Source organism: Lolium rigidum, chromosome 5 (genome assembly GCF_022539505.1).
Source record: "Lolium rigidum isolate FL_2022 chromosome 5, APGP_CSIRO_Lrig_0.1, whole genome shotgun sequence".
Taxonomy (NCBI): domain Eukaryota; kingdom Viridiplantae; phylum Streptophyta; class Magnoliopsida; order Poales; family Poaceae; genus Lolium; species Lolium rigidum.
In genome coordinates, this window is record NC_061512.1 from 210,268,410 (window position 1) to 210,340,307 (window position 71,898).

At 48.1% G+C, this 71,898-nt stretch overlaps 4 protein-coding genes across 4 annotated transcripts; 1 reads left to right on the forward strand and 3 right to left on the reverse strand.

Moving 5' to 3' along the window:
- Positions 1-11,782: 11,782 nt before the first annotated feature.
- LOC124657020 lies at positions 11,783-12,193 on the forward strand. Its single transcript, XM_047195650.1, has one exon. It carries the CDS (start codon positions 11,783-11,785, stop codon positions 12,191-12,193), a length of 411 nt encoding a protein of 136 aa, XP_047051606.1.
- A 10,168-nt stretch (positions 12,194-22,361) lies between these two features.
- Positions 22,362-23,327, reverse strand: LOC124651802 (transmembrane protein 45B-like). Its single transcript, XM_047190836.1, has one exon. It carries the CDS (start codon positions 23,325-23,327, stop codon positions 22,362-22,364), a length of 966 nt encoding a protein of 321 aa, XP_047046792.1.
- A 5,597-nt stretch (positions 23,328-28,924) lies between these two features.
- LOC124657021 (kinesin-like protein KIN-10C) lies at positions 28,925-32,855 on the reverse strand. Its single transcript, XM_047195651.1, has 14 exons — positions 32,515-32,855; positions 32,216-32,381; positions 31,914-32,132; positions 31,340-31,410; positions 30,987-31,216; positions 30,674-30,849; positions 30,469-30,602; positions 30,319-30,391; positions 29,699-29,953; positions 29,568-29,614; positions 29,423-29,444; positions 29,272-29,340; positions 29,146-29,184; positions 28,925-29,035 (listed from the first exon to the last, which is right to left on the reverse strand). The coding sequence occupies exons 1-14, from the start codon at positions 32,853-32,855 to the stop codon at positions 28,925-28,927; spliced, it is 1,953 nt and encodes a 650-aa protein (XP_047051607.1).
- Positions 32,856-45,675: 12,820 nt separating this feature from the next.
- On the reverse strand, positions 45,676-46,629 carry LOC124657022. The gene has a single exon (XM_047195652.1). It carries the CDS (start codon positions 46,627-46,629, stop codon positions 45,676-45,678), a length of 954 nt encoding a protein of 317 aa, XP_047051608.1.
- Between the last annotated feature and the right edge of the window lie 25,269 nt (positions 46,630-71,898).

A 71,898-nucleotide genomic window follows, 5' to 3' on the forward strand; every position in this document is an offset into this window, starting at 1 on the left:
CACACCAATCGCAACTGCAAGTGGGTCAACGATCTGAAGAACGACCGGAGGCAGGATACAAGCGAGCCCGGAAGCACCGCCCACGCGGCAAAGGAGGCAAGGGCAAGAACAAGGACAAAGAGGAGGACAGTTCCGAGGCCATGGATGAGGATGACGCTTCGCCGGAACCCAAAGAGGGTACCGCAGCCAACAAATCCAATCCCTTCGGCAAAAAGAGTGTCGGAGCCTACCACACCTTCCTCGGAACCCCAACTGTCCGCGCGAAAAAATTGACGCTCCGGATCTTGAACGCCACAGTTCCGGTTGTGCTGCAGTATGTCAAGTGGTCGGAGAAAGCCTGTACTTTTGACAGGTCGGATCACCCGACCGTCATCTCCAAAGAGTGCTACGCTCTGGTTGTAAGTCCCCGCATAGACGGGTATGACTTCTCCAAGTGCCTTATGGATGGCGGAGCTAGCCTGAACATCATGTACCTGGAGACTCTGGAGAAGATGAACCTCACCAAGGAACAGCTCAAGCACAGCACCACTGAATTTCATGGTGTGGTTCCGGGTAAGAAGGCAAACTCCCTGGGTAGCATCAAACTTCCCGTGGCCTTCGGCGATGTTAACAACTACCGCGAAGAGATGATCACGTTTGAAGTAGTGCCCTTCAAAAGCTCCTACCACGTGATCTTCGGCAGGCCCACCTACCACAAGTTCCACGCCAGGGCATGCTACATCTACAACAAGCTCAAGATTCCGGGCCCTAACGGTATGATTACCGTGTCCGGAGACTACAAAAAAGCAAGGGACTGCGAGGAGGGCGAAGCCGCCTTTGCAGAATCCGTCATATCTGGAGAAGAGCTGCAAGGCTACAGAGCCGCGGTGGATCCGACTGAGATGCAGACCACCAAGAAGCAGATCTCTGAACAGAAAACCTCGTTCAAGGCCGCGATAGAAACCAAGAAGCACGACCTCGTGGAAGGTGACAGCTCCAAGCAGGTTTCAGTCGGAGCCAATATGGACCCCAAATAGGAAAGCGCGCTCGTCAAGTTCCTCAGAGCTAACATGGATATCTTCGCATGGCAACCTTCTGACATGTCCGGAGTACCAAGGGAACTCGCCGAGCACTACCTCAACATAAATCCGGGTGCAAAACCGGTGAAGCAAGCTATGCGACGCTTTGGAGATAAGAAGCGCCGCGCCATAGGAATGGAATTAGCAAAGTTACTAGAGGCAGGTTTTGTAGTAGAAGTTATCCATACTGATTGGGTCGCAAACCCCGTCCTTGTACCCAAAAAAGATACTGAAATACTAAGAATGTGCATCGATTACTCCGGCTTGAATAAGCATTGTCCGAAGGATCCGTTCCCTTTGCCGCGCATTGACCAAGTCATTGATTCCACGGCAGGGGCGGAACTTCTGTGTTTTCTTGACGCATATTCCGGGTATCATCAGATCCGGATGAAGGAGTCTAACCAAAAGGCGACCTCTTTCATCACACCCTTTGGCACATACTGTTATGTTACCATGCCTTTTGGCTTGAAAAACGCAGGTGCCACATACCAACGTACGATGCAGCGGTGCCTGAAGGACCAGATTGGCCCGAACGTGCACGCCTACATCGACGACATCGCGGTCATGACCCGGAAGGGATCCGACCTGTTCAGCGACCTTAAGGAAACCTTCGATAATCTCCGACGGTACAAGATGATGTTAAATCCGCTGAAGTGCGTATTTGGCGTACCAGCAGGAAAACTCCTTGGCTTGATTGTTTCTCACAGAGGCATTGAGGTTAACCCGGAAAAAATCAAGGCTATCCTGAACATCAAGAGGCCAACTTGTCTCAAAGATGTGCAACGATTAACTGGTTGTGTTGCGGCAATCAGTAGATTTGTTAGCCGTCTTGGCGAGAAAGCCCTACCTCTGTACAAGCTGCTGAAGAAAACAGACAAATTTGTCTGGGACGAAGAAGCAGATAAAACACTTCGAGAGTCGAAGAACATACTCTCCTCCCCACCCATATTGGCAGCTCCAATTGAGTCAGAGCCTATGCTCCTCTACATGGCAGCTACCAACAAAGTTATCAGTCTTGTAATCGTGGTGGTGCGAAAGGAAGAAGGATATGAACACGGAGTCCAGAGGCCAGTCTATTACATTAGCGAAGTCTTGACGGAATCCAAGCAGAGATATCCTCACTTTCAGAAGCTAGCCTATGGAGTATTCCTAGGCAGCCGGAAGCTGAGGCACTACTTCCAGGAGCACCCAATAACAGTGGTGAGCAAGGCTCCCCTGGCAACAATCATCAACAACTCCGACGCAACAGGGCGCGTAGCAAAATGGGGCATCGAGCTATCTGCCTTTGACATCAACTACGAAGCCAGAACGGCAATCAAGTCTCAAATTCTAGCAGATTTCATCGCGGATTGGAGTGAAGCGCCGGAGGGCATACCTGTGCCGGAACCTGAAGCTTGGGTCATGCACTTCGACGGATCCAAGCAACATCAAGGCTCGGGGGCTGGAGTTACCCTGAAGTCACCTACCGGAGAAGAACTGCAGTACGTTCTGCAGATTCACTTCGAAGCTACCAACAATATGGCGGAATACGAGGCTCTACTACACGGTCTGCGCATTGCTAAGGAGATTGGAATCAAGCACATCATATGCTGCGGAGATTCCGACCTGGTGGCACAACAAGTAGCCGGAACCTGGAACGCCAGAAACTCCGTCATGGCGGCTTACAGAGACGAAGTTGACGAGATCGCCAAGTGCTTCCTCGGATACGAAGTCAAGTACGTTAGGAGAGACGATAACACAGCAGCAGACATGTTTTCCAAGCTCGGATCCGGCAGGAAGCCAATTCCGCCTGGAATTTTCCTTGAGCATCTGCGAGTACCCCTCAGTGAAGGGCGCAAACCCGGAAAATCCCAATCTGGCAGTTTCTCCGGCTAAGGAAGTGATGGCAGTTATTCCGGCCTGGACTCAGCCGTTTCTGGATTACCTCATCGATCGAAAGTTGCCGGAGGACGAGGTCCACGCACGACAGATCGTCAGGCGAGCAAGATCCTACACAATTGTTGATGGACAGCTCTACAAACGAAGCGCAAACGGGGTGTTTCTCAAATGCGTCTCTAATCAAGATGGCATTGAAATCCTCCGAGAGATCCACGCAGGGGATTGCGGGCATCATGCCGCCCCCAGGTCCCTCGTCGCAAAAGCTTTCCGGTTAGGATTTTACTGGCTAACAGCTAAAGAAGACGCTGAGAAGCTGGTGAAAACTTGCCGAGGTTGTCAGTACTACGCTACTCAACCAAACGCTCCAGCCCAAGAGCTGAGGACCATACCTATCACCTGGCCGTTCACGGTCTGGGGGCTCGATATGGTTGGTAAGTTAAAGAAATCATCTCCTGGCGGTCATGAATACCTTTTGGTCGCTATTGACAAGTTCAGTAAGTGGATCGAGGCAAAGCCAGTGAGAAAAGCCGATGGTGCTACAGCACTAAAATTTGTTTGCAGCCTCGTGACGAGATTCGGCATCCCACACAGCATAATCACAGATAATGGCACAAACTTCGCGCAGGGAGAACTCAAGGATTATTGCGAGGAAGTTGGGATCCGGCTTGACCTTGCATCTGTGGCCCATCCACAATCTAACGGTCAGGTCGAACGAGCCAATGGTCTTATACTAGCCGGAATCAAACCTCGCCTTGAAGAACCGCTGCAGCGCAGCAGGAGCTTGGGCTGATGAACTAGACTCTGTTCTGTGGAGTTTGCGAACTACCCCTAACAGATCAACCGGATTTACTCCGTTCTTCCTGGTATATGGATCCGAAGCTATGCTCCCCACTGACATCATCCATGATTCACCGCGAGTTTCCGCCTACAATGAAGAAACTGCTGACGAGGATCGACAGCTATCTGTGGACCTGATCAAAGAAGCTCGGAATTTAGCTGACCAACGCTCCACCATCTATCAGCAGAAGCTCCGACGCTATCATAGCCGTCGAGTTCGGAATCGCTCGTTCATGGTCGGAGACTTAGTCCTCCGCCTTCGCCAGGTGAAAGACCACAAGTTGCAATCTCCATGGGAAGGACCTTTTGTCATCAGCAAAGTACTACACAACGGATCTTATTACCCTGTTTGATTTCCGGGAATTAAAGGATAGACCTGCCAACTGGCACCGGAAACGAAAACGAGAGGATCCGGGTGACATATATGATGAAACAGATCGTCCCTGGAACATAGCACAGCTACGTCCTTTCCACACTTAGCGCTTTACACATTACATACCTTGTAATATATATGATACATGATCAATGAAATAAAGCTTTTGGTTCACTCTTAGAGTCTTTTACCTCCTTTAATTTTTCATTTTTGGATCGTGTATGTTTTCCGACTAAAACCGCAGAGCTGGATCTTTCCGCCTAGGCGTGTATGAAAGTTGTGATTTTCAAAATCGTCCTTTGGGACGTAAGCTTAAGTTTTCTGGTGAAAGTATCTTCTGTTGCAAACTCATGGATTCCTGGTAGCGACTTCCGACACTTGGGCTGGGGGCTTGTTTCCGCGATTATTGACGGATTGCCATTGGGCTTCGTTGCCGCTGGCGAGCGTTTCCGGCCACAGGTTTTCCGGCTCGTGGAAGGTCAAATGGGAAAGCTGGAACATATAACATCAGCACTTGCTTTCAACAAACGAAACATGCAAATAATTTCAACGGATAGCAGGATAAGTATTTTCCGCCCATGCATAATTGTTTCGTCCCTAACTACTTAAGAATTTAAGTTATATTACAAACCCTCGCTGGGGCCAAAATGATGCATTGTTTTTTCCCGCGGGACATAAAAAGTTTTCACTCCTCCTTGGATGGAGAAGTCTTGCCTTCTGGATCCTTTTCCTTGGCGCCCTCGGCCGGAGACGAGACATCCTCTTCACTTTCTTCGTCTTCATCGGAAGCTGCAGCGCTGTCCTTGGGTTCCTCTTGGGGAGCATCCTTGGAGCTGGTCCAGGTAAACTGAGTGCCGGATTCCGCAGGTCGGGCTTCCGCGTCGCGCTCTTTCTGAAGTTCGGCTTCAAGGGGCTCGTCCGCAGGAAGAACCACCTTGTCGTAGAATTCTTCATGACGAATCCTCCGCGCGATGCGGGTATCATAGCCACTTACTGCGTCTAAAAGCGCGTCGACATCTGCTGCCGGAGGAACACCAGTAGTTACCCGGTCAAGATCCATCTCCGGGTTATGCGCCAAGCACATAGTCAAGGTCATTGCAGCTGCGCCTCGGGCTGATGAAGCTTGCAGATCCGTCACCAGCTCCGGAAGAATATCCATTTTCTTAACAAGTTTGCGTAGACCGCAGGTGCGGCTCTTCTTCAGCGACAAATTGTGGCATATCTTCCGGGAGGCGGAGATGAGATCCTTGCAATCATCGCCCGCAAGTGTCAGGAGATCGTCCCGGGGGAAAAGATTCCGACGGCTTTCAGGGTATCCAAGTGGCTCTACAAGAGACAATCAGATATAAGCATGTAAGTTGAGCACAAAATTTTTGGACATCTGGATAAGTTTCCGGTTAAGTACCGAGGATGTGTTCATTCAGCAAGTCCCAGTGACGTTCTGCGGTCTCCATATATTTCCGGAGTCCATTGAGCTCCTTCTGCTGCCTCTTGATGGTTTTGCTGTCAGCATTTCTCTTCAGCAAGAATTCGCCCTTTTCCTTGATAGACTCGGTGTTTTTCTCCGCCAACTGCTTCTCGGCCTGCTCCTTCTTTTGCTTCGCCTCCATCAGCTTCATTTCCAATTCTTGGTACGAGGAGCGCAGGTTCTCAAGTTCGGAGGAGGTCGTAGCCAGGGAAGAGGAGGCGCCTACAAAGATACGAGTCACAAAATAAGTTCAAGTTCGGAATGTGAACTACTAACAAAAAGAGGACGGAGACCAACCTTGGGCGTCCGCCAGTTGCTTGTTCAATTCCGCATTTTCATTCTTCAGGGTCCGGATACTTTCCGCTTGACCCAAGGTAACGCGGCGCTGAAGGGCAATGTTCTTGTGCAGCTCATAGTGCAGCACCTGCTGTTCCTGTAAAGTAAGATCAGTGCTGGAGTAAAAATTCCGCCTACAATAGTGGGGTCCTTTGAAGCATCATTGCCGGAATTCTTCCGACATCATGCTTGGGGGCTACTGCGACAATTTTAAAAATCTCTCTAGAAGTAACCTTATTCTAAAGCATCTAAGCGCTAACTAGTATCTAGTTTCCGCCTACATGCTTGGGGGCTACTGGGGAGTACCTTCTGCTTGCAGATAAGCTTGTCGAAGAACTGGCCGACGTCCTTCTTAAAGTCTTGGATCTCCGACGTTGCGGCATCCGGCTTCCCCCAGGCGTTGTTCAGCATGGCGTTGAGCAGATCTTGTTCAAGCTCCCATTTCTCCGCCTCGGTTAGCTTGTTGAAAAACTTGGTAGCATATGCCTTGGGGGTGGAAGTGAGGTCAGCCGGATCTCCAAAGTTTTTCGGAAAAACGACGATGTCGCCAGCGCCGGCTCCGATCTTCTCGGAAGAAGTGACCTCAGCCTCTCCTTGGCCTTGTACTTCTGTTTCCTCTTGGGCAGGGCCTTTGGCCTTGGCATCCTCTCCGCCCACCTTTTCGTTGCTGACCGGAATTATTTCCGGTGGAGTGTTTGCGGCAGGAGGGGGAGATTGTTCAGCCTGAGGGGGAGACGGCGGTGGAGTAGTGTGGGAGGTGCTTGGCGGAGCTGGTGTAGAAGGACCAACAGCCGGAGACTTTTTCATATATTTGGTGATGGGCTCTTGGCTGGTGGTCCGGGTGGCAGCGGTAGTCGGAATTCTGCAAACAAGTAAAAGGGGATCACAGAAGAAACAATTACATCAAAATAGAGATGCGCCATACTCGGAGACTTACGGGGCGCCGGGGATGATGGGGCGAGAGCGTTTGCCTGCAGTTGCAAGCATCTTTAGACGTTCACGCTCCGCTTTCTTTGAGTTTAGCGGAGGTGGCTTGGTGATCTTGGGCTTCTTGGCGGAGGCCTCGCCGCTGGCTCCGGCTTCAGAGCCGGAAGCTTTGGCGTGGGGACGCTTCGAAGGTTGAGGGGCTACCTTGCGGGGTGCCTGCTCCTCTTCCTCCTCTTCGTCTTCCGGAACCACCTCCGCCGCGTCGCCGCTAACGGGGACACGAAGTATGGCGCGAAAGTTTTCCTCCGCCAAAGTATCGAGCTGGAAGGAAAGCTATTATAAGTTAGTCAACATCCAAAAACTTGTGAAGTTTGAAGTAACGAAGGGATCAGAGCTTACCGGAGGACACTGGTTGTTTGTATGGATATCCTTGATCAATTCCGGGATCGGTTGGCCCCGGCCTATCTTCACGAGCGTTTTGAATCTCCTTTTGAGGGAATCAGCCGGAAGGTCGTGGCGGGTAGCTCGGAGCTGGTCGTCCGCCCCGGTGTATGCGCAGATTAACCGCGCATTGTACCGCAGTGGCTGGATCCGCCGGGTGAACCAGCTAAGTGTGAGCTGAGTTCCGGTTAGCCCATCATGGACTAGCCAGGAGATTCTCCGCGCCGCCTTCTCCAAGATAGGAGTTTGGGCGAGCGAGGGGACGAAGCTCCAGCTCGCGAGCTCTTCCGGAGGCTCGTTGACGAACTTGGGCAGACCGTCGTGGATTTCCGGAATCGAAGCGTTCTTCTCGTAGAACCATCCGGCGTTCCAGTACGGGACGGATTCGTGCGAATCGTGAGGTGGATACATGCGGCCAGTTCGGAGCACGAACGTCATGCTCCCGCAGTTCAACATGGCTTTGTCCTTCGTCTCTTTTCTTCACTCGGAAGAAGAACTGCCATAATCTGATATCTGGTCGGATTCCGAGATGCCCTTCGCAAAGTGTCGCGAAGTTGGAAAGCAGAAGGTATGAGTTGGGGCAGATGTTGTGGGGCTGGAGCCCGTATGTGTTGAGGATGGATAGAAAGAACTCCGAACAGGGGAGCGATAATTCGAGTTCTACCCAAGCCTTGGTCATGTCAACTTCTCCGGCTCCGGGCTTGGGGACAACGGTGTCGCGTATGAAGCTCCAGTGAGCGGAGATCATACCCTCGTTTTGGAGCTCTCTAAGCTCCACGTCGGTAGTTTCGCAGGGACACCATTGACCTCGCTCTCCTTCGCGGATCCGAGCCTTGGAAGCCCTCTTGTTTTCCGTCTCCTGCACTTTGGCTGCCATTCTCGCTTGACCTTCAAGTTCTTCTTGGAGTTCTTTGAGGGAGGGGATCCGGCCTGGAGCGGTGCTGGAAGATGCGGAAAATGGTTGAGCTAGCCGGATGTCGGAAACATATGGTGGAAGGAATGCGATGGGATCCGGGCAGATTGGTTCTAGCAGACTGGGTTCCGGGCTATTCGGAGAACTACCAGTGCAATGCGGTGAATCAAGTGGCATGCTTCCGGCTGCACCCATGCAAAGTATTTAAGTAACCGGATCTACGCTAAGGTGGTCTTCTACAAGGCCGGCGCACGTACCGTTAATGGCGCGGTGGCTCGACGGAGCTCCGGTGAGGCGAAGGTCACCGAACTCGCTACGAATCGACCCGCGCGACCACGAATCGGCGGAGGGAGAGATTTCCCGATCAACCGAAACGATCTTGGCGCGAGGGGAGGCTTGGAGCGGCGGTGCACGAAGCTCTCTGTGGTGGAGCTCGCCGGAGATGAGATCTGTCGGGCGGCGCGACGCGAGGAGGAAGACGATGCGGGTGAGAGGGTGAAAAGAATGAGAAGTTACCGCGCGTGGGGGTATTTATAGACCTCGCGCGGAGATTCGCGTTTCGGATCCGACGGTGGAAACTGAACGGTCTCGCCGTTGGATGCTTGATGCGTGTCTTAGGTTAAAAGCGGTAAAATGACGTGGAGGTAACTTAACCGTGCGCTCCCGAAATTTCCGGCTGAAAATTCGCATCTATGAAAATTCAGCGCGGGAAAGTAGGAGGTTGTGCGCGGGAAGGAAGGAAACTCCGTTACATTATCGATTATTGAAGGACATATGATTTCCGAGAAAATGATGTCGGAAACAAGAAAGTTTGGAAGCTCTTCAAGATTCTCTTCGGATCCGAGTTAACTAAAGTTGGAGGAATGATGAATCTCGGAGAACTTCGGGGGCTACTGTTGTGGGTATACTTTATGGGTATATCAACGACATGGCTCGGATCCGGCAAGCCCGGGTGGCCCACGAGACGGTGATGGTGGCATGTGGCCCATCGGGCGGCCCGGTTGCTTGTTGATCGTGAAGGATGAAGTCCAGCCCGAGAACGAGGAGCCGGATCTCAACCGACCTACGAAGGAGGCCGGATCCGTGGAGGCCCATAAAGTATCCGGATCCAAGCACGACCAAGAGGGAAGGCGGATCCTTGATGTACACGGCAAGATATTGTACCGTAGTTAGGCAACTTGTATTCCGGCTAGGACTCTCCATGTAAACCCTAGATCCGTGCGTCTATATAAGCCGGATCCCGGGAGCCCTAGAGACAACAACCACAACCATTGTAACAACGCGCAAGCGCCCAGATAATTCCAGACAAGCAGCAGTAGGCCCTGTCATCGTGCAGGTGTTCCGACGCTGGGTAACCCGCGTACCACCGTCCCGAGTGCACTCCGCCCTATGGCCCCTACTTCTTCTCCCCCTCGTGAGGATCCCTCCTCCGGGGTACCGTCGATTAGGCAACGACACCGGCTGCACTGTGGCCGCTGCCGGCAGCAACCACTGAGGACCGCCGCTGCCGTAGCGCCTTCTCCGCAACCCTCCACCGACCGATCCACCGCCCTACGCCCCTCCGCGCCGCCATAGGATGATGGGCCTAGGTGGGGGACCTAGACCCGCAGCGAAGCCACCGCCATCCAGCGAGTAGCGCCGCCGCCAGGCGGGGGACGCGGTCCCAACCTCTGCCAACGCCGAAAGTTGCTGATGCCGCCCCAGCTGCACCGAAGAAACGCCGCCGCTCCTCCACCCCAACACCTTCGGCGCCAGGGGCCGCCGCCACCGCGACAGATGCCGGCGGCAGCGGCGGGAGGGAGCCTGCTCGAGGGAGGGGGTGTAGTGGTTGGGTTTGGCCCCCCGGCGGCGCCCTAGGGAACGCCACGGGAGGGAGGTTAGGGGGGGTCTCTTATGAAAAGGGAGTGAGGATTCTTGGAAAAACCTATTTATCGCCCCGCTGCGGGGCATATTAACGCCCGCACGCGTGCGGAAGTTCGCGGGCCGCGGCCCAAGTACATTTTCAGTCCGATTTTTCATTTTTTCGGTTTTCTACTTGTCCTTCTGGTGCGGTTGGTTTTCTTTTGGGTATTTGGTGTTTCCTTCTGCTTTGTTGGTTTTCCGGTTTTTTCTTTTTTCTTTTGTGATTTTTTCTTTTTTCTCTTTCTTTCTTTCGGTTTTTAAACAAAATTTAAACGTGCAAATTTTAAATACGAGAAAATTTCAAAAGAAATCAAATTTTAAATTACAGAAAAATTTCAAAGTTAACCAAAAAAATTATTGTAAGCAAACTTAAAATCTGAGCAATTTTCAAATTTGAAATTTTTATTTTTAAACATTTTGAAATCTATAATTTTTTTGTTTGAATTCAATTTTTTTCAGGTTTATATTCTTTTATATTAAAATTTTGGAAAAAAAGGTCGGGAAACGGTGAATGCAGGGATTTGAACCTGGTTAATTGCTGACTCAACGGGTGTACCAACCACTAGGCTAGAGCTCGGATGATCAGATATTGGAAAAACGAACGGTATTTCTTTTGAATCGGAAGAAGAACTAATGGGCCCGCCCACGCCGAATTTCTTTCAGCCGATGTCTACAAAGACACGCTAATGGGCGGGAAATAGGGAAACCCAGGATTCTTAAGTTGGGTTGGGATATTTGACCGGCCCATGAGTTAACGCGGGCCAGTATCAAAACTATGGGCCGGATGTTCCTAACCCACAGGTTGCACTAGGTAGCCGTAGATCACTGGCCCAGTCGTATATGGTCCATCACCTTACGTGTGTATAGATGGGCTCACTTTCATTTTGAAGAAAAAACGAGCACGGCAGCAGCTACTCGATCTCGATCTGATCATACCCCAACACTGAGAAATGCAACGGGACGAGATGAGATGACATGCCACACGTGACCACACTGGTCGGTCTCGACGCATAACCGTACGTGCGTGCGTGCTGCATGCGACATTTGTCCTAGATCTTGTAATCTTTTGCCATGGCCAGTGACAGGATCACGCTACCAGACACGCTCACACGCCTGCCCTGCTGTCTCCACTTATCAACGGGCTTACTTAAACGCAGGCGCTGCAGATCTTGCTCCGGCCCAAGGGGACATCGGCCCAGATAAAAATGTATCGGATCCAGTGGGCACCTGACAGCACGCACCGGCCAGCGCACCCTCGGGCCCACGACGCAGGCCTTTTCCCATTTATATGCTCTATCGCTGACCGGTGGGCTCACGGGCGCGCTTTACTTAGCCACGACGCGCCGAGGCTCGGGCTAAGCAAAGCGATCGTGCGCTCGTCGTGCTTCTTCCTCCCCGAGCGGAGCCGGCCCCATGTGCGCGCGATGCCGACATGCTTGGGCGGCTGCTCTGATTGCCGGAGACGCTCGCCACGTGTCCGCCCATGTTCGTGTATAAGTAAGCCGACTGGTCTACTCTCCAGCTCGCCATTGCAGTACCTTCATTTCCGCTCCTCTCAAAACCTCAGAAACCACCTGCGAATCAAGCTCCCCTCGTTGCATCGACCAAGAAAGATTAATTAGTTCTAGCAGGTGAGGCCAGTGATCGACATGGGGAACTCGTACAGCAACAGCGGATCCTACACCTCGGGCCACCTGCAGGCGCCGGAGCTGCCGCCGCTGCACCTCTGCTTCTTCCTGCTGGTGCTGCTCGTCTTCCTCGCCTTCTCCTGGTACATGAGCTACGAGTCGGTGGTGGAGACCTTCGCCGACCAGGGCCGCCTCCTGCTCATGGTGTCGCCGCTCGCGCTGCTCCTCGCCGTGCGCCTGCTGTCGGGCGGCGACGGCGACGGGCACGGACACGGGCGGCGTGTCGACCAGCTCATGTCCATGTCGATGCCCGAGAAGGACTCCATCCACCGCGCTGGGGGGTCGCCGTGGGGTGTCGGCCTCCTGCTCGTGCTGCTCCTCGTCATGGTCTCCTACCAATCCAACTTCCGGGACAGGTGGTTCGCGCTCTAGCCACCAGCGTGTGATGGATCCATCCGTCGGAATCACGTCCAAGAGCATGTACTACGTATGTATGTAACCCGAGTATGTCACGCGCGCGAGAACCAATCTAATGGAACGCCAATCGTGTTTCTTTCTTCTTTTCTCCTCTATAATTTATCATGATCTATCGCGGTTACTATCGCGGACTGTGGTGTTTGAGCTAACAAATCGTGTCCTTAGATGGTTAGGATGTTCTAATGGAACCCCAGCTTCTGCGACGGTTTTTTTTTTTTTTTTGAGGGGAATCGTGAGCTTTATTGATTATAAAATAAAGGGTTTACAATCATTTGCGATTAGCGCCGACGCGCAGTCCGGTGCTGAATCGTTTAACACTCCACTCGACTCACGTTTCCCTAGCTGCGCTAATTCATGGGCTACCTTGTTGCTACTCCTGTCAATCTTCCGAACTTTCAATAGGGGGTGGGAACGAAGCAAGTCTTTGATCTCCATATATATGCTCCAGGATGGTGATCGGTCTAACACACCAGAGGTTGCTCCATGTATAACACGCTGGCAGTCAGTCTGTACGATGCCGGGCAGCCGTTGAATGTCGATGAGCTGCCGTAGTCCAGCCAGACATGCTCTAGCTTCTCTGCTTCCTCTGCACTAGTGCTGTAAGGTAAGAAGTTCCAAACTGTGCATATCACTACACCTTTTTCATCACGCACTACAACACCAATCCCTGCTCGCTTACTCAAGGCGTCCCAGCCCGCATCGACGCTGGCCACGAGGTATTCTGCGACGGTTTTTTTATTAGATTATTCACAACTCTTATAAGAGCAATATAAAGATCAAACTCGAAGCCACCTCGCTAAACCTACAGAGGGATGAATGAAAAGGGTGACAAGACATCAACTCATATCATCCAAACAACCAAATGCCTTCCGAAGCCGCCCAATAACAGGTGAGAAGCACATCCAGTCAAGCAGACTCTGAGCGCACGCCAGCACACACGTCACAGAAATCGCTACCGCCGTCTTCCTCGCACCCATCTTCAAGAGGGATCACTGCATTGGCCTTGCCAGACTTGCCGTCGATGTCACCATGACGCCAGACAACTCCACCATCGTTCACGCGTCCAGCAGTCTGCGCCCGTCTTCGATACCCTGCAGCTCCACGCCGCCGAGAATCATCAACGTCAATGTGGTAGATGAACACCACTCCACCAAGATCCACCTCCATCCAGCCGCTGCTCCAAAAATGATGCCCCAAGAGGTAGAAAGATGCAGGAAAATCCAGTCTGGTCATCATCCGATCCGGGAGACCAGGATCTAGGGTTTCCCCGGAGCAGCACAATTGAGTATCCACAGACTATGACGACGATGCCTTCAAGAAGGAAGCGGCACTTAACGCCGCCATCACCCGCCAACCGTGACACAGTGTTCACCGACATCCGCTAGTCCCCAACTCGGCAAGAGCAAGCGGAGAGGCCATCAAAGATGATGCCTTCACAAGGGAACGAAGCCAATAGCCGCCGCCATCATCCGCCAAGAACGATGTCAAGGCGCGGTTTTCACCGGTGGCCCCTTCACGCAAGCTCGTCGTCGACTAGATCTTCATCGCCGGAGTAGATGGATCTCGTGATCCGCCACCCCAGCAACCAGCCGACCACCTCCGGCGAAGGAGGAGGCCGCCACCACCATGCCCAGGATAGTCGCCCATGGCGTCCTCGTGCCTCGGAAGAAGCCCAGAAACCTGCACGAAGCCGGCATCGTTGTCGACGCAGCAGGATAACCGCAGCCTCCTGAGCCCGTTAGGGCCCAGATCGGACCCGAACCACCGCCGCCGCTCGCCAAACGATGGAGATCACCGAGGATATCTAGTTGCCGCCGCTCCATGGCACCACCGTCGTGCAGGCCGATGCGGATCGCCGCCGCCAGCGACGCAAACCCGCGCCACCACGCCTATCACGGTCGAGGAAGTCCGCCACCGCCACGCCTCCAGGGCTTTTCCCGGCGGCACCTCAGGCAGCGGCGGTGGGAGGAAGACGCCCAAGGAAGGGGGAGGAGGGGAGCCGCTGGGGGCCACCGGGCGCGGCACCGCCGCGCTGGTGCAGGAGGGTTAGGATCCCACCTAAGTCACATATATAGTGTATCACTAAACATGGACAAAAAGCGGTGGCACATCACTAAATGCTCCAACCGCATCATTGGTGACGCAGTACTAGTACGCGCTACGACGCAGAGGCTTCAGCAGTTCAGCGCCTCACCTGTACTCATCGGAGGACGAGTCCGCCAAGTAGACGTGCAGCAATGTTACAAATCGTTACTATTATCTTTTAATGGAAAATGTTATTTTTTTCACCCTTCGAATCCTTACTCTTGGTGGTTGTTATTGTCAACTCTTTCCTTTTTTCTTCGTGTTTTGTTCACAAATATTTGCAACGCTTACAGATAATAGACAAGGAAAAGTAATAAAATTTTAATACAACTACTAGTTGTGTAAAGCAGACATGAAAATGATTGGAAACAAACAATCATGCATAATAGACATAATAATTGCTAGATGGAGCATGTGATGAGAGTTTTTATAAACAAAAAATAGACTAAAACACTATACAAATTCCACTCATCACAAAACAACGATGTTCATTCACTCGGGTTTGTTCATCAGAGGACTAGGCACCTCCAAGCGAGTCTCCCAAAACATTCCCATTTCATTGTTTGGGGATAACTGAAAAAAAGGGGCCCACTTCCCCATTATTTGTGGACAACACATTTTATTCAGGAGGAGAAAGATTTTTCTTTGTCTATGCCATTTATGCTTCTGTGTCCACCTAGGCCCACTATCATTCCTGCATCTGGAAACTTTAGCTCCATCCTGGCTTTTTTTTCCAGCACAATCTTTTTGCACATAATAGAATTCGCCATGTTACCGCCCTTCTCTACTCCTACCGGCGGCATTGTCTCTGCCATACCGGTGCCATCACACGTCTCATCTCAACACAAGTCACATTACCTTTTGCAAAGAGTATCAATTTAAAAGAGAAATAAATACTATTACTACTTCCATAAGTCCGTATTATAAATACTCATGCATATTATAAACTATGTGATTTTCATAGAAAATACTTCCCACACATGTTCTAAAGGGTAACTAAATATTCCCGAAAGGAACAAGAGGAATATATTTGATAACCAAACGACTAGAAACAAGAGCATGTGTGGGGGTGGTGTGTATTAGATGGAGTAACATGGTGGTAGTAATGAGTTATGACAGCAAGTCTCGTATCTACTATGGTCTTTACCAATTCTTCTGTTACCTTACTAGGGATAAACTAAATGCGTGTGCTATATAATTCTTAGTGATAGCTAAGAAGTCTTCTTTAATCTATGGATCATGTGCTTGATCTATTGTGATATGTTTAATTCAAGATAACATATTTATTGTTCAAACATCATGTCGAAGTACCTAAAACTATGCTCTGTTAATTCTTAAATCTGGATTTCTTGGAGTGTATCTCTTCGTAGTGAAGTATAAGTAAGATGTGTAGTGTCATCTTTTTTTTGAAGGGATGTGTAGTATCATCTTTATGTTAGGATGTGATGCACATATGAATGCTAAACAAGACACATAATAAAATCTCATCAATATTTAGTTACCTATCATGTTCCACTACACCTTATGATAGAGTAGACAAGTGAATCTATGAACCCCAGTCCACTTTTTAACATAAAAGTTAGCTTTTACTTTCTTTTACTTGCCTTTACATTTTTAGCGTTAATTTTGAAAATACAAAAATATCTATACTTCTTGCAACTACAGCTAAAAACCCCAAAAATACTTTATTAACTTTTTTTTAGAAACACGGTACAAACGTAGACGCTCACTCACCCCTATGAAGCACACACGCACACCCTACCCCTATGAGCACCTCCGGAAGACTGAGCTGGCGGATTGGATCTTGAAATTGACGAAGTCACCACAAGCGCCTCGCTATCGATGGGAACGTCGCCTCCCACTGAATGAATATTCCGTCTTTATGAGACACACAGATGTCAAATCTGGGGTTTGAACTCTGGTGGGCTGGGGGTACAACAACCCACCTAACCACCGAACCTCAGGTTGGTTCTCAATACTTTATTAACTTGTTTTAGTTTACTTTCTAGTTTTAATTTTCTTTCTAGTATTTTTTTTTGTTATTTTACTTTACTAATACCGAACCCTTGTGCTTGACAATCACAAGGTGGAGTTGGGGCACAAGATAAAGACTTTGCTTTGCAGGTTGCTAGACGAGGTTGGAAGAAGCTTCGCCTTTGTTTCTGAGAGTTCGATATAAAACCCAAATTCCCCTTGTGGGGAAATTTCTCTTACTGCATCATTCTACACCTGGAGTTCCAACGAATCAACACATTTATTGTAGTGCCATCAGTCGGCGTGTCCTTATTGTCCAGCTGATGCCGCAGCCTGCTGAACGTGGTTACGTGGACTCCCTGGACAAATAAATTAGCTTATGCGAAGCATTGGTGCATCACCAGTAGAGGTCGTCTAACTCTTACCGCAGTCTTGCTGTGTTGGCGGTGGTCTAAGTTCTTTTCTATAGACTGTTTAAGCAGCTTACGAGTTGGTCGTCTGGGGTGTTCCTCCCTTTGCACTTTAAGTGATTTTGTTATGGTTGTTGTATCTGACCTTTACTGTTGGGCTATGCCAGCTTTCTCTCTTTTAATATAATACATGCAGTTTTCTACATGGTTCAAAAAAGGGGAAGACTACTAGTTGACACTAGCTAGACGATACAATTATATATTTAGTTAACATGAATTTGATAGTTTTTACCCAAAGAACATTTTCAAAATTAATTACTAGATTCATAAATTCACACAAATTCTACCATGTTCTTTAGATATTTAAGAATACTATCAAGAAACATAATTTCATATAAATTACAATACTTTATAAGCCTAATAATTAGTGGTGTAACTTGATAATATTGCCTTTTTCTATCTATGGTAAAATCTATTGCTAAAACATTTTTTCTGAACATGCAAAATTAAATTAAAAAATGCAGCACAACATGTAGTTCACTTTATTACTAGATTGTATTTGGATGATTGATACGTTGCAAACCTATCTATAATTTTTGATGCTCCATGCTTGTTTCACACCAATTTCTATATGTTTTGTTTACACTTCGTGGCACTTTTATACATTTTCTGGAAGTAACCTATTGATAAGATGCCACAATGTCAGTTCCCCGTTTTCTGTTGTTTTGTATTTCAGAAAAGTTGTACCCTCGGAATTCGACGAAACAAAAGCCGAAGTTCTATTTTACCAAAACGAAGACGGAGTCCAGAGGAGAGACGAAGGGGCACCAGGAGGCGGTCACACAGGCCCTGGGCGCGGCCCACCTAGGGGTGGTGTGGGCCCTCGGGCACCCACTGACTTCATCCTTCCACCTATTTATTTCACCTGTTCGGGAAAAACCTAAACACCCGAGCCTCCATCCACGAAAAGTTATGTCACGGCCGCCATCGCTGACCCTAGCTCGGGAGGGTTCTGAAGCTCTTCCCGGCACCCTGTCGGAGAGGGAGATCATCACCGGAGGCCACTACATCGCCATGCCCGAGTCCGAAGTGATGCGTGAGTAGTTCATCCCTGGGATACGGGTCCATAGCCGTAGCTAGATGGTTGTCTTCTCCAATTTATGCCTCATATTTAGATCTTGTGAGCTGCCTATCATGATCAAGATCATCCTTATGTAATGCTACATGTTGTGTTTGCTGGGATCCGATGAATATTGAATACTATGGTTGAAATCGATTATATACTTATCATATGTTATTTGTGATCTTGCATGCTCTCCGTTGCTAGTAGATGCTCTGGCCAAGTATGTGCTTGTGACTCTAAGAGGGAGTATTTATGCTCGATAATGGGTTCATGCCTCTAGTAATCTGGAAGAGTGACAATAACTTCTAAGGTTGTACATGTGTTGTTGCTACTAGAGAGAAAACAAAAATGTTTTATCTAAGGATAATTCTATTGTTTACTTTACACACATTGCTTAATGCGACAATCTGTTGCTTGCAACTTAGTACTGAAAGGGGTGCGGACGCTAACCGCAAGGTGGATTATTGGTCATAGACGCAGTTGGATTACGGTCTATGTATTATATTGTAATGCCCAAATGAATCTCATAGTAATCATCTTATCGTGTATGGTCTTTATTCTATTAATTATCCAGCTGTAATTTGTTCACCCAGCATGTTATTTATCTTTATGGAGAGACACCTCTAGTGAATTGTGGACCCCGGTCCTTTATTTTACACTGATAAAATCATCAGCTGCAAACACATGTTCTGTTTACTTACTTCAAACACTATTATCTCAAATTTTATTACAAACAAACATCTCTTTCCACAATATATGGTTAATCATTTGTTTCCAGCAAAACCGGTGAGATTGACAACCGCACTGTAACGTTGGGGAAATATTATTTGGTTGTGTTGTGTGCAAGTTCCACACTGTTGCTGACGCCGGTAGTGCGCCCTGAAAGTCAGCTAGCAACACCCTTCAGAAGTCATTCCTTTCTCCTACTGGTCGATTCAACCTTGGTTTCTAACTGAGGAAATTTTCTACTGTGCTTATCATACCTTCCTCTTGGGGTTCCTCAACAGTGTACTCTGCACTCATCAATGATGCACAAGGGAAGTGAAATGAATAAAAAATTGTTCCATCATATATATGCCTAATTAGATTCTTAAATTTGGTAGTGATACATAAAAAATATACATGGTAAATGATCTATCAAATGTAAAATACTTATTAAGCGACATGTTAATTAGTAAAAATAAATCATTATAAATATGTCGACCTTGTTCTCACGGCTACATGCAGCAGAATAGAACCAACCACCCAGTCTAGAACATTAATAAATACATATCCGTTTAGCTAGAGAATTTGTCGGAACAATGGATACAAATATGTTACTCCCACATAAATAATACTCTGTGTCTCATTATGATTTCAAAAGGTAGGATCAAAGCTATTCCCTAACACTAGTTTTTGTTAAACATCTATTCAAAGATTTTAATATAGCAAAAGACCGACAGAACTAGTTTTTGTGTCAAAGGACAAATGTTTTTAAAATAAACTGGTGATGTATAAAATATTGTCTCCCATCTCTTAACTAATATTTTTACAAAGCCTTGCATATTGTAACCACAAAAAGGAAAATATATCATCCCATGTATTTTTTGAGTACCAAAATTCCTAAAAAAAACTATGAAGTACTATTTTTATAACCTTTGCAACTCAACAAGGTCCTCGATATGACTGCCGCGATGAGAGCCCCACCAGGAGTGTGTATTTGCCCAAAGAAATTCAATAACGAGCAATGTATGTGCTGGACAAGTGCGATGTCACAATTTTGTGTGCATTTTTAGGTATGGAATTTGTATGACAATTTTAAATGTTAATAGTGCATTGTATTTGCACTTGAACTGTAACATTTGTTTGCGTCGACGATATGTCATTGTTCCGCGAGTAGCTGAGCCGAGGCCATCATTCTCGTCGAGTTTGGTCATATACATCACTTGATTTGAGAGAGAAAGAAAATTAGGGTGTATGAAATGTGAGCCTATTTTTCGTGAAACAGTTTTTGTGTGGACAACATGAAATGTTCATGGATATTTTTTTAGGTAGGTACCAAAACAAATACAACATTACACTCCCAGACTCCCAGTTACAAATCTACTCTCCAGCACAAGTAAACCATGAATCCACTATCATGACAAGACTTTCAGTTTCTCAAATAAACTCACACTAATTTACAAAACAAACTAGGGAGACCAACCACAAACTTTACCCGCATTTACCGGTCATGCAACTCGTACTAATTCATATCAATGAAAACGAAACCATGGACTCCACTGACAAATAAATTAGCTTACGCGGCTCAGTCGGTACATGCAATGGACTCCATGGACGCGTATGCCGCGGAGCCGACTTTGACGAGTATAACCTTGAGGTGGCGGACACCCCGTGCAGGGAACCAAACTGGCGCCACGTAGGAGTTAGGCCGCAGGGAGAACAGACGAATATGGTTGAACAGCTGCCACAAGCCAATGAGGAGGAAGTCGGCGCCCGGAATGACGTGGCCGACAAGTGTGCCCATGGAAGGGTTTTTGACAATGCTTATAAATCAATTCAGCAAACTTGAGAGCAGATTAAAGCTGACGGGAAGTACTGGTGCAAGGCCAGTAGAGGTCGTCTGACTCTCACTGCTGTCTTGCGGTGTTGGCGGTGGTCTAAGTTCTTTTTCTATAGACTGTTTAAGCAGCTTAGGAGTTGGTCATCTGGGGTGTTCCTCCTTTGCACTTTAAGTGATTTTGTTATGGTTGTTGTAAATGAACCTTTACTATTGGGCTATGCCTAATTTTCCCCTCTTCTAATATAATACATGTAATTTTCTACACGGTTCGAATAAAAAGGGGAAGTCTACTAGTTGACACTAGCTACACGATACAATTATGTATTTAGTTAACATGAATTTGATAGTTTTTACCCAAAGAAGATTTTCAAAATTAATTACTAGATTCATAAATTCACACAAACTCTACCATGTTCTTTAGATATCTGAGAATAATATCAAGAAACATAACATACAGAGTATAAATTATAATACTTTATAAGCCTAATGATTAGTGGCATAACTTGATGATATTGGCTTTTTTGTATCTATGGTAAAATCTATTGTTACAATTTGTTTTCTGAACAAGCAAAATTAAATAAAACATGCAACACAAAATGTAGTTCACTTTATTACTAGATCGTATTTGAATGATGCACAAGGGAAACGAAATGAATAAAAAAAGTGTACCATCATATATATCCCTAATTAGATTCGTAAATTTGTTAGTTATACATAAACAAAAATACATGGTAAAGGATCTATCAAATGTAAAATACACATTTAGCGACATGCTAATTAGTAAGTAAAATAATTCAGTATAATGTTGACCTTGTTCTCACAGCTACATGCAGCAGAATAGAACCAACCACTCAGTCTGGAACATTAAGAAATACATATTAGTTTAGCTAGAGAAATTGTCGGAACAATGGATACAAATGTGTTACTCCCACATAAATAATGCTCTGTGTCTCATTATGATTTCAAAAGGTAGTACCAAAGCTATTCCCTAACAATATTTTTTTTGTTAAACTTCTATTCAAAGATTTTAATATAGCAAAAGACACTCAGAACTAGTTTTTGTGTCAAAGGACAAATGTTTTGTAAATACATTATTTATAACACTCTGGGGATGTATAAAATTAAATAATGTCCCCATCTCTTTGCAAACCATTATTTTTACAAAGCCTTGTATAATGTAACTAGGGGAAGGAAAACATATCATCCCATGTATTTCTTGAGTCCCAAAATTCCTAAAAAAAATATGATGTTTTGTTTTTATAACCTTTGCAACTCAACAAGGTCATCGATATGACTGTGGCGATGAGATTCCCACCGGGAGTGTGCATTTGCCCAAAGAAATTCAATAATGAGGAATGTATGTGCTGGACAAGTGCAATGTCATGATTTTGTGTGCATTATTAGGTGTGGAATTTGTATGACAATTTTGAATGTTAATTTTGCATTGTATTTGCAGTTGAACTGTAACATTTGTTTGCGTCGACGATATGTCATTGTTCCGCGAGTAGCTGAGCCAAGGGCCATCATTCTGGGCAAGTTTGGTCATATATATCACTTGATTTGAGAGAGAACGAAAATTAGGGTGTATGAAATGTGAGCCCTATTTCTCCTTGAAACAGTTTTTGTGCGGACAAGCGGAGATATTGATGGACAAAAAGTTTTTAGGTACGTACCAAAAGAAATACAACATTACACTCCCAGACTCCCGGTTACAAATCTACTCTCCAGCACAAGTAAACCATGAATTCATTATCATGACAAGACATTCTGTTTCTCAAATAAACTCATACTAATTCACAAAACAAACAAAACAAACCAGGGAGACCAAGCACAAACTTTACCCGCATTTACGAGTAAAATTCATATCAATGAAAAACAAACCATGAATGTAAAAGAACTGTACAGTTTGCACTTTACAAACTCTACTGTATATGCATTGAATTACACAACCTCTTCGCTTCCTCCTTTCATACGGCATTACGGCTCCAATTACCTTTCGACCTCCATTGGCTTTGTGCTGCTGACCACGTGCCCGTTACTGCGCTTCGCGGCCTCGAGGTCGTCCTCGTCGTCATCGTCCTCGTGATCGTCCCCGATGCTGAACCGAACATCCCTGTCGCCGTCAGCGTGCCTTCCCTTCACCAGCGGCAGGTACTGCGGCTCCTCGGGGTACAACCTGCTGACCTGGAGGTAGAACACGACGACGAACACCACGGTGGCCGTCAGGTACCAGCTGAACTGCAGGTTGACCAGCGACTTGGCGCGGTGGAGCGCCTCGTCGGTGCGGCACCGGACAACCTCGTGGCCTTCCTCGAAGTTGAGGAAGCATCCCTTGGGGATCAGCGCTGGCGTCCAGAGCATGACGCCCATGACGACGAACCACACGCCCTGTAACACGAGGCTGGCCGACCGGACCAGGCTCACCACGAAGCTCCGTGGAAAGGGAATCCCCAGCAGCGTGGTGGCGAGCGTGACGGCGATGACGCCCTGCAGCAGCCAGTGGAACTGCCCCTCCACGCCCATGTGGTCCGCGGAGTGGAGGTGGAAGATGAGCAGCTGCTGCGCGAACGCCGCCGCGGCGACCAGCTGCGACACGGCGTCCCGCATGGGCGCACGGACCCTGTCCAGGTGGATGGTGACCGCGGCGTAGGCGAGCAGCGCGAGCGAGATGGAGGCGTGCTCGAAGTTGTGGAGGTGGTCGGAGGGGATGGTGCCGTCGTCGTCGAACGGCTGATGCTTCGCGGGGCCGATGACGAGCTCCATCAGGATGGACGCCGCCGTGCCGACGATGACGAGGATGAGCTCGAGGTGGCGGACGCGCCGCGCGGGGAACCAGACCGGCGCTGCGTAGGAGCTGGGCCGCAGGGAGAACAGCCGGATGTGGTTGAACAGCTGCCATAGCCCGATGAGGAGGAAGCCGGCGCCCGGCGCGACGTGGCCGACGAGCGTGCCCATCGCTACTATTGCTGCGAGGAGGACGGGTCTGTGGCGTGTGGCACGAGGGAAATAATGGTGGTAGAGTCGTGCGGGGGAAAGGTGGTGATCACTGATCAGGGGTTAATTTGTAGGTCGAATGGTTGATAGGGATCAAGGGGTTTATGAAGAGTGGATGGTCGACTCTCCAGAGAGTTCCAGTGGTTTGCAAGGTTTGAAGAGTTTCCTTGTTTATTCTTGGTGTGGATTTGGACGAGGTTGTTGCGATCAGAAGTGATGTGTTCAAAGTTCTGTGACACTTTGTTTTTGATTTTGCTTTGCTTACTTGGTTAGTCTTCTTCTGATTAAGATGGTCATAGCCTCATAGGCATCTTTTTTTTAATGTGTAATTTAATTCTATTTAACTACTGGAATATTTTGAGAAAAGCGGCCAACTAAAAGCATGTCTAACAGGTCCCGTATTTCGCTGCCCCGTATAAGTCTCTTATTTCGCCCCGTATCGAAAAACTGCTCCATTTCGAGCCATTCCGTCTAGCAGACCCCGTATTTCGCCCCGTATTTTCAAAAATAAAAACCCCGGGAAGTTCATCTTCATTGATCATACTAGGGATCATACATACATATTGATCATACTACGGATCATACTACATCTAAAAGCATCAACCTACGTCTAGTCGTCAAGGATGACGTAGGGGATGAAGGCGATCCTCGCCGCCTCCTCCTGCGCCTCCCGCGCCTGCCGCGCCTGCCGCGCCTCGAACTCCTGGACGGCGGCGATGGCCGCCGCCTGCTCGTCTGCCTCCGCCCGAGCTTTCTCGGCGGCCTCCGCCTCGGATTCGGCCACCGCACGGCGGTAGGCCGCCTCCTCTTCCGCCGCCGCGTCTTCCTCCTCGCCGCCTCCGCTTCCTCCGCCGCTGGTGCTGCCGATGGTGGCCCTCCATGCCGCCAACGCCGCGCGGTCGCGCTGCCACTGCGCGCGCCATTTCTCGAACGCTTCGCCGCTCATCGGCTTGAGCGGCGGGTCTCGCTTGTACCACCGCCCACCCGCGGCGTACTCCCGGAGCGGCTCCGGCACGTACAGCGCGCCGGCGTACTTGCAGGCCGCGCGACGGCTCCAGGCGGCGGACAGCTTGCACTTGAGCCGCCACGCATCCTCTACGGTGTCCGGCGAGCGGGATCGCTTCGATCCGCTCGCCGGCGAGGCGCTACTGCGGCGGCGGGAGTCCATCCTGGCTTGGGGGTGGAATGCGGCGCGGAGGAGCGGCTAATTGCTCGCCGGAGCGAGGAGGAGGAGGCGGCGGCGCACGGCGGAGCTAGGGTTGCGAGTGAGGGGTTAACCCCTCACTCGCACCTCGCGCCCACTATATGTACGGGGCGACGGGGCCGATTTCCTGGGCCCCGTATTCCGCCGAAACGGGGCGGCCCGAATACGGGGCCTGCTAGACGGCCCAAACCGCGCCTGCCCCGTATGTCGCCGGAATTTTACGGGGTGGGCGGGTTATACGGGGCCTGTTAGACATGCTCTAAGAATTATGTTGAAAACCGTATAAAAAATCTCTATAAGAAGATTATGGTCGGATTTTCGGGTCACTGTACATTACTTCGGTTTCATTAATTGTTCTTCTCCGGAATCCGGAAGATGATTTCCACTTATCTGAAGATTGCCTCGTTCACATGTGTCGATCAAGTTCTAATAATTATTTTAGATTCAGAATAAATTAAGGAAAGCAGCAGCCGACTCATATAGTCATATGTAAGGGCGTATGTCACACTTGTCACTGCATATGGCCGTCGGAGATCGATGGGTATTCCAGAGATTGAACCCTTTCTTGTCCAAAGTCCAAACCGGTAGCCAATTCTGATGTTGAACTCCTTCTCGAAGCTGGCATATTTGCCGCAGTACGCCAGCGACAAATCCATGCTTCAGAACATGCACGTACGGTACGGCGTATCTATATCCACTGTCCAGGGCTCTGCTAGAAGCGTCGCCGCCGCCGTTGAAACCCTCGAGGTCAAGGTCCAGGCCGTTCTTCTCCGCCGCCGGGGCGTGACTTTGGTTTCACTTTCTGACCCGCGCGAGGGCGACGGAACTGCGGGCAAAATTATAGAACTAGGGTGCTGAAATTTGAAAATGCCACTTATCTTCAAAATCATATTGAGTTTCAGATGAGATGATAAGAGCATCTCTAGCAGAGCTCGTAAACTAGGCAAAATCGGAAAAAAAAACTGCCAATTTACAAGTTCAGTTCAGAAAATGACGCAGACCAGTCACCATAAACGAGTCAAAACCGGAAAAAAGTTTTCAGGCCGAGACTGAAAATCCAACTTGCCTGTATTTGTAGGGGCTGAAAGAGCGAACTGAACACGAACCCCTACTCGTGGCGCGCTGAAATTTCTGATCAGCCCAACTGCTTTCGTCGGTACAGTCACCAAAGTCCAACAAATTTCCGGCGAGCTCGGGACGGCGTGGGGCAGTGCGGGACCGGTGAGCTCGTTGATGGACGGGGCGACCTCGTTGGCGGCGTGGGGCAGCGCGGGGTGAGCTCGCCGCGGGCGGGGCGAGCCCGTGGCGGCGCGAGCCCGTGGCGGCGCGGCGTGGGGCAGGGTGGAGCGGCGCGCGGCCGGGCAGGCGCGGGCGCGGCTGCCGGGCGTGACGCAGGGCAGGGCGCGGCGGGCGCGGCGCGACGGCGGGGCTGGGTGCGGGGTGGACACGGGGCGGTCCGGACATGCTGCTGGCTGGGGAGAGGTCGGGAGGAAGAAGAAGACAGGAAAAGAAAAAATAAAATTAGGAGAAAAATGAAAAAAAAATTGACAGGTTACTCTTTCATGGCATATTTAAGGAATATGTTGTTTTACATTTTGCGTTTACGAGACTGTTGTGCGCCATCAATTTTTCGACCCGTAAACACAAATTCAGTGCAGTTCGCATACTTACGGTTCTGTTAAAGAGGCTCTAAAGTAGTTGGCTTCTTCCTGTGCTTTTAACCTGGATGATTCCTTATTCCTTGCCTTGCAAGAATCGTTAACTTGCCAACGCTGACCACTAGAAACCAAGCAGGAAGTCAACTCGTGTCGCATGCCACGCAGGATATTAATACTAATCCACACAACCTCGCTAAGATCATACGGGAAGCAGTGCAAGTTAGAAGAGGCTAACCCAGAGACCACCTAACGCGCAAAGGTTAGTGCCTGGCGGCTAGGTACCATGACCATCGTACGCTTCATCTGCGCGAGCTTTCGTGTGGAAGAAACATGGGACTTTGGGACCCAGAAATGGAATCTGAAGCCGGAGACTAATGACTGACATCTTGCTTACTTTTTCGATAAAAAGAATATATTAATATTAAAATATACTAATTACATCCAGCCTCTACAATAACGCAACACCCTAATACGGATACACACGTAAAAAAAACTTAGAAATGAAAGTCTCGTCACAGTATTCCAAGTCTAGCAACAGCAATACATCCACCACCAAGATAACACCTGAAATACATACTCTACAAAAGCGACGCCTCCAAGAAGGAAACAGTACACCAGCGATGTCGTTGTCCGATCAAAGATCTTAGGTTTTCACCCTGAAGATAGTCCCCGCTCTTAAAACAATGCCTCCAACAAGGTCATTGCCAGACACAACCAGTTAAGGCCAGACCTTGAGTTTTCACCCTGAAAGGTAGGACTCTGAACTTCACCTGTGCTGCCGCTCCCACTTTCATACCACTGCTGCGAATCCCGGAACACCAAACAAGTTCCTCAACATCGCGAAGACTTGGACCTTCTTTAGCTAATCCACCAATCCCGCTTTCATGATATTCTGTGCTTCCGCCACCATGGACCAAAAGTCTCTTGATGTCAACACAGATCAGAGCTTCACGCCACTCCTTCCGGAACCAAACGGTCGGAATAAAAGCATGGGTGCGTCCGACCGAATACCACCCGATCATGTGACCTCTAGGCAAAAGATGCACTGTTCCATTCGTTGTCGGAGTCTTCCAGAACTCATCACTCCAGCTAGATGAAGAAAGATCGGCAACGGAACATCTTCATCTTCGCGAAAGAAGAAACATAGGACCACTACCATGAAAGCCAGAACCGTCGGCCCCCACGCCGCCGCCATGACTGGGAACCACGGTCCATCTTCCTCCTCCAACCCGACCTCCACCGACCGGGAGCCGTCGGGATAGCAACTACGCACGCCCACGACGCGGAGACGGCCAGCTGCTGCCCGCCGGGATAGCCTGGCCGAGCCTTATTGCCGCCGCCTCGCGACCATGTACCTTGCCACCTCCGCCCGGTCCCGTTGTCGCCCTTTCGCCCCGCCGACTTCTGCCAGACCACCGCGTCCCCCGCCATGATCCAGGTGATGTAGCTGAAGGCCACCACCACCAGACCCTCCGTCCACCGCCGCCGCCCCTGAAAGACCCCGCCTCCGCGTGAAGGGGAGTCCATGGGCGCACCACCACCGCCCCTGCCTTTGGCAGCCAGGCGCGGCCGCCACCACCGACCCCGACGACGGCAGCCGCCGGGAAGAGGGAGATCGGCTGCATTTTCTAGGGTTTGGGTCATCGCCCAGAGCCGCCTCGCGCGAGACGACCGGAGCGAAGATCGGGTGGGGAGGGAGGAGAGGGGGAGGGAGGGGACAGTGGTGGAGGGTGGAGGGGCGGCTGTTCAGGGAGGGGTCAGGTGTGGAGGAAGGCGACGGCGCATGGAGAACCTAGCCTCGCATCGCCTGTGCCACATCTTGCTTACTAAGTTACTACTTGCTTCGACACGGCACACAACCAGCGTTCGGCATACAATATCTTGCTTTTTTTCTTTTTTTATAGCTACGCATATTGGATATCATCATATCAAAATGTTGTATTTAACGCCCTAGGGTTTAAATCTTAGTCAATAAGAGATAAATAATTTTATCTTTGCTCTCTATGCATACAATGTCAAACTGAAACCTTTAGTGTCTTAAGAATACATTTTCTACAAAGTGTGATATTCAGTATGATGCGATTACCTTTTCTACACACAGCTACACACAAGAATACAAAATATTACTTGCATTACATTTACATATATGTAAGATGAGGAGAAGTTGAAGAGGTCGTAGCAACGCACGGGCATTCAACTGGTATGGTTTATACATAGAAGAGATTGATGCGAATCAACATAGCATTTCATATTAGTTTGTGTGGATCCACGCGATAAACAAAAGGAAAATGATTGGGCACGACCACAAGAGTTCTCCTTGATTTTTCCCAAGAGAAGAATAATGAGTATGCAAATAATGGTGACATAGTGAAAACTATGCCAAAACCTTAGTCAAGGGCTCAAGGTACCAAGAACCATACGATATTCTGCTGGTGGTGCAAGGAAGCCAGTGAACCATTCAACACATAAGAATAGCTCATGTGAAGTAACACATTGGAAGAGAAAATCTACAATTAAGAGGAGCAATGCATTGCTCCGTCCTCCTCCATGTGAAGCAGCAAAAGCGCCAGCAACATGCCAACAATCCAACAGTACAGTTACCACTACCGTCAGTGAGTCACGATGTGGTGCACACTCTAGTTCAGGTAGCTGGAGTGACAGACCGCATCAAGCCGAAATAAAATAGAACAGACAAATTAGTTGATTCTGCGGCGGTGCTGGCTGGTATCTCCAGCGTGTCGTCCAACACTCCGTTCGAGCGATTGCTCGAAGATTCCAGTGGCTGTTTTAAGCATGAGGCTTTGTATCTGTTTGATGCAATAAAAGCAAATTATACGCTGATTGTGTTATTTACATGTATACATTATACATCAAGGACTATGATAAGGTGCCTTAAGAAATTCGGTAGAAGAATTACTTGTTTTGTTGATAGACCTATATTTTCCATGTCCAAAAGCTGCAAAGTGACATTGTGTTAGAAGGAGACGAATTAAAGTGATCTTCACCATCAGGTTTAAGTATTTCATAGGTGCAGATATCTTACAGATTTGAATGGTCTAGGTGAATCCTTCCGGAGCTCAACAATGTACTCTGCTCTCTTTTCACCAATTCCCTGCGAAAAAATGCAAATATTAGTCTGAAAAAACAGGCTGCTACACCATCTATTAGATTATTATGATACATCAGGACCATACTTTCACTTCCTGTAGGTCTTCCCTGCATCCATGGATAAGCAAAGCGAATAATAAGAAAGGGTACAATAAGCTCAATATGTTAGGCAGAGTGCCAATCTTGCTACATAAAGTAACTACACAAAAACTTTCGAGAGTTCAAACTTACTTGCTTGCAACATTTAAGAACTCAAGGTATTGTTGAATGTAAGATTCCTGTATAAAACAGTGACATTTAGAGATCGGTACTCAGCTACAGCTGGTTGCTGTTGTATGAAATAGGAGGAAAATCATGCAGACCATCAGGTCAGATCCGTGTGCATTGAGTTTATCAAGAGGTGTAGCACTTGAAATCATCCCAGCTATGTTACATGCTCCTATTGGAGTTTTGGGCTCCAGTGAAGGGGGGCAATCGAGATCTTCATATGTCTGCTGTCTGAGAATCACCATGTTGGGAGAAATGGGAGAAAGAGCTTTGCTAATGGGTGATTCAAACTTGTCCTCTTTGCATGGAGTTGATGAAGGAGGCACCACTGCATAAAACATGGTATAGTCCTAAGACCCTCTCATATGTAAACATAGGTCAAGTTCCAAAGTTTGCTATAAGTATATTGCAAGTAGATTATTTATGATTAGTTTCCATTGAACTATCTTTTGTCAATTAACCAGTTTCCTTTCTGCTTCTGCACGAGTTGCAAACCTTGGTCTAGTGAGGACTGATGCAAGTCTGTTTTTGGTTTAAATTTCAGTCTGTGTTGTCTATATTTATCATTTTATTTCAAATACAACAACATGAAAATATTATGCATGGTCATTAGAGTTTTCCTTTCTATTCCTTGGCTTGTAGATTCAGAAATTTATCTTCAGTACAAATATATAACTCTTCTGCATGTTTCAGAATACATACCTTTCTTAATTGCCTTCACTGCATCTTGTGAGCTCAGTCTTGTTCTATTTTTTGCTGGAGTATGGTCTACTGAATCAAATAGCATCCTGTGGAAGCAAGATAAAGTGCTAAGAATTATGGATAATGCCATGGGGTTTATGTAGACTTGTACAGTTGTACTTACTTTTTTATGTTCTCATCATATTGGTTCATTACTTTAACTCTACTAAAAACCCTTGCAGATGCCGTTTGTTTGATATGGCCTGAACGACCAGCCAGATTTACTGTGTGGAGTGCCTCATGGTATTCCATTGGATTCTGCGGCAAACAAAATGCAATTAGCAAGGATCTATAATCTGTGTGATGAGACGTCTAGAGCTGAAACTCACAAGGCAAGCTATCATCACAGCACGGCTATTGCCTCCTAGAGAATCTTGTAGTATGCGGGTCAATTTACTATCTCTATAAGGTATCCGTGACTCGTTATTCTTTAGAGCTGAAATGACATTGGACAGTACAAACAGCGAAGAACGAATCCCTTCATTGCAAGTCTTGTCCTCGTTTCCTGGAATGAACAAACAACGCATCAGCATGGCCTTAAAATGGAAGCACGTACAAGAGTTAATTGGTTCTATCAACTTCCCTCCTTTTCGAAAGGAAAAAAAATGTCATATGCAACTCACTGGAGGGAGTCCTACGTACCAGCCAGGTCAATGAGGTTAAGCTTCCCTGTGACGGCATCATTATTGACCCTGATGGAGAGCACAGCGTGGCTCCTACTCGAGACGTCGTTCAGGTCCGTGTGGGACACATTCCTCCGCTGCTCACCTTTCGAGTAGACTTGCTGAAATTCTTCCATGGAACTCACCATAGTAGCCATGTTCCCGGTACGGTGGGAACGAGGGACGGGAACGGGGGACGGGATTCGGAGGCTGGCAAAACAAGGGTACAGTGGGGGTATACATCTCTCGATCGATTTTTCGATGGAGGGGACGTGAATCAATCAATTTCGGGACGATGAACCCGGTACGGGAGGGTGAATCGGGAACGCGAACCTTGCCTCCCTCAGCCTCATGCGGGAAGAAAGAAGAAGAGAATGGAAGTGCAGGAGGCAGAAGGAGTCCTTCTGAAGGACACTTGCTATTGCTATCACCGTATAAAACAGGATCCAATTGATTGATGGGATGATTGATTGTTCCTTTGATCGAGGTACATAACTGCATATACCTGTGAACAAGGAAGTGAATCGGCAGTTGCCTAATTGATTCATTCCATTCATTAGCCTTCCCTTTTCAATACGGATGCAGCATCGATTAATCTTCCATTTCCGTACCCATCGACTCAATCTGAAACGCAAATCTAGCAACTGGGATCGCTGAATCGGGAAGAACTACCGATCATCCGGGAACGCGTACCGGCCACCGAATCGTACTGAATCGTACTTCGTCCCCGAACCCCGATTCGGTACGGTGATTCCGATTCATGGAACGGTATACCGTTCCCCGTTTCCTGCTACTATGGAACTCACAGGGACCTTTGTAACCATCAAAAGACAACTGTAAGTACATCGGCCACAGAGGCCATATTCCAGCAAACAAATTCAAAAATATCCAAACCCGAGAGCATTACCCAAGCCAAGCCCTTTAGCTGAAGGTTACCATCTTGATCATCTAAGGCCATTATCTCAGTGTCCTTGGGCTCAAGCAGGTCAAAGCACCGCCCAGACCTTTGGCACCGCCCCATGTACACCTCATAGTAGGAGATCTCCAGGGAGCACGATGTGCCGATACCAAGCTTCAGGACGGTTGACACCGCCAAGGGGATGAGCCCTGGTAGATCCTCCGTTCCCTGTGCAGCAAACGGTTTCAGCATTACAGGCTGAACAATTCTTCAAACACGTCGCGGGCAGACGTCAAGAAAGGAATCCGCACCTGCATCGTGTAGGTCTTGCCGCTGCCGGTGGCACCACAGGCGAAGACCGTCGCGTTGACACCCTCGAAGATCCCCGGGATCACGGCGCTGATCTCCTTGTCAAATATGTCGCGGACCCGATCCTCATGGCCGAAGAAGGCGTCCAGCTTGTAGCACTTGCTACGGCTGCAGAGTTCAGGAATGAATGCGTGCACAAACTGAGGAAAACAAGGAAGCAAGGGTACTGCTGTATTTTGCTTCGTAGATTTTGTTTTTCAAAATCACCTCTATAGTTAAGGCTCAGCTCGGAACTGTATACCTGGTGCGCGGGTCCTTGAGCTGGACGGTAACCTCGCTGCCGGGGCGGCCGCCGATGACGGTGACGCAGGGCGGCGCCGCCGCCGAGCCGGCCTCCAACTCCAACGGGAGGAACGGGCGCAACCGCAGCACGACACGCACCCGCTGAGAGGAGGCGGCGCCGGCAGCTGCGGCGCTCGCCATCGGATGGAGATTGACGCAGCAGGTGCGCGGAGGACAGTGGAGGGAGGACGACGGTGAGCGCGCGTGGAGCAGGGCGGCGCGAAGGGCGCAGGGGCTGCTCGAAGCTTTGGAGCTCTCGCTTTGAATTTTGAATACCTGTGGCGGCACGGTGACCTCCATGAGATGGGAATTTTGACAAAAGAGACCACCTGCCACAATTTCATTGACAAAAAGGACCACCTCTGAGGCAAATTGACAAAAAGGACCACGTCGTGCGTGGCGGCAGGCCCCCAGCCGACACGTGGTGCTTGCCGCCGGGCTGTGTGGCGGCAGGGCCCGCCGTCGAAGGATGTGGCGGCACGTTAGCCTGGCACTGTTACCCGTGGTGGGCCATGCCGCCGGCGCCCGGGGCGGCAGGGCGACGTGGCACTTGCCGCCACACACGGTGGAGGCAGGGCCCGGCCTGGAATCGTCGGCAGGAGATAAGGTGACACGCTGATTCCCGAGACTGACGACGTTGATTCCGAGGCTGCTTTCCCGCCCGAATATTTCTGTGCATACAGGTAGGGCGGTGACTTTTAGCTGATTGATTCGATTTCGAGGTTGAGTGAGCTGATTTCCGTGACTGCGTTGAGTACGAGGCTGACTGAAGTTTGCTACATTTTTATTCGGATGCTGTAAGAGATGCGAGTTGCATACACGCTATACAGCCTCTTCTATTTAAATCACTCACACTCTCACTCTCAGCTCCCACATTCTATGCGCGTACTCACTCTGTCACTCTCAGCTTGCTCACACTCAGACTCTCACTCTCAGCTCGCTCACACTCTCTCTCAGCTCTCTCAAGTATTATGTGGTGCAGGAGCTGATTTAGCTGCAAAGAAGATAGATCAAGGTAAGGCTTTAACAAGCAGATCCGTTATATTTTATTTATGTAGTTAGAATGTAATTAGTTTGTGTCATTAGTGCATGTGCTCCCGTTGCATGCATAGATAGGGTTAAAAAAATATTGTAATTAGACAAAGTAATGGTGTAGATTAGGAGTAAATAGCTAATTGAATGTGCCGTTTAGAATTTATGTTTTATGTATGCAACATGCAAAATATATAGACTATGTGCGTAGAAATATATCTCGTATGAATGATCAACTTCTAACTAGAGTAAGTAACGGTGAACATTAGTAGTAAATAATGATCTCTTCTAATTAAACTAAGTAATGGTGCATATTAGGACTAAGTGGACTAAGTAATGGTGAATATTAGTAGTAAATAATGATATGTTCAAGATCCATGTTAAAGTAGACATATAATAGTATGATGCTGACAATATGAATGTACGGAGAGTATTAAAATAAGGTGGAAGTATTTTAAGATATAATTAGAAGTATAGCGCACGGGTTGAAGTTTAGGTATTAAAATCCGTCCGTACTTATTTTAATTTTAGTTTGTAGTTGGTAGTATTAAAATTTGTCGCGTATTTAAAAATAGTGTCGTCTTATGTTTGGTGTTAAATTTATTATGGAATTAGTGAGCGGTAGGCTTCTAATAGAATTATTATGGAATGCATTTAAAAATATTAAAGATGGTGTTGCGTTACGATTATTTAAAATTGTTAATCACATGTTAAATATTGTTGTGTTGTAATCTAATATTATTTTAAAAATATGGTTGTGCGGTAGGTACGATGGAAACTGTGTTAGTGTTTTATGGAGACGTCGTACGCGACGAATTTTCTGGTGTCGATGTGTCGCGCTGCGAGTCGATAAAAGTTGCAGTGATAGACATGGTCAATAGAGATTTTTTGGATGTTAGAAGATGCATCTGAGCACAGTTTGGGCGTGAGATGCGTGGGAAGAAGATGACCGTTGAGGCTCTCATCGTCGTAGGAGGGAATGATGGGACACCTGCCCGTTGGGATTTGCAGGAGGTAAAGAGTGATAGAAATTGGGGTACGTACATGAGGTTTCCAAGCACACCTGGTGCTGCTATGTACGGAGAGCCCATGGTGTATGTTCAGTTTATATCAGGTGATGATGGTGCCGGAAGCAGTACCGGCGCTGGTAAAGAGGAGATGGCCATCATCACAGGACCAAGCACCGTTCAATCGGAGCATTTGGCCCTGACTGCAGCAGGCATGATAGGCCAATCAGAGCAAGCGGCACTGACTGCAGGCCATAGCACCGGCCCATCGGAGCAGATGGTCGCCCAGTTTGCTGCCGAGCCAGGATACTGGTCCGCGTTCGTTGATATTAGCGAGCATGTGGAGGGACTGCCGGAGGCATTGGACGATGACGCTCGTTCTTCTTCGTCTGAATCCTCCTCGGACGAAGAAGGTGATGGTCCTTCCCGAACGACGGTTGCGGCACCAATGGACCCCGAGTTTTTAAAAACAATGACCATCAGCAATGAATTCCGCTCTGTTCCAGGCCTAGGGGAAGCGAGTCTGCATGTTGGGCAAACGTTCCCAGACAAGGACTCGGCTGACCAAGCAATGAAGAGGTATGCATTGGCCATATCTCGGCAACACAGAGTGAAGCAGTCTGATCGAAGGCAGCTGAAAGTCATATGCGTAAAATTGAATGGGGGTTGCAGGGGGAGAGTTATCGCTCGGGTGATCCCTGGGGTATGTCAGCCATGGCATATCTCAAAAATAGAACCCCATAGCTGCGAGCAATTGGGGGCTCTTGACAAACACCGCAACGTCACTGCAAAATATGTATCACATATCATGCAAGTGGCAATGGAAGAAGATATAACCCTTGGTACAAAGAAGCTGCAAAAAACCGCGGAAGATCTGATTGGCTTCCCGGTCAGCTTTAGTAAGGCAAGGCGGGCGAAGGAGGAGATTTTCCAGAGATTGTATGGCACCTATGAGGAGGCATATAATCTTGCTCCGAGACTACTCCATCAGATAGCAACAACTAACCAGGGGACTCAAGTGGTCTGGAGAGTTCGTCAACACCCTCTGGAAGAAAACCAAGAAATCCTTGATCGTTTATTCTGGGCATTCCCCCAGACTATACGGGCATTTCATCACTGCCGCCCGGTGCTGTCAATAGATGCTACCTTTCTCACAGGGAAGTACAAGGGCACACTCTTGGTGGCGATCGCAGCTGACGCAAATAATCAGCTCTTGCCTATTGCCTATGCACTTGTCGAGAGTGAAAACAAAGATAGCTGGTTATGGTTCCTCAGCTGCTTGAAGATGGGAGTCGTGATAGATCGGCCCGATGTTTGCATCATATCAGATCGCAACACAGGCCTTTTGAGCGCTCTCGAAATAATCAAGAATTCATCGGACCCTCTCTGGGGGTGGCCCGACCTGGAGACAAGGTGGTGCATGAGGCACTTGGCAGCCAATTTTTACTCAAAGTTCAAGAACAAGGCCATGGCGCCACACAGGTAATCAACTTGCGTACATACATTCCTCCTGAACTTACAACAATGACATATTTTTTTCCAATTGTATTAGGAGGACGATCATTTTCCGTCATATCCATCTGGACAACAATTCTCCTACACAGAAGGCGAATACTCGCAAATATTCAACACTCAGGTATGCTCATATTTAATAATTACCTACCGACACATGATTACTTACATGCCTACTAATGACATGTCGTTGACGTTTGCAGGAATCGGTTGACCCTACTTGGTCCAACATGGGAGCTGGTTTAGGCCACAATATGTCCCCACTGCGGGGTCGTGACCACATGCAATCGCAATACCCAACTCAGGTTAATGCATGTTAATTACCAACATGATTATTGCGTGCATGTTTCTGACGGAGCCGTTCAATACGCAGGAATCTTTAGTCCCGACATGGCCTGATATGACGCAGCAACCACAATACTACGACAGCACTTCCCAACAACCTCGCGATGATGTTACCGGGATAGTTGAAGAATTCTTCGGAGGTGCTATTTTCAGCTCAGATGCCAGTTTAATTCCCCCAAATTAGGAATCTCCATACGTATTTCATACTCCATCACCAGCAGATGAGACACGTACAGAGGATGAGGAAAATCAGTACGGCCGAGGTTTGCGTCCACCTCATCCCCCTCGTCCCCGGTTGTCGCCTTCCGGTCCAAGGCCACGGCAGCAACGTCGTCGTCATCGAGAGGAATGATACACATTTATCTATGCGTGCCACAGACATTTAATCTATGTATGAGACATTTTTCTATGTATCTCGGAGACATATTAATATTAGTTCCCATAAGTTTAATTTCTAAATTAACTCCAATAATGAAGATACAACATAAGTAAAAACGTTTAAGATACAACATGTAATGAATAATACGGCTAATTACTGCGACAAATTTTAAGATACAACGAGAAAGCAGATCACTCTATTTGCCTTGCGTCCACCGTGGTTATTTTCCGGACTTGTCGCCGCGTTTTTCTTCCGCTTGCGCCTCGGCAGCTCTTTCCCTTAATCTCTTCCTCTCCGCTTCACGGGCCTCTCTGCGCGCCTCTTCCTCTGCATACCTACGTGCAGCCTCATCATCCATCTTCTTCTGATTCACCTCACGATTTCGAGCTTGCTCCGCCCTTAATTTTTGTATCTGTCTCTCTCTCTCTGCTTTATCATTAGCAACAGCCTTTTCCCAACGCTCCTCCTCATGGAACCTTGCCCATGCACGCCGTTGTTTCTCCTCCACCTCGCGGCGTGTCCAACCCGGCTGCTACTGGTCTATCCAGTGAAACCACATGCAAAGGGGCGGGGGAGACTGCAACACAAATAGTACTGTTAATAAATGAAAATTAATGACATTCAAATAATTTTTTTAATCATGTTGTTACAACATACCGCAGGCCTCGAGGACGATGAACTTGTTTGTCTAGGTGGATCATGATCATAGCTCGCACACATGAAATATTTCATGCCGAACTTATCAGAAAAATCAACCACCTCCTTCACCTTCGCAAGGCGGCCACACCAACACCTCTCTGCTCTCACCCCCGGTGGCAAGCTTGCATTCTTCCCCTTCATCGGTCGAAAATCCTTGTCCGAGCAAGGCACACTCATACTCACTCCAATATTTTGCGCACGAAACAGAGACGCGGAGAAGGCAAACTTGATCCTGCTGTTTCGATTTTTATGCGGGGAAGCCGACTTATATAGCCTTCAATCAGTGTGAGCAGTACCAAAAAATTAGTGCAGAATGTCTAATTGTTGTATCAACACAGAACTCCTACGCAAATAGGCTGCTTTCGGTGGTTAATTTGCTGTATCGACCGGGAATCTCCGACAGCTTTACGTCTCGTCGCTTCCAAATCAGAGCAATCAAAATCAATGCCGGTGAGTGTCAGCCTGCACGCGCGGTCGGCCATTTCCCGCTCGAGGCCTGCCTCCACCGTGTGTGGCGGCAAGTGCCACGTCGCCCTGCAGCCCCGGGCGCCGGCGGCATGGCCCACCACGGGTAACGGCGACGGACGGCGACGCTTCCAGGCTAACGTGCCGCCACATCCTTCGACGGCGGGGCCCTGCCGCCACACAGCCCGGCGGCAAGCACCACGTGTCGGCTGGGGGGCCTGCCGCCACGCACGACGTGGTCCTTTTTGTCAATTTGCCTCAGAGGTGGTCCTTTTTGTCAATGAATTGGGGCAGGTGGTCTCTTTTGTCAAAATTTCCACGAGATGTAGTGTATAGCCGCTGGCAGTTGGAAGTTGAGGTATAATCGGGCGATCCATCCGAATCGGATAAAAAACAAGGCCCACGGGTGGACGCATCCTAAAAACTGATGATCGCGGCATCCGGAACAATCTAAAGCCGGTTTAAATCTGGGTCTTGTTTGCGTGCTCGTGGACATCGAGGGCCTCTCCTGGTCCGCATGTCTGCCTCCCAAAACACACCCACTCCATTTCCAAAACAAACCTAGAGGATGGTCGATGAATTTGCTGCCGCCGCCACCATTGGAGATGAGGCCGAGCTCACGGCCGTTGTTGTTCCTGTCGTGGAGGAGGCCTCGGATGTTTCGGTGGTCGTGCAGCCCGCGGCGGCGACAAAGAAGGCGAAGCCCGAACTCACCGCGGAGCATAGGGCGATCGAGAGCAAGAAGCGGGCCTATCTGTGCAGGGCGCTCGAACAACGGAAGAGGGAGGCCGCTGCCTTGGAGGAGCGGCAGAGGGCGGCCGAGCAGCTCGAACTCCTGCAAATGAAGGCGAAGGGCATGCAAGAGCATGCCTCGCTCTTTTACGACCACACCGCGCTAGAGCAGCTGGCCGCGACGGGCGCCTGCACAGCCTCGGTGGGAAGCTCCGGCTCGTCCGTGACCCGGCCTCCCCGGTCAACAGCCCCGCTGACTGCCTCGTTTGGGTACCCGCCTGACACGCACAAAATGATGGTGCCAGCGGGGCGGTTCTTGTACCCGCCACGAGATGGGTCACCGGAGGTGGGCGAGTCCATGACGGGGCCGTCGCCTTCGTCCATTGACCTCAACCGTGCGTCGACGGCGCACTCCAAGGCCCCCAAGCAGCTAGCTTCCCACAGGAGCGATGGCCGATGCCCGCACCTTGTTCGACGATTTGTCGGGTGAGTGCGCGCCGCCATCTATGCAGGCAGCGGCCACGATGCAGGCCCCTTCGTCTTACGCGCCGACGATGCTGACCACCATGCAACCTCCGTTGACCCACCAGGCTCCCCTGCCATCTCCCATTGACTTAGAGGAGGACAACATTGGTCATGCCGGCACCACGAACATCGACGATGAGCCGTTGTTCGTTGATGAGCTCACACAAGCCGCAGCTGGACAAGGTTGAGGTCACCGGGTTAGCAAAAGAACCAGCAACTACCCGGAGCTGGAGGACAAAATGCTCGTCGAGGGGTGGTTGGCCATTGGGCAAGATCCAATGACAGGTACCGAGCAGAAGGGGTGCGCATTCTGGCGCCGGATCCATAACTACTTCCATGAGCATCGCTGATATGGGGATGAGCAATTTGACAGCGACCGCAACAACTGCTCCCTCCAAAAGAGGTGGGGAACAATTAAAGCAGAATGCAACAAGTTCCATCCGGCTTATGATCACGTGAAGCGGGTTCCCGTTAGCGGCATCAGCATGAAGGACTTGGTATAGTTCTCAACCTCAACTGCTTCTTTTATTATTTGCACATACGCTTTGTCATTGTTGTCTCGCTTTGGTCTAGGTGTGGCAAGCTTTGGATTACTTCAAAACGTTGAATGACGGAAAGGCCTTTGCCTTCTCTCATTGTTGGAAGGAACTCCAGGGCACCCCCAAGTTCAACGAGGGATACGAGTCATACATGGCGAGCTTGATTGGCAGCAAGACTGCCAAAGATGCCACGGTCATTGACCTTGATGGTGACCAGCCTTGCGGAAGCTCTGCTTCTCATGCAAGTCGTCCATGAGGCCACAAGGCAACCAAGGCCGACACCAAGTGTGATGCTTCAGCCATGCATTTGGTAGGCACCTTGAAGGACTTGTATGCTCAAAAAGAGGTGTCCACAGACAACAGGGATGAGAGGATGCGCTGGGAGAAGGAAAAGGACATGAAGAACTACTACGATGTCCAAAAGAGAAAGCTTGAGATTGAAGAGGCTAATGCCAAGACAAACCTAGGGAAGTGGAGCTTAAAGAGAAAGAACTGGAACTCATTGTAGTGGCAAGGATCAAAGAGGTGGAGCAGGAGAGAGAGAGAGAGAAGTTGAGCTAAAACGCCAAGCCGAGGACCACTTGATCATGACCACCGACTTGACCGCCATGAACGAGGTGAAGAGAAATTGGTTCGAGAAGAGGCAGAAGGAGATCCTAGACCGCACCAATTGAGTTGACAATCTCAATTTGTAATTTTTATATTTGTTTCTTGTTCAAACTATGACACATTTCGTTTCGTAGTCATGCTACATTTTATTTGATATTATTCTATGTTTTTAGATGTTATTTATAAATTTGTGTGGCCAAATGGACTATTTCCCAAAGAAATAGACCATATATTGGACTCGTTGGAAAAATGGGTGGCCGCTGCGTTGCGTGCACCGCGCGATCCAAAATGTTGGGTGGACGTCGGCGACTGTCCGCGCGTTCGCGCGCCCACCCAAACGGAAGCAAACAGCCGCGCGGTCGCGCCCGTTTGCATCGGGCTGTTGGAGATGGCCTAAGGGCATCTCCAATGGAGCGACGCAGCATCTGTTTGCGACCGCGCAGACCGAAAATACGTCTGTACCCCGTTCCAGCGGCCCGACCCATAGTGTCCGACCCGTCCACCGAGATGCAAACGCGGCCTAAATATGCGGCACGTTTGCGTCTGCGTTGACGCAACGGTCGTCCGCACACTTCTCGCACGGGCCTTCCTGGTAGCGGCACAAATGCTTCGTCCCCACCTGGCAGTGGCACAAATGCTTCGTCTTCAGCACATCGTGACTTACGGCGGCGCGCTGCAGCTTTTCAGGGCCGCGTTAATGACGTGCCTCGGCTTCCGCGCGCGTGCACTGGTGGGTGGCGTCGTAGTGGCATGACATTGAAGGCGAGATGGCGTCCGAGCCTTTTAAAGGTCCGCTGGCTCTCATCTATGATGCTCTGGTTACTTTTGCACATTTGGCTGATTGTATGTATGTGAATTTCACTAATTTGGGTATTTTGTTGCTCTGATTTTCAGGGAATAAAAGTGAAGGCAGAAGAAAAATAATAAAATAAAAGTAACCAAAAGTGTTCTGTGGGTCACTCCCTTCAACCCACATCGCTGCAACCTGGGAAGCTGTGGGGGCATTGTACATTCGCTGGTCCAGTCTTATATCTGTGTTAAGGGATATCCTATATTCTTCTAGGTTCGGAACGGATCCAATGCTCTTAAAGGTCTGCACATATGGGTTGTCCTCTAGTATCTCTAGAATCTTCTGTATGATATTGATATCAAGGTCTGGAGAGCGCTTCACTCTATGTTCCAAGGTTTCATTCGTATCATAGAAGTAGAGTTGGAGATGTCTAGGTCCTTGACCACCAGGCACCAGATCGTCCATCTTATAATACATTGCTCCTTGTGCTACAAATGTATACACACCGGTTCTCGCCGCAGTGCTGACTGTCTTATCAAGGGTGACTCCAAGCCTTGTGAAGGAGAAGTGGGTGTTGAAATATCGTATGTGTTTTCTGAAATATTTTGCATCAACATCAACCTGACTTGTAAACAACCGGCGCAACTCTTGAGGAACTTCAGGGGTAGCTATCTCGAATTTTCCTTTTCGGCAACCGAACGCGGGGCCCTCATATTGGTGTCTCATTGCTCCACAATATATGCAGTCATTGACTGGCTTCAAAACATGATGCTTCTTTGGTAGATTGTGGTACACGAAGTCATAATGATCATCATTCTGTTTACTTTGAGGAACATCAGTTGCCACTCTGTAAGAATCGAACACATCCCCTGCACACAGATATAATTAGGAGTAAAATATATGTGCTACAATATTATATTAGAATTTCAGAGGCAATAAATTTATTCTCTGGCGTAATTTACCTAGACCACTAAAAATCCTGCACTCCTCGTCATCATCTTGCATTGTTTCTTCCTCCTCTTGCATGGTTTCCAAGTTATCTGTGAGAGAATCGTTTTTAAACAGGTAAAACATTTTTATGTGTAAACAAAGCCTGCAATTTTACCTGCGAAAACATCATCTTGTTCAGTTGGCTCAAAAATCCCTGAAGGATCGGCGTCCTCATTGATGTTTGTGTCAGGTTCACCTGGAAGATGCAACAAAATGTCAGGAAATATCATAATTAGCATGCCAACATCAGGTCATAAAGTATGTACAAGGGGGCCAACAATACCAGTTCGCCGATTTGCTGAGGGTTGTGCCTGTATGATAGGTGTACATGGCAAGGAGATTGTGGCCGCTACAATGTCATCCTGGCTAGATACTAACCTAGTTTCCCGAGTGGATATTTTATACTCACGGTTCTTCTGCAACCGTGCATGTCTCTGTCCATCTGGCATTAATGAGTACCGTTCCCTATGGCGTTGTCGTGTCTCTTCAGAACAATCACGATCTCGTTTCTTCTCAGAATACGAACTCTTCGTTATGCAACCCGGAAGATGTAGACACTTTCCGCATGTATGCATCATTTTTGTGTAGCCAATCACTGCTATCGTCGTCTAACATAGCTGACTCGTTGCATGGCATGTGAAGATTGTTGGACATCTGGGAGTATGCAGACCAGATCCGCGTAACAGCTAAAGTAGTATACAACGTGAAAACAATTAGGTTGTGATGTGATGTAAAAAAATTATGCATTAAAGTATTTAAATTTAATGCTGGTTATGTACCATTTATATGGTAGTTGGTTATGTTGCTTAGTGGAGTATGCTGTGAGCTCCCTAAAAATTCCGTAGAAGCTTTAGACATTTGCCCAGAATTAACATCACTCCGAGTTGCAGCCTTGATAATATGCAAAGCTCCGGACTCATGTAATTGTGAAGAACTTCTGGGATGCATATATTTGCTGTACAACTGTAGCCATACCTATGAACATTTTGCAACACCTAGTTCATCAACCTACCATAATCTGTATTACGAAAACACGGAATACTAATGCTGTCAGTTTAGAAGACAAGACCTGCAGGGTCCATGTTTTCGTCAGTCATACGGACTGTTGATTGGTTTTTGAGCTCTCGGGATTGGCGGCGGCACTTCAAAATGTCATCTTTATTTAAAATGTCATCTTTACTTTTTGCATACCGTTCCCTATCCCTCTGCCTTTTGAGCTCTTTAGGGTCTGCATATACTACCTCTTTAGGACAAAAATCACCAGAGCCTCAAACAGATCTTTATATATATATGATGTTTTAGGTTGGTGTTACATACGTTTGGACTCATTGTCCACACTTAACAAAGATTTTGCACCTAATAATTGTGATGAATCAGATATAGTGGTCATCATAGATGGCTTGCTTTGCTGAACAATTGGATCCTTACCTACAGTTACATTCTCGAATAAAATATCAGAATTCCGTATATAATTTTGCAATATAGAAACATATTAGAACACATTACCTCCTGCAGGTGCTCTGTACTGCTGTTGGGTGACATCGAGCTGCCCAGTAGTTTGAGAATGACATAAGGTGTTTTCAGCAATCTCTGGGTCTGTTGGCTTTTTTTTAACTCCCGTGCTTCGCGCCGGCGATTTGAAATCTCATCTTTATTTTTTGCATACCTCTCTCTATCCCTTTGCTTTTTGGCTTCATTAGGATCTGCGGCTGTGGAATGGTTCACAATGTTGTTGTATAAATGACATAATATAGATTCATGTTATCTACCTTGTACTTTCATGTTAGTTATGTCCTGAAAAGGATGGTGGCTAGAAGATGACATTATGATCTGTGCTTCCTCTGTATGAAAAGTAAGTAACAATTACTTCAACAATTACGGCTCTGGTTTAAATTATACTCAGAAAATATTGACCATGGAAAACCTAGAATTACCACTAATACGATAATACATGATACATAAGAAAATAGATGTCATCATTGTGTCAGAATTGATTTGATATTAACTCTATTCAGTTTTTGCAATTGCAGTACGTTTTTATTCTTGACATTGAGTCATTTAACTTGGTGCTTAATGGCTCCCTGCACCTGGAGCTTCTTTCTTCGAAGAGAGTGCGTAGCAGCTGCAAATGAAATGGTGCTTGGACAGAATTCCAGGTGCGGTAATTAAGTCCAAGCGCAGTATCAGTTCTTATTCAGTTATGAACTACGTCCAAGTGCATTGTAAGTTCTTATACATTTTCATTACAGCTGTTTAAATATTGCATATCAGACGAACAGGTTTTCAGAGCCAAACATCAAATATAGCTATATACCTTGTATTGGCAAGTACAGGGGCATGGATTTTATCTGCAATAATCATCTTATATATTAATTCGAGTATGATTCATATTTGGTAGACACTTATCACTTTGTTGAAAATCTACATGTCTATGTTTACATGAAAATATTATCTGCGCTCTATAGCAACTATCTATTCCAAAATAAATGGCAGCGTCGTGCAATTCTAACAAACCTGTGATTTTGCAGGCTTCAAATTTCAAAAGAAGCTGCAGTGATGCAGCCTTGGCTCCGCCTTAGGCACCTGTCGTCGATCTGTGGACGGATGGCCGGACGTTTGGACGACGATGGAAGGCGGACGATGGTGCAGTGGCGGTGGCCGGCACCCCGTGGCGCAGAGATCTCGGCGGACATCGCTGCAATGGAGGTGGTCGGCGCTGCACGGTGACGATCAGGCGGCCGTGAGCGACAGAAGCGCGACGACTGGATGACAGCAGCCGGCGGTGCAGTGGCGGCGGCCGGCACCCCGCGGTGCAGAGATCTCGGCGGACGTCGCTGCAATCGAGGTGGTCGGCGCCCCACGGTGACGATCAAGCGGCCGTGCGCGAGAGAAGCGCGACGACTGGATGACGGCAGCCGGCGGTGCAGTGGCAGTGGTCAGTGTTGGCAAAAGCGTGCAACGGAATCGGTGCGGCTGGCATGAGGAAGCGCGGCGGCGACAGGCCGGTGGTGACGGCAACGGATGCGTCGCTCGCCGGCGCACGTCTGGTGCGGTTCCGTTCAATTTTCTTGGCGAAACCTTTTTTTCTTTAGCGCCAGAGGTTCGAGTACGCGAGCGTGGTTCGAGCGTTGGTTGGATTTCTGATCGCGGGAGGTTCCAGTCCGCCAGGGAGTGTCCGCCCTTGTTTCTAGCGTTGGATGGATGATGTATGGCTGAGATCGTTTGGATCACCACCCTCTCTCTCTTTTTATATTAGTGGAGAGTGGAGATGGAGATGGAGATTAGTGGAGATAAACTGAGACCGACCCCAATGGTTTCATTCCCATCGGAGGGTTGCCTTTTGGTAAACATGTTTTGTCTTCAATGCCAGCAAAAAAGCGCGGGAAATTAAAGGTAGGCACGAGATCCGAATTCCGATCGATCCATTGATATTCACAGTTTCTAACAAACACTGTACAATACAACTGCAGGTATATTATGTTCCAGTTTTGACACATTACACCTCAATCTCCAATGGCAATAAGCCGCGCACATGCATGTCCCCGCCGATGTCATGCACGCTGCACTTGTGCGCCTCCAGCTCCAGGTGATCTTGTTCCTCCTCGTCGCCGGCGGCTTTGTGGACGAGCCGCGCGTACGCTTGTTCGGCGGGGTATTTGTTGCAGACGTACAGGTAGATCGCGAGGACGAAGATCGTCATGAAGGAGAGGTACCACCCGAACTGCAGGTTCACGAGCGCCCTCGCGCGGTGGAGGCTGGCCTTGTCGCGGCAGCGCACGGTGTCGCGGCCGTCCTCCCGCACCAGGGAGCACCCCTTGGGCGCCATGCTGGGCACCCACACCATGGCGCCGATGACGGCCAACCACACCCCGTGGAACATGATGCAGGCCGACCGGGCCAGGCTCACGGCGAAGCTCCGCGGGAAGCCGATGCCGAGGAGCGTGGTGCCGAGGCACGCGGCAACGACCACCTGGAGGATCCAGTGGAACTGGCCCTCGACGCCGGCGTGCGTCGTGGAGTGGAAGTGGAAGACGAGTAGCTCCTGCGCGAAGACGACGGACACGAGGAGGAGGCAAAGCGCGCGGCGGCCCGGGGCGCGGGCGCGGTCGAGGTGGACGGCGGCGCCGGCGTAGACGATGAGCGCGAGGCAGATGATGGCGTGCTCGTGGTTGTGGAGGCGGTCGGACGGGATGGAGCCGTCGGCTTCGAACGGCAGGAAGGTGGAGTGGTCCACGAACATCTCCATGACGAGCTCCACGGCGCTGCCGGCGATGACGAGGGCGGGCTCCAGGTAGCGGGCGCCCGTGACGGGGAACCAGACCGGCGCCACGTACGAGTCCGGGTGCAGGGAGAAGAGCCTGACGTGGCTGAAAAGGTGCCACAGGCCGACGGCGAAGAAGCCGGCGCCGGGCAGGATGTGGCCGATGCTGCTGCGCGGCGTGCCGCCCATTGCTACTGAATTGATCGATGGAGCGACTAGTGTTGTTGTTGTGGGCGCTCGCGAGTCGCGACATTGGTTAGGTATAAAAGGGAGCTCGTCCTGTTGAGTAGAGTAAGTGATAAATCTGCCAAGGTGTTGCTTGTAAGTCAGTACAAGTGTTTCGGTGTGTCCTGAACTCCTGCTCATGCGGCAAGCGCCTCCGCTATTTTGTCAAATAGAATGGTTGGAATATCATTTAGGAAATAGTTGAATATTTTTTATTTATTTTTTGCTCGAAAGGAATAACGATATAGTCCCTCCGTTCCTTTCTATAGTGCCTATAGATTTTTGGTATTTGTTTCACAATATAAGGTTGTAGTTTGGCTTTTTTCAATTACCCCTCCACCGATCAACTCCCACACGACATGCATGAAAAAGAATCCATACAAAATAGGAAATAATTAATTGAGTTCTTAATGCATGGCCCCAAGGATTGCTTAAACTCCCATATACACATTAAACAAGTACATGGGACGCCGCCTTCTCCACCGAGATCGCGGTTGACTGCCGCTGCCTCTACCTGCCATGGCCGCAGGATGCTTCCTAACCCTTTTTTGCTTCCTCCGTAAAAGGAGGCATAAAATTACAAAGCTTCGAACGCATCACTTGTATGCTTCTTCAACAAAGAGATGTGCTTGGATAAATACAATGCCGCTTCACTTTCAAGACCATGGATTGTACTACCATCACATGTGTGCTTATGAGTGTAGGGAGAGTTATCTCTCGAACACAGGTTGAGATTCATTGTCAATGGAAAAATGGAGCACCTAACAACGCATCTTTATAGACAAGAACTACGAGATCACGCCTTTCATTTAGGGTGACAGGGTGATCGTACCATTCTAGCCTTTTTTTCATGCTTTTCCACGCGTATGGAGAAAGGAGCGGTCAATAGGACTCACTCGTGCTGCTCCGGGGAAACCCTAGATCCGGGTCTCCCAGATTGGATGATGACGGCGCTTTCTGCGTTGTTCTACCTCTTGGGACATCATTTTTGGAGCAGCGGCTGGATGGAGGTGGATCTTGGTGGAGTGGTGTTCATGTACCACGTTGACGTCGATGATTCTCGGTGGCGTGAAGCTGCAGGGTATCGAAGACGGGCGCGGACTGCTGGACGCGTGCAGAATGGTGGATCTGTCTTGCGTCATGGTGACATCAACGGCAGGTCTGGCAAGGTAAATGCGGTGATCCCTCTTGAAGATGGGTGCGAGGAAGACGGCGGTAGCGATTTCTGTGGCATGTGTAATGGCATGCGCTCAGGATCCGCTTGACTGGTTCTGCTTCTCACCCGCCAATGGGCGGCTTGGGAAGGCATTCAGTTTTAGATGATGTGCGTTGGTGTATTGTCAGGGTAATGGCCATGTTCGTGGTCACCCCCTTCATCGCTCTTGTAGGTATAGCGAGTTGTCACTGAAAAGGTGGCTTCGAGTTGATCTTTATATCTCCCTTGTAAGGCTTTGTGAATAATTTAATAAAGAAAATCTATATGCATCCTTTGTATGCAGAGGCTGGGGCGATACTTCCATTTCGAAAGAAATAATACTTTTCTAATTTTTCCTTTTTTCAGAAAGAACGTGAAATTCATTTTTTAAATGGGAGCATTCGTACTATCAAATTAATTTCTCCCAAAGCTACTAAAATCATAGCATTGTCCAAAATTACAAAGCTACGGATGTAACATTGATATGCTTCCTACATACAAAAAATTGCACTTCGCACAACCTTTTCATGCATTGAACTTGGACTCATACGTCCATGTACGGTTGTTCTGGGCATGGAAGTTGTTCTGAGGAGGAAGAACCTATTGATTGGGCATGAAATCGCCTAGATTTTATGGAATAGCCTTGGGATATCAGAGAGTTAATGCATTCCACGCTGTCTCGCTTATGCATATAAATGGCAGGGAGTGACTATACAACAGATGTCTGTTTTGCAATTTGGAAACAGACAGATTTTAAAAACCAATAGGAAGTTGACAGCTGTTAGACTCAAAGCAATCAGTACGAATGAGAAATCTGTCTGTTTTCAGTCCGGTCCAACAGACATATTTTCGTATACTTAGTTCCTTCTCTAGCCTCAGCCCGACTCGTTCGCTGTCCTACGAGTATTTGAGCCCGACAGGCCACTAAAACTTACAAGTACAAGAAGCCCACTACAATGACGCCTAGAGGGAAAAAAGCCCAGCAAAGCGATCATCTTCTGCAGCAAGAAAAGGCATCCGCACATCATTCGCCACACACAAACTCCACTTGCTTCGACGCTGCTCCTTGCCTGGCGGTGGAGTTTTTTTTTGGTTCAGCTGGCGGTGGATATCGAAGGAGCTCCAAAAAAGATGAGAGAGAACCAAGAGAGAATTCAGATATGATATGGAAGGAGAAAAAAGGAAGGGCAAGCAAGTTATGCAGTATGACATACCTGAAACTGATGATCCCCAGGTACGCTCCTACGCTTGTTTTGATCTGTAGCATAAAAAAAGAGATTTAGCTCATACCCGGCTGACTCAACCTAGCACTCATTTGATGATTCTTACATGATTTCAAAACAAAACTACCTTTTGAATCCTTTAATCATCCAACAAATTAGTCCCAAAATAGAGGGGCATGTTTCCACCCGGTAACAATGGAAAATCACTCTCTGGAAAACTGTATGCCAGGAGAAAAGAAAACCACATAAACTTGTACAAAACCATATCTCATGATTAAAAACTCACAATCATATTGTCTTACAAATTCACAGTAGCGATAAATTCTTATTTCGTTGAATAACAACATGAAAACTTAACTTATATGAGCCCAGAACTCAAATATTGTTGAGCAACAGAGCATTGAATACTATTTTGACAGTACAGTTGAGCAACAGAACCTTGTCCTCCCATGGAAGCACGGAATGTAGTGATCAAGTCTGGCTTCTGGGAGTTCTAGAACTTGAGTAATTAATTTTGGTATCCTCTGTGATAAAATGATAACTCACAGATCGGTACTATTTTTCATAATTAAATTAGATACTTATTGAAATGTTTTCGTTGCGCAGCTATGATATTAATGATTATGTTTTTCTGCTTTACAAAACTCAAATAATGATTATATTTGCAGGATAACTTTTCATACATGGCACTTCTACAGGGAGAACTTGACACAACCTACTCTTGTTATATTACTACTCTACATGTAAAAGTGATACTGAGAAATAATGCTTAGGAACTGCTGAGGACATAAAACTGAAAGTATGGAGATAAAGAGAAATGAAATGGAAAAAAACAAAAAGTTGAAAAGGGCCCCTCCTCCTTTTTCCGGGCTTCGAACCAGCTACCAAAAAAGGTTTCAAAAATGTAGGCAGACTTACCGCCACACCAAATAAATCAAGGACAGAAAAAAAAATGACGAATGAAAAGAACAATTAAGAAATAAGAAGACTGAATAAATGAGGAATGAAAGAGTGAAGAACAATACTGAAACATTAGTATATGAGAACACAAATATTTAAAAGAAAACTTGTATTCATGGAAAAGTGAGCATGATGCTGAACAGAAAGTATCAAGAAATGGATTCACATGGAAGTTGTTCTGAGGAGGACACTACGGGAGAACTGCGCTTTGCCGTGCAGCAGGAACGCACGGCAAAGGCCAAAATACGCTCGGCAAAGCCTTTGCCGTGCGGGCTTGCACGGCAAAGATTGCTCGGCAATGAACCGCCCGGCAAAGCCGTCTTTGCCGTGCGCCGCGCGAAAATGGCACGGCAAAGCCTTTGCCGTGCGAACTGGCTTTGCCGTGCGCTGGGCCAGCGTTGCCGTGCGAATGTCGTTGCCGTGCGCCTTCAGTCTTTGCCGTGCGGCCGGCTTTGCCGTGTGCTCCACCCCCATCCCGCACGGCAAAGTCTCCTCTTTGCCGTGCGCTTCCCCTCCACCCCGCACGGCAAACATGCTACAGCAGAACTGCCACAGCCGCGCAGTGCACAGCAGGGCAACCTTTGCCGTGTGTATGTGCACGGCAAAGGCCTTCTTTGCCGTGTGCATGTGTCTTTGCCGTGTGCATATGCACGGCAAAGGTGCTGAAAAAATTCCAGATTTTTTTTGTTTCTCATTAATCCCTGCATATACAATTCACAAATACAAATATATATCCAGATCCATATATAGCATAATATATAGAGTATTTGCACATCATCAACAACAAAGTTCATACATAATAGTCCAACAAAGTCCATACAATAGTCCAACAACAAAGTCTCCGACAACAAAGTCTCCAACATAGAATGATCCAAATAGCACAACAAAGTTCATACAACCAACATCAACCTTCGCCATTTCCGTCTCCACCTCCTTGTCCTTCTCCACCTCCTTGTCCTCCATCTCCTTGTCCTCCTACAAGTTCATTGATGCATAAGTGGCATGGAATGACTAAAATTGACATGTAAGACATGGAAGAACTAGAATTGACATGGAATGGCTAAAATTGAACATAATCGCTAGAATTGACATGAAATGGCTAAAATTCAACATAATGGCTAAAAATGACATGGAATGAGTAAAATTAACATGGAATAGCTAAAATTGAACATAATGGCTAAAATTGACATGGTTGAATGGCTAAAATTCACAAGTGACATGGTATGGAAGAATTAGATGTGTAGGAGAACTCACCTAGAAACTGCTGCAGTGCTCCGGATGATGCCCGTATTGTTGACGGTCAAGCCAGGTGTCGCCGGGCTCGACTTGGCGCTTGCTGGAGGAGCGCCATCACGGCCGGATCAGGCGCGGGGATCTGCAATATCCAAAGTTCGGTTAGACAACAAACAAGATTGAGACGGAGATATTAAGTTAACCACTTACCCAGTTGGGGAACATAGGAGGACACGACGTGCTAGGAGCACTACTCCCCGTGGGGAAGTCAGCACGGCCTCGGTTCATGAACATCCGTCGGAACATCTCGTCGCTGTTGTTGCATCAGCCGCAACATCTGCCGCTGCATCTGCATGCTCTCCCTAAGCTGCTGCTGCATCTCGCATCTTCTCCTCTTGGTTCCTCCGTTCCCTTTCTTCCATCTCCGCCTACGTTGTGTTGCCGCGATGTCAGTAACATTGCAATGGAAAACATGTAATGAAGCGTAGAGGATCGACGAAGAACTTACCCGTAACTTCTCAACAGCTAGGTCCGAAGCCCGTGGGCGGGTCTCTACCCGAGGCTGCTCGCTCGTACGCCCACGACGGATCTGGCGTAGAGATGGAATGGTCTTTGGGTCGACTAACCCGTCAGCAATCCATAGGCGGCCACCCTTCTTGCCTTGTCCCGCAAGCACCGCAACCTCAACGTCAAAGTCTTCGGTGGTTGGGTCGGCGTCTTCGCCGTGCTTGGCCTTGAACGACGAGCGGTACGCGCCACACTGGGCCTCCGCTAGCCCGTTGACCCACACGGACCCCGTTTCAGGATGCGGCTCCCTCCCCGGTCTTGGACTTTTGGAAAAGGCCAAATAAGTTTGGTGTCACGCCTGTCTTCACTTCCCGCAAAAGAGTACATGCAAGTAAGTGAAGAGGGACACCCTTGCGGGGCTAACAATAACATGAAACGAAAGAATGAAGAAACCATTTGCTCACCTCTTGCTGCAAGGTAAGGGCCAAGTTCTTGCTGCCTAGGACATGTGATCCACCTCCCATCTCTAAACGCTTCTGCTTTCCCTCCTCGTGCTTCCGGGCGTACTCGGGGGATGTCCACCATATGACCATCGCAAGAAAGCACGCCTTGTCTTCCCCGACGTACCGAGGAGGGTTCTACATACACAAGATAGACCCATTATTAGAACATAAACTACATGAAAATGCGGAAATAAATAACACATCGATGCTAATACCTGCAGGTACTGCCACGGTGCCATGAGCGTATCCCGACAATCAGCCTTACTCATCCAAACTTTACGCTCGGCATGCCAGTCGCGGACGCACTGAACACGTGCCTCGTAGTGCATGCCAGTCACCCTCACCCTGCACAACTCGTGTAAGATAACGTCGCACGCAATTTCCTCGCCCTCAGCCCTCGTGAAGTATTTCTGCAACCATGCACATAGGTAAAACAAGAGGAATTAGAGCAACTATTGGTAGTCAAGAAGTGTTTGAATGCTAAGAAGCCAAAAGTCACGTACCCAGAAGTGGCGGACAACCCGCTCTTGCATGTTGGCGCACTTGCGCTAGGATCTTCCGCGTAGCTGTAGTGCTTCCAAGTCCAAGCCACATCGCGGCCACCACTAGGGAGATTGACAATCCCAGGGAAATGCTTCTTAATTAGGCCTCCAAGGATGTTCGAGTACTCACGTGTCGGCTTCCTCCTCGGGTCACCATACTTGAACATGCTGCACAACGAAATGCCAAAATCAGTATGCATGTGATAAAAATTTGTATAATGATAAAAATTTCAATAATGGAATGCCAAAATCAGCATGTACCTCTTTCCAGCGGGCACGGCAACAACATCGCGGAAGGCCCAAGTTTTTAGCTTGGGGAGTTTCGTAATCCCACGCTTATACGGCTTCTTGTCCCGTGGTTCCAGCCTCTCCTCGGCTGCAACGTACACCTCCTCCTCGGGCGGATACCAAGCTAGGTCTGGGTTTAGCTCCTGAGGCAAACCCCCCAACCCCTCATCCTCCTCGAGGTCCTCCCCACCGTCCTCCCCACCGTCCTCCCCACCATCCTCCTCGTCCTGCCCACCGTGCTCCTCACCGTCCTCCTCGTCCTGCCCACCGTGCTCCTCACCGTCCTCCTCGTCCCCCCCACCCCAGTGCTCCTCGTCATCATCCTCGGCTGGGGGAGGACTAGGAGAAGGGGTACGAAGTCGCCGTGGCTGGGCATTCTTCCTCCGTGGTGGAGGGCTAGGAGGAGCGCTAGGAGGACGTGTCCGCGACGAACCACTCGAAAGTCCCACAAGCTCGCCCACGGCCTTGATCTTCTTTTTGAAACCTCCCTTCCTTTTTCTTGGCGGCATGTTTCAATCACCTCGCAAACACAATGAAAAGAGTGGTTTATTAGTATGCAATGTAAACAGATGAATATTAGTGAAATCAACAATAATGCAAATATATAAGTAGATGAATATTAGTAGATAGATCATAGTTTATTACAAATAGCACATAGTTCAGTACATAGATCATAGTTTATTACAAATAGCACATAGTTCAGTACATAGATCATAGTTTATTACAAATAACACATAGTTCAGTACATATATAGGATAGCCTCACAATTACAACTACATAGATCGAGTAGCTCATGTCGACATCCGTAATCGGACCACATGTTTCATCATCATCAGGCTCGACGAACCAATAATCATCGATGAAACCCGGAGGTGGTCCATTTGGATCTAGGTCAATGCCTGCTTTGAACGCCTCGAGCAAACTTAGGTCTTCTACGGCACACACATCCTCGCCTTCATATTCTTCATTGTCTTCCTCCATAACCGCATCTTCTTCTTGCTCATCGTCTACGACCATGTTATCAACAACGGCCGACAAGTCGATAGTGAAATGACCGGGGAGCCCTTCTTCTTGATAAATATCAACAGTCCTTGTTGAGGGGTCTACGCGGCGGTAATCGTCCTTGTTTGGCGGGGGTGGCCTAATGCGTGAAGGAACCGTCATCACAACATCCCATCCATGTAGACGTTTGGTCGGGTTTCGGCACGCGTACGGGAGATAGAATACTTGGAAGGCTTGGGTGGCCAAAATGTACACGTCATTTCCCTTATAAACAGAGCTTCTTTCAACTTCGACCAATCCAATTTCAGGATCCCGTCTCACGCGACGTGGGTCGAACCAATGGCATTTGAATACGACGGGATTTAGCCCTTTGTCAAACCCGTAATTCAGCTCGTATATACCCTCGAATCTTCCATAGTAATGGAGTCCATCATCACCTTGACATACCACCCCGCTATTTATTGTCTTCTTGTTTGGACGGCTTGTTGTGTATTGATGGGTCTAGAAGCGATACCCGTTCACGTCATAAGAATTGAACGAGTCGACGGAATGGTTGAAGCCCCTAGCAATTTTTCGTAGCAAGGGATTCATGTCTTTGTCAGTTCTTGCCTACAAGATTAGGATGATAAGTTTAGAACAAGAAATGACCGAGAAATGTCGACAGTGTACAAGAAAATTTGGATAGGATAGTACCAAACCACGGAACCAGCTACCGAAACCGTGACCGCCGCCCTTATCGAAAATATCCTTGGATTCTTCCGAGGTAGGATCCCTCTCGGGTATACCTCCAATATTTAGTCGTGAATTGTCTATAACAGTGAACGGAGGAAGAGTTAGCCACGAACATACGATGAATGTTTGCGAATAACTAAATGGTTAGCACTTACTTGATGTACGGCTTCACTTCCACCATGGTGTTCAAGAAATATGAGTGGATCAACTCCCGCTCATGTAAATTCGTTGTGTACAGCTTCGAGCCACTTGACTTGCCGCCAAGCCCTATGAAGATGCTAAGCTTGGGTACATCTTCATTGTTGGCGGCATTGTAACGGAGGGCCGGGTTGTGCTTTGTGGGAATGTTGGGATCATAGTGCTTAGTGGTGAAGTTTGCCACCTCCACGTTCAGGACTGCCTCAGCTATGGATGCTTCGATCTTGCATTTATTGCCAGTCATCTGACGAAGCTTTTGTGTTTCTCTCTCGGGACCAAACTGCCAACGGCCCCAATTCGCCCCCTGTTTAAGCATTCCTTCGCGAGGTGCAGGATCATATGTTGCATCGGATTAAAGAACGCTGGAGGAAAGATCTTCTCTAGATCGCAAAGCAACATGGGTGCCTGTTCAACCAGCTTCTCAATCACTTTAGTGTCTAACTCCCTAGCACAAATCTGGCGGAAGAAATAACTCAACCTCGCTAGCACTCGCCAAGTCTTCTTAGGGACATAGCCTCGAATCATCACCGGCATTATCCGCTCAAGCCACACGTGGTAGTCATGACTCTTCAGTCCTTGAACTCGCAACGTTTCAATGTTCAGACCCCTCATCCAATTGGCTGCGAACCCATCAGGGAAAAACAAGGAGTCCTTCATCCATTGGAAGACCTCCCTTTTTTGGGCCTTTGTGAGGCAGAACGGAGCGTGTGGCTTAGTCCAAGTTTTTTTGGCACCTTGAGGTGGCTTCATGTTCAACTCTGGCCTATCGCACAACTTTTCTTGGTCAATTCGAGCCTTTATGTTATCCTTCGTCTTCTCAGTGTCCACTATGGTGCTCCAAATGGCTTCACTGATATTCTTCTCGGTGTGCATTACATCAATATTATGCGGGAGCTCAAGAAACTCAAAGTAAGGAAGCTTCCAGAAGCACGGCTTGTGGGTCCATTGGTGTGTCTCCCCATATCCCAAGAAACCATTCCCATCAGGGTTAGGCTGGAGAGCGTCTAACTCGGCCTTGGTTTCCTGTCCGGTCTTTGGAATTGGCTTCGGTGCATGGACAACACGGCCTTTTTTGAAACTCTTAACATCACTCCTGTATTCATGACTCTGCTCAAGGAACTGTCGAGCTTCATCAAAGCAGGAATACTTGCCACCCTTGTTTAGCCGTAAGAAAGTCACGGCTTGCCCGCACTCCGGACAAGGCCACTTCCCATGTGTACACCATCCGCGAGAACAAAGCACGTGCCGGCAAGTCATGCGAGGACGTGTGGTACCAGACATACATATCGAAGTGTTCCTTCTTTGCCGCGTCATAAGTTCGGATCCCGCGATCTTCCCAGCCAAGAAGCAAGTCATCAATCAGTGGTTCCAGATACACCACTACTGCAGAATAGGCTGTCAGTGACAGGCTCAAAAAGGCCATTAGTGACAGGCAAAGCGCCTGTCACTAATGACTAGTCACTGGTACGATGTTACTAGTGACAGGCAAAGTGCCTGTCACTAGTATCTGCATACTAGTGACAGGCAAAAAAGATGCATGTCACTACTTTCAATCAAAGGCTGCACCCATGTGGGGTTTTTTAGTGACAAGCCTATTATCCTAGCCTGTCACTAGTTCGAATTTTCAGCAATAAAAAAATTAAATATGTTTCTCCCACGAATATTCCAAATGGTAGCACCATCAGATAGTGAACCAATGATATATTCCCAGGACCTAATATGACATAATACTTGCACAATTAAACACTGCCATATCTTGCAATTTATTATAGACAAACGAATAATTGTTTCTTGATCAGTTAGCCGTTTGAACTGCAAAGAACAACACCACCACAGTACATGTATTATGGTCATATGTATAGGTGCAAGTTCCTTTCGCTATTCTACACCTCTAGTATCATCTTGTTCAGGTGCAAATTCTTTAATTATATCTTCCTTGTATGGACCTGAATGTCGCAGGACATTGATGACGCGCTTAACCTGGTACAACAAAAAAATGAGCATATAATTGTGAGCAATGGCACAAGGTAGATGAGAACATGTTGGAGAATAAAGACATTCTAAATAAAATATTAAATAGTGTCACAAAAATTAGCTTTAGTTGCTACTAAAAAAATACTAATCCACTTCTTGGTGTCAGCACACAAAGATTGAAGTTGTAAAATGTTTTGTACTTAACCTGGTACAACAAGGAAATGAGTATATAACTGTGAGCAATGTAATGGCACCAGGTAGATACGAACATATTGGAGAATAAAGACATTCTAAATAAAATATTAAATAGTGGCATAAAAATAGCTTTAGTTGCTACTAAAAAAAATACTAATCCACTTCTTGGTGTCAGCACACGAAGATTGAAGTTATAAAACGTTTTGTACTTTGAAGAATTAACATCTAGCAGATCAATTTTACAATCAAACCACATACGGAAATATGAAACAGTCTTTACATGGAGTCAGTACAGATAAACATGTCAAAGTAGGTCAAGCTTATTCCAATCAAATATGCCAATGGAAGTATGAAACACGTAATGTCTTGTCAAAGACATCCCTTGAAGTGTGCATATATTCAAAAGAATAGTGGAACGGGGTCCATTGCAATGTGAAGTAGAGATTTAGAACAATAAAATGAGGAAGACTGGAGATTCGAACAGTGTGCTTTGCTCACCAAGCTTGAGAAATCTAGATTCCAGGAATTAACTTGAGATTCCCTTGCTACTGTTTACATCTTGAAAACAACACATGATCTCAAGCTCCACCTGGTGGCTGTGTTGAGGAAAACAAAGTAGCAGAAATAAAAAGTGAGAGAGATAAAAAAAACATCCATGTGCTGCAATTAACTAGATGATGCTTTATCTAAAATTTTAAAAATTAATAGCTCCAACAAGAGAAGTTGAAAAATATGGGGGTGTTAGGTAGTTCAGTGGCAAATGAAATATTTCATGTTTGCATCTCTGAGCTTGGACAGAGTGCTATTGGCTCCTAAAAACCGAAGTAGGGTGAGAGACATACGGACAAAGAGGAGACGTCTAAACGGCCACTAGCTCACTGGCAGCAGAGCTATCGTGCACGACATGCGTGCTGCACCAGCGACGAGTTCAAGCAAAACGTCCGTGCATATATTTTTTTAGTTGTCCTTGTAATTCATCTCGCTCTTGCAAAAATGTTTTTTGTGTTCGATCCAGTTACTTGATGTTTGGGCAGTTCGTGCAAAAGAAATGTCTGTTAGATCTGGTTTCTAATGCTATTGTTAATTCGGTCCACAATTTGGAAGGAGATTTGTTCATGTTCACTATGGAAAGATTGCCGTGGCACATTTCCACCTTTTTGGGTCTAACTGTTTCCCCTTTTCTCATAAAGTAGTGGATGTTTGGTACTAATTAATTTATCCTCAGTTAATACAAGACTTTTTTTATTTGTTTTGATGCATGTTGAGATGATTCAGTCCCAAATGAAGTTCGAATAAGACTGTACTTTGAACTAAGCTATGGGTGGTAGCGTAGTATTAATAGCTATTCTGCATTTAGCTGCAGTAATATATGCTCGTTGGCAAGGTACAAAAATCGGAACCTACTGGTTTGGAACACTTTGTACCGCGAAGAGACAACTACCTCTGTCAAAAGAATGTATTCACGTGAGACATTTTCATATTTTATACATAGATCAAAACCCGAGAAGTGAATAAATAGGGTAAACGCCTGGATCCATTAGCGATTCCGTGAGTGAGCCAGTCCGAGGGCTCTTCCAAGTTTTCCCTAAATCCACCCTCTACTAGGTGTGGAGTTTGAGATTGATGGACAAAATCAGATTCAAAAACTACTGCAGGGGTTTACCTAGACACGATACGGAGGAGCGCAGCCAAAACTGGAACAAAGAACATCCAAATCGCCCGCAGCAAAATCTAGAAACCCTACCTGCGATGGGGATGAAAACAATATAGGGTGCAAGTTCATCGACCTAGCGGTACCAACAGACAGAGGGCGATATTAGGAACTGAGATACTCACTGGCTCAAATCGATGACAGATAAACCACCTCCCCGCCTGCCGTTTGCGCCGGCGAAAATCAACGAACGCGCGGTGAGGTGGAGGAACGGGATGCTGGACCGCCCCTCTGAGAACCATCTGGTAGATGCGAGCGCAGCTGGCCGTCGCCGCCGATGGGGAGATTCAAGAAGAGTCGAGACGACGAGTCGCGAAGAAGTGGGGGGCGGTTGATTTCGGCTGCTGCGCTCCCGATCTATTAGGTGTGGCGTGCGAGTTTTTTTCCTCCCTGAAAAATCGGACCACGTTCTCGTTTTCTACATTGTGTGTACCGCCAGGTCCCGAATCTGTAAGCATTTCCTATAACTTGCCGTAGATGTAGTGTTAGTCAGTTGTGAACTATTCCTAAATGTTTATCCTGTTTTAACTGAAACCACTAGACGCAACTAAACTAAACTGACTTTTTTCTCAGAGCCAGCCCGTTAGAACGAAACCAAAGAAACCGACGCGGGAAACCAAACCATTAGGCTTGATTAAGTAAAAACCATCTCACATTTACACCTGACATGGGCCAGCATAGCTGGTCGGTCGGCTTGGTTAGCCGGGTAGGAAACAATGTGCGTACGGTGACAGACATTTATACATGCCTGTCACTAACAAATTTGTCCTTCCAACCGGTGCTCATAAAAAATATCTAGTGACAACTTTCTTTATACGCCTGTCACTAGTATGTTTTACTAGTGACAGGCTTATACGAGCCGGTCACTAGTGTTTATACTAGTGACAGGCATAATTTTGCCCGTCACTAAACACGTGGCGGCTATAAGCCTTTCTGCAGTAGTGCACGTTCATGTTCTTACCCGGGTATTTCGGTCCTGGAATTATCATCGACACAAACATGTACTCTGATCTCGTGCAGACGCTAGGGGGTAGGCTCAGGGGAATAACAAACACTGGCCAATAACTGTATACCGCAGCCGACATACCATATGGATTGAACCCATCGGTTGATATCTGTTATCACCGGAATTTGACCAGGTCAGAGGTGGGCTGCGATCAAGATGGATTTAAAGAATATACATGGGAGAAATATGTGAATCGGCCTTTATATGCAAAATATGGGCTAGTTAGCCCGTATATCTGTAAATATAGTAGATCGCATCATGATTAGAATTAACAGGTAGAGTTTAGCCCGTGCACGGTTAGGTGCACGCCTCAGTTAGAAAGTCCCTTGGACTATAAATATGTATCTAGGGTTTATGGAATAAACAACAACCAACGTTCAACACAAACAAATCTCGGCGCATCGCCAACTCCTTCGTCTCGAGGGTTTCTCCGGTAAGCACCATGCTGCCTAGGCAAGCACAAGCCTGCCCACGTTGTTCATGCGTTGCTCGTGCTCGAAGCCTTTTTGATGGCGAGCAACGTAGTTATCTTAGATGTGTTAGGGTTAGCATTGTTCTTCGAATTACATGCTTTCGTTATGCAACCCTTGCACATCTAGCCGCCCTTACACCTATCTCAGGTGTAGGGGCGGCACCCCGCTTGATCATAGTTTAGTAGATCTGATCCGTTACGGTTGCTCCTTGTTCATCAAGGATTAGTTTAACATCCGCAATAGTTAGGCCCTACAAAGGGTTGGAGGATCCAGCGGCGTGTAGGGTGACGTTTGCTAGCCCTAGAAAGGATGTTCCGGGGATCAACCTCGTGTTGGTTTTTAGGCCCTGTCTAGGATCGGCTTACGGTCACCGTGCGCGAGCGCGAGGCCCAATCGTGAGTAGGATGATCCGATTATGCGGTGAAAACCCTAAATCGTCGTAGATCTCATTAGCTTTATCTTGATCAAGCAGGACCACCATATATTCGGACACCTTGTACGAATCATGGGTGGATCGGCTCTTTGAGCCGATTCACGAGGATAACCCGAGAGCCGATCGAGGCTCGTATTTAATGTTTACGTGTATGCCATACAGGAAACTAAGCGAGGCATCATCCACACCTTCCCGACCGGGTATAGGTCAGGTGGCACGCCCTTGCGATAGCATCGGACGTGTGACCGAGGAGGCTTTGCGGGCCGTCGCTCCGAGGGACCGGGGCCAGCCGCAGCCCTAGTTGTTCCCGGCTCTACTCGTGTTGCCCGTCTCTCGCCCGCCGGGGGTTTCGACGTCAACACATTCTCGGCACGCCCGGTGGGACAATCTTCGACATCCACCACATCGCCATCTACATCCGAGATGGCGGAAGGCACTCCGGTCAAGTACGAGGATCCGCCCGATGAGCTCAAGAAGAAACATGACGAGATCAAGGCAACCCTCGAAGCCGAACTCATCGGCTCTTTCCACGTAACCCGCTCCCATGACATCGGCATCAACATGGTAGAACTTGGGTACCGCCTCGGTAGGGGTAGCAATGAGGGCAGCTGCTCTCATAGCGAGAATGAAGAGGGAGCCGATCCACGCAACCGGCTCCGACACCGCCACAAGGTCCTGGTGATGATCAAGATGGAGGCCGATTCTAGCGATCGGACCGTTTTATCCGCACCACCGGCTTTCCCAGTATTTGGCGTCGACCTCACAGGTGACGGAAAGCTGGGGTATGGGTTCACCTCGGCTGACGAGCTAGAGGAAGTCGATATCGGCCCTGGGGACAAGCCTCGGCCAACTTTTATCAGCAGGAAGTTAGACCCACAACTCAGGAGTCAAATGATTGCTCTATTGAAAGAATACCCGGACTGCTTTGCATGGGACTATACAGAAATGCCTGGTTTAGACAGGAGCATCATTGAACATCGGCTCCCCCTTAAGAAAGGATTTCGGCCGTTCCAACAACGAGCTCGTCAGATGAAGGCCGAAATCCTGGAAGAGGTCAAGAAAGAGATCGAGAAGATGTTGGCCGCCGGGTTCATCAGGCCGTGCAGGTATGCTGAATGGATCTCCAGTATCGTTCCTGTAGAAAAGAAGGACGGCCGGTGGCGTGTGGCTATCGATTTCCGGGATCTTAACAGAGCCACTCCAAAAGATGAGTATCCAATGCCTGTGGCGGAGACATTGATCAATGCAGCTGCCGGCCACAAGGTTTTAAGCTTCATGGATGGCAACGCCGGCTATAATCAGATCTTCATGGCTCCAGAAGATATACACAAGACCGCATTCGGAGTACCGGGGGCAGTGGGCTTGTTTGAATATGTGGTCATGACCTTCGGGTTGAAGAATGCCGGTGCAACATATCAAAGAGCCATGAATTATATATTTCACGATCCGATCGGCAAGTTAGTGGAAATCTACATCGATGACGTGGTAGTCAAGTCCGTCTCCCCGGAGGGACACTCGGGAGATCTGCGACGCGTCCTAGACCGAACTCGGAAGTTCGGACTGAGAATGAACCCAAAGAAGTGCGCCTTTGGTGTGACGGCCGGTCAGTTCCTAGGGTTCCTGGTTCATGAGCGAGGAATTGAGATCGGCCTGAAAAGTCAGGAGGCAGTGCGTACCATGCAGCCGCCCACCACGAAAAAGGAACTCCAGCGTCTTATCGGCAAGATCAACTTCGTCCGCCGATTCATCTCTAACCTGTCAGGACGGATAGAGCCGTTCATGGCATTGGTAAAGACTAAGTCTGATGACGAGTTTCACTGGGGGGCAGAACAACAGCAGGCGTTTGATGAAATTAAACGGTATCTGACGACGCCGCCTGTGCTAGTTCCGCCCCAGCAAGACAGGCCGTTCTACATCTACTTGTCGGTAGGCCGACACGTCCATCGCCTCGGTGGTGGTGCAACTTTACGAGGGCGTTGAAAAGGTCGTTTTTACCTCAGCAGAAGGATGTTAGACGCGGAAACGAGGTATCCCGAGGTCGAGAACCGTGCCTCCGCTCTGTTCTTTACCTGCACCAAGCTGCATCACATCCTTTTGACGGCAGAAATCTTCGTCATTTGCAAGTCAGACGTTGTCAAGCACATGCTGTCGGCCCCTGTGTTGAAGGGCCGATTGGGTAAGTGGATGTTTGCGTTGTCGGAGTTTGATCTCCGGTACCAGCTCGCGAAAGCGATCAAAGGGCAAGCGTTGGCCGATCTCATAGCCGAGCGAATCAGTACCAATATAGCAGCACTATCCATACGTGCATGGGCTATGTTCTTCGATGGATCGGCTTGCGACGATGGTTGTGGCATCGGCATTCTCGCTCGTGTCGCCTCGGGGGCAGAATACTCTTTCTCCATCGGATTATCTACCCCTTGCACTAACAACGTGGCGAATATGAGGCGATACGTAAGGGGATGGAATTGCTATTAGAAGCCGGAGCTGAAGCGGTGAGAGCTTTTTGGAGACTCCAAGTTGGTGATTAACCAGCTCACGGATGAATACAAGTGCGAGAGTGAATCCCTTTTCCCATATTGGATGGAATGCCGTGAGTTGATGACACAGTTTCGGTACATCAACTTTAATTGGGTCCCAAGAGCCCAAAACACCGAGGCCAACAATCTCGCACAAATGGCATCAGGCTACATAAATATACCTGAAGGGTCGGAAGTCCAGGTGCAATTCCTGGAACAGGATGATTGGAGAGCCGAAATCTTCAATTACTTAAAAGATTCGGCTCGGGGGGCACCTAAACGGGTAAGATACAAAGCCATGAAGTATGTCCTCATAGGAGACGATATGTTCTACAGGACGTTGGAAGGGTTTCTACTCAAGTGCCTGGGACCAACCGAGTCTAATCGGCTTTTACATGAGGTGCACGAAGGCGCCTGTGGAACTCATCAGTCGGCTCACAAGATGAAGTGGCTAGTCAGGCGCTCAGGGTTTTATTGGCCCACCATGCTGGAAGACTGCTTTAATTACTATAAGGGGTGCCAAGCATGCCAGATGTTTGGGAAGATTCAGATGGTCCCAGCATCAGCGATGAACCCTATCATCAAGCCTTGGCCATTCCGAGGGTGGGGCATGGATATGATCGGCAAAATCCATCCGGCGTCGAGTAAAAAACATGAATGGATTTTGGCCATCACAGACTATTTCACCAAGTGGGTGGAAGCCGTCCCTATGAAGAAGGTGAAATCGAGAAGATGTGATCCAGCTTTGTGAAAGAACACGTGATTCATAGGTTCGGGATTCCCCAAACTATCACGACCGATGGAGGTTCGGTCTTTGTTTCTAAAGAATTCAGGAAATTCTCGCGATGACATGGGGATTAAACTCGCTCCGATCATCTCCGTACTATGCTCGAGGCTAATGGGCAAGCTGAAGCGTCCAATCGTAGCTTAATCAAGCTGATCAAGAGAAAGATTGACGAGAACCCTAGGGATTGGCATGAGAAGTTATCAGAAGCATTATGGGCCTACCGCATGTCGTGCCATGGAGCTATAAAGACTTCGCCGTACCAGCTTGTCTATGGGCAGGAAGCCGTATTACCTTGGGAAATTACGGCTGGATCAAGACGTGTCACGTTTCAGAATGATCTGACAGCGGAAGAATATGCAGCTTTGATGAGTGACACTATTGAGGACGCAACAGAACTTAGGCTTTGGTCATTGGAGAAGATTAAGGAGAACAAAGCCAGGGTAGCTCGTGCCTACAATAAGAAGGTTAGACCAAAGGAGTTTCAAGTTGGTGATCTAGTATGGGAAGCTGTGTTGCCATTAGGAACCAGAGACAAAGCATATGGCAAGTGATCCCCTAATTGGCACGGTCCGTACAAAGTCGTCCAGGCCTTGAAGGGTAATGCATACATGTTGGAAGAGTTGGACGGACAGAAGTTCCCAGTAGCCGTCAATGGTCAACACCTCAAGAAGTATTTCCCAAGCATGTGGGATGACGGGCAGTAAGGTATGGAGGCCGATTTTAAATCGGCCGGTAAAAAAAAAATCACAGCCGATGCGCAGACATCGACTTGAGAAAACATACAGAGATAACAGTATGAAAATACAGCCGATGTATAGGCGTCGACTTCAGAATAACAAAGCCGATACGCTGATATCGACTCTAGAGGAATAAGCTCAAATTAACAAATTGATGGAATCGGTTCAGACCAAAGGTCATAATATGAGATTGATGAAGAGTTCAAGCTGATGGTTTGGACGAGGTGTAGGCCTGGTAAGACTCGTTGGACCGTGTGGGTAAGCAACGGCTTGGCCCCAGATTGCAATGCGAGCCGATGTCCTGCTATCGGCTCTTCGTACGGCGACTCCATTCGACAATCGACAAAGTCAACAAGAAGGCGAAATTAATTGAGGAATATTTTCTTCATTAATAGAGGGATTTCTTACAAGCAAAGAGCCGATTGTTCAGAGGAGAAGAGGGCAAAAGCCGACTACTACTACTGTTCCCTAATCTAGGGGCCATTGCTGCCCTCGTCGTCGCTGCCTCCGGCGCAACTGCTGATAGGCTCTTCATCGGAGCTTCCGTAGCCTTCTACGGGGGCATCATCTTCCTCATCATCGTCATCATCGTCATCGTCCCACCAGAGTGCGGAGGCGCTTTGCTGGTGGATAACCTTCAAGGGAGTCATCGTCGTCCTCCTCCGCTTCCTTCTCGGAGGAGGTGAAATTGTCCCAGGAGAAGCGGTCGTCCTCGCTCTTTGCCTCCTCTTCCCCTTCGACGAGGAATTGAAGGTCGCCTTCTCCATCGGTCGGGGATTTGTCATCCTCCGACCAGATAGAGGAATCATGTTCCTCTTTGTCCCACGTTGTCGGGGCGAGGATGTCGTGCGCCGCCAACGAGCCCCACTCCGGCGTCGGCTCGCGAGAGGAGGAAGAGGAAGAAGAGGAAGACATGGCTATGGGAGATTGGGGGTTTTTTGGGTGCCAATGGCCAGAACAGGGCAAAGTGATGGAGTGGCAAACTGCTCAGGGCGTTTAAATAAAGGGGCTATAGTAGAAATTCAATGCCAAAGCAGTTTCCGAGAAGGCGGTGCCCAAAGACAGCGGTCAAATCACGCGGAATAGTTGAGAAGACAGGGCATCATGATGAGAAATGTTGCGACGGTTCTGATCTACCATGACATGACCCGATGAAGAGGAAAACAGGATGATTTTGGAATTGTTAATTCCAAAACCAGGGGGGCATGTGTTATCACCGGAATTTGACCAGGTCAGAGGTGGGCTGCGATCAAGATGGATTTAAAGAATATACATGGGAGAAATATGTGAATCGGCCTTTATATGCAAAATATGGGCTAGTTAGCCCGTATATCTGTAAATATAGTAGATCGCATCATGATTAGAATTAACAGGTAGAGTTTAGCCCGTGCACGGTTAGGTGCACGCCTCAGTTAGAAAGTCCCTTGGACTATAAATATGTATTTAGGGTTTATGGAATAAACAACAACCAACGTTCAACACAAACAAATCTCGGCGCATCGCCAACTCCTTCGTCTCGAGGGTTTCTCCGGTAAGCACCATGCTGCCTAGATCGCATCTTGCGATCTAGGCAGCACAAGCCTGCCCACGTTGTTCATGCGTTGCTCGTGCTCGAAGCTTTTTTGATGGCGAGCAACGTAGTTATCTTAGATGTGTTAGGGTTAGCATTGTTCTTCGAATTACATGCTTTCGTTATGCAACCCTTGCACATCTAGCCTCCCTTACACCTATCTTAGGTGTAGGGGCGGCACCCCGCTTGATCATAGTTTAGTAGATCTGATCCGTTACGGTTGCTCCTTGTTCATCAAGGATTAGTTTAACATCCGCAATAGTTAGGCCCTACAAAGGGTTGGAGGATCCAGCGGCGTGTAGGGTGACGTTTGCTAGCCCTAGAAAGGATGTTCCGGGATCAACCTCGTGTTGGTTTTTAGGCCCTGTCTAGGATCGGCTTACGGTCACCGTGCGCGAGCGCGAGGCCCAATCGTGAGTAGGATGATCCGATTATGCGGTGAAAACCCTAAATCGTCGTAGATCTCATTAGCTTTATCTTGATCAAGCAGGACCACCATATATTCGGACACCTTGTACGAATCATGGGTGGATCGGCTCTTTGAGCCGATTCATAGGATAACCTGAGAGCCGATCGAGGCTCGTATTTAATGTTTACGTGTATGCCATGCAGGAAACTAAGCGAGGCATCATCCACACCTTCCTGACCAGGTATAGGTCAGGTGGCACGCCCTTGCGATAGCATCGGACGTGTGACCGAGGAGGCTTTGCGGGCCGTCGCTCTGAGGGACTGGGGCCAGCCGCAGCCCTAGTTGTTCCCGGCTCTACTGTGTTGCCCGTCTCTGCCCGCCAGGGGGTTTCTGACGTCAACAATATCGCAGTTGCTACGCTCCTCGGGTCACCGGCTTTCAGGGGATATTTCTTGACAAAGTTCTTCCATGCAGTACCATCCGACGGATGTATCATCTTGCCACTGTCTGGTCTAATCCCTTCTACAACCCACCTCATCTACTGGGCAGTATCCTCGGTCATGAAGAGCCGGTGGATCCTCGGTAGGAATGGAAGATAGCGGAGGATATTCTTGGCAACCGTGGTCTGCCTCTTCTGACCATCACCATTGGTGTCAACCTCAAAGTACCTAGAGCTTTTGCAATGGATGCAATAGTTTGTGTTAGCATGCTCCTCTCCGAATAGCATGCATCCCTTTGGACAAGCGTGTATCTCGCTGAGATGACATCTTGAGGTCACCGAGCAATTTTTTCGAATAGTAGAAGTTTTGCGGCAAGAGGTGCCCTTTCGGCAGAATGCTGCCAACGAGGACCAGAAGTTCATCGAACCCATCTCTCGCACGCATTCCTCGTGGCACTTAAAGGCCAAAAGGCGAGCGATGGCATCTAGTTGGGTAACATCCGTATTTACGTGTAGGGGTTTCGCGAAGCAAACAAAGCCTCGTAATACTTCTTTGTGTTTTCCTCCGGCTCCTCACTTGTCTCCGCATCCCTAGATGTCTCCGCCTCTACATGAGGGCTTTCAGGAACATTACCATTAGCCAAGTTCTCTAGGCACCTATCAAACCCAGTATCATATTCTCTCGTAGGCTGAATCTGCCGCACCTCATTCCTAGCACGTTTCTTCGCCTTTATCCATGAAAAGTCCAAATCTTGTAGGACGGTTTGAACCCAGACTTGATCAGGTGAAGACTCATAGTTTCCTTGTCCTGTGTTTTTTGGTTAGCCCACTTACTACAAGGGCAAAAAACTGTCCTGGGTCTGCTAGGGATGTCAAACGCCCTTCCACGAACTGCTTGGTCTTTTCTCCCCATTCCTCAGTATATTTCCACGGACCAATTCTGCCATCGTACATCCAGTCACGATTATCCATCCTCTAACCAGCACCAAAACAGACAAACTTATAATTTATATCAAACATGATCCGCATTTTAATTTTTCCTTTTTTACGCATGCATCAACCTGAATCTCTACTAGGTGGGCTCCTAGCAGCCGCCGGATCCATAGATTGAGTACGTTCTCCCTGCTCTACCCTGATCCGAGACAGAATTTCGGCAGCACCTCCCCGCTGCTCTCCCGATACACGTCTCACCAAAAAGCCGAGAGGGGTGTGCATCCGGAGAACAACGGGGAGGCGCTGCCGAAATCCTGACTCGGATCGGGGTAGAGCAGGGAGAACGTACCCAACTACGCATCCACTGACTGTCCCGATAAATGTCGTAAGAGTTACGCTTCATAATATGCGAGACCACTAATGCATATTTATCCGCGTAACCCTTACGGTCGGGAAGAGACGCCTAGGTAACGCGACATACTTGGTGATCTAGACCCAAAAAAAAACCTAGGTACACAGGGGCGAGATTTTTACCCTTGACGCGTGAGCGAATCGGCAAACAAGATCCGGGACGGCCCCTCAAAGACCACCGCGACGCCGCCCCCGTGACCACCTCGAAGAAGATCCGGACGCCCCCTCGAGACCCTCGCGACGCCGCCCCCGTGTCCTCCCGGAAGCATCGCCCGCATAGCGACAAAATGAATTACTAATTATTGCAAGTGAACACAATTTATTTGACAACTATTACTTATAATTTGCTTGCAGCACATTATCATATTTATTTTAGCTACCTAGATACACTATTAAATTAACATGCCTAAACAAAATCCTAAATTCTTTAGCATACACCATTAATTAACATGCCTAAATATACTATTTATTTAGCTACTCTAAACAACCTAAATCATATTTTGATTAGGAGAGTCCAACATATACACGTCTCTCTCAAGATATGTACGCGCTGAGAGAATCAACTTTTTATTTGACATGTACGATTCCATCTCAAAAAATAAAAACGGCTCTCTATGGTGTCGAGGATTTCCGCAAGCGGGCGATTTCCGCGACGGCTCTCTATCTTCCTCTAATATTCTCTCTACACTTGCGCAGTAGTAAGAAAGCTTAAGCTTAATAAATAGAGCTGGATCTACTACTAGTGCTTCAGCATCTTCTTTTTCTTACAGTATTTCTCACTTTCAATTATGCTAGAGCACAACCTAATCAAATCAAACCTAGTCAGAGCTTCACTGGTATGCAACCATCCAAATCAAAGAAGAAAACTCTGTAGAGCCAGAGCACCGGAATGCCACCAAAACTTGCATGTGGACCTAGGATATGTGTGAAAGTGTGGTGGAAGGTGTGATTCACCAAATGGTGCAAGGCATAGCTCCCATGTGTGACATTCCCCTCTTTCGGGCGATAACACTTGGAAGATTCCTCGACTTGTAGGCTGAAGTGTCCCGCTGCGGGTATACCGGAGGCTCTAATGTGCCAAATGGTGCAAAACCTTGCTTTCCATGTGTATATGGACTAACCAAAACCAAACCTATCAAAAAGTATGTTGGTGGAACCTCGCGCGGTGAAATCTAGGGGGTAGACCCCCGAGGCAAGCGGCACGGCCGTGTTCGGGGGAACGACCGCCGGAGCACCGGAATGCCACCAAAACTTGCATGTGGACCTAGGATATGTGTGGAAGTGTGGTGGAAGGTGTGATTCACCAAATGGTGCAAGGCATAGCTCCCATGTGTGACCTTCCCCTCTTTCGGGCGATAACACTTGGAAGATTCCTCGACTTGTAGGTCTGAAGTGTCCCGCTGCGGGTATACCGGAGGCTATAATGTGCCAAATGGTGCCAAAACTTGCTTTCCATGTGTATATGGACTAACCAAAACCAAACCTATCAAAAAGTATGTTGGTGGAACCTCGCGCGGTGAAATCTAGGGGTAGACCCCCGAGGCACGTAGATGGCCGTTTCGGGGGAACGACCGCCGAGCACCGGAATGCCACCAAAACTTGCATGTGGACCTAGGATATGTGTGAAAGTGTGGTGGAAGGTGTGATTCACCAAATGGTGCAAGGCATAGCTCCCATGTGTGACATTCCTCTCTTTCGGGCGATAACACTTGGAAGATTCCCCGAACGCGGTTTATTTGCTCCGAAACCCTGATATGTTGGAGGGGGAGTGAGGACTTAGAGTACTATTCATATTGGAAAAATATGGTATACAAATTGTATTAATGAAGATGTGTAGTACTTGTCATATTTCAAGAATAAATATAAGCATTAAAATAAGTACAATATAAAGAAAAAAGAGAAAATGGAACAAGGCACACGGCAAAGGCAAAAACTACACGGCAAAGCGGCCTTTGCCGTGCGACCTAGTCCTGCGCACGGCAAAGGCAAAAACTACACGGCAAAGCGGCCTTTGCCGTGCGACCTAGTCCTACGCACGGCAAAGGATTTCGCACGGCAACTGTTTGTCCTCTTTGCCGTGCGGGTATTCATTGCCGTGTGCTTTCCTGTGTCTTTGCCGTGCGCTGTAGCTCCTCTTTGCCGTGCGCTTGCCTTTGCCGTGTGTTTTGATTTTTTTTTGCACGGCAACGATTTCTTTGCCGTGCGCGAGCACACGGCAATAGGTGGTTGCACGGCAGCGGCTCTTTTTCCCGTAGTGGGAAGAACCTATTGATTGGGCATGAAATCGCCTAGATTTTATGGAATAACCTTGGGATATCAGAGAGTTAATGTATTCCACGCTGTCTCGCTTATGCATATAAATGGCAAGGAATTAAAAATAAAATAAACCTACGTATTATCCTGGCCATCAAACCGAAATATTGAACATGATATTTTTGATACGGAAATTAAACACTTACCATATGACTAGCTAAAGACACGAGCCTCCATTAACTAGCCTGTCATATTTAAACCACATTGAGATGCACCCAAAGCGCATCCAAATACTAGGAGAACTATAGTAATCACGGATCGAACAAACTCTCGCTAGGTTGGATCGATCGATCGAAGCAACAGCGGTAGTGTCATGGCGGCCAGAGCATCATCTCTTGCACTGTTAGTGCTCCTTGCGCTCTGCCTAGGTTGGCCTCCCTTCCCCAGTCCCATCTCTCTCGGCTCGTGATCAGAGCACGATCGAAGTACTAAGGTACGGGATAACTAATTGCTACTTGTTCGCAGTGCCTCACGCAGTCTCTCGTATGAACCGCGGAGCGGTAGCGGAGCTTGAGGCAACCTCCTCCTCCCCCGTGTCATCCGGGCATGGCCACGGGTACCCGTGCGACGGCGCCGTCGGCGTCCCTGTTCCCCACGGCGGCATCTGCGATCGGGACCGCTGTGGCGCGCTGTGCGTGGAGCTATTCATGTGGAAGTACCCGGACATCAAGGCCGCCTTTGGCGACTGCCCACCGGAAGATCCACACAAATGCATCTGCTCTTTTTTCTGTTGACGATGGTCTCCTTTTCACAGCCAACGGCAGATTGGTATACCCGGTAGCGGACCCAGAATTCGTAGGCCAGGGCAGGTTAGCGCTGAATTTTTCATATGAATTTTAGACTAGGCTGGGATTTGTTTGCTATGATGTATAAGCTGTTGGGAAATCACCCCTAGTAACCGAGATGAGGCAAACAAAACTTGATGATCATTCATTTCTTTCCT

Excerpts from the sequence above, each read along its gene's own strand:
- LOC124657020 (XM_047195650.1), top strand. The coding sequence starts at position 11,783 with ATGGGGAACTCGTACAGCAACAGCGGATCCTACACCTCGGGCCACCTG.
- LOC124651802 (XM_047190836.1), bottom strand. The coding sequence starts at position 23,327 with ATGGGCACGCTCGTCGGCCACGTCGCGCCGGGCGCCGGCTTCCTCCTC.
- LOC124657021 (XM_047195651.1), bottom strand. The coding sequence starts at position 32,855 with ATGGAGGTCACCGTGCCGCCACAGGTATTCAAAATTCAAAGCGAGAGC. Across the intron at positions 32,382-32,514 it reads CTCAAGGACCCGCGCACCAG|CCGTAGCAAGTGCTACAAGC; the intron begins GTATACAGTTCC and ends TGAACTCTGCAG. Across the intron at positions 30,850-30,986 it reads TAACCTCATTGACCTGGCTG|GAAACGAGGACAAGACTTGC; the intron begins GTACGTAGGACT and ends TGTTCATTCCAG.
- LOC124657022 (XM_047195652.1), bottom strand. The coding sequence starts at position 46,629 with ATGGGCGGCACGCCGCGCAGCAGCATCGGCCACATCCTGCCCGGCGCC.